Source organism: Gossypium hirsutum, chromosome A01, assembly GCF_007990345.1.
Source record: "Gossypium hirsutum isolate 1008001.06 chromosome A01, Gossypium_hirsutum_v2.1, whole genome shotgun sequence".
In the NCBI taxonomy this organism is placed as follows: domain Eukaryota; kingdom Viridiplantae; phylum Streptophyta; class Magnoliopsida; order Malvales; family Malvaceae; genus Gossypium; species Gossypium hirsutum.
The window spans coordinates 24,118,367-24,190,455 of NC_053424.1; the positions used below are offsets into that span (position 1 = coordinate 24,118,367).

At 36.7% G+C, this 72,089-nt stretch overlaps 1 protein-coding gene and 1 non-coding gene across 2 annotated transcripts; both read left to right on the forward strand.

Annotated features, from left to right (window-relative positions):
- Nucleotides 1-26,467: 26,467 nt before the first annotated feature.
- Nucleotides 26,468-27,697, forward strand: LOC107916540 (thioredoxin H1). Its single transcript, XM_016845811.2, has 3 exons — nt 26,468-26,848; nt 27,151-27,273; nt 27,370-27,697. Exons 1-3 carry the CDS (start codon nt 26,762-26,764, stop codon nt 27,517-27,519), a joined length of 360 nt encoding a protein of 119 aa, XP_016701300.1. The 5' UTR covers nt 26,468-26,761; the 3' UTR covers nt 27,520-27,697.
- A 29,848-nt stretch (nt 27,698-57,545) lies between these two features.
- On the forward strand, nt 57,546-57,652 carry LOC121206757 (small nucleolar RNA R71). The gene has a single exon (XR_005901925.1). It is a non-coding gene; the product is annotated as a small nucleolar RNA R71 (small nucleolar RNA).
- The last annotated feature ends 14,437 nt before the right edge of the window (nt 57,653-72,089 follow it).

Consider the following 72,089-nt stretch of genomic DNA (forward strand, 5'->3'; position numbering starts at 1 on the left):
ATAGCGCCTTCTAATTGCACCAGTGAATTCTTTTCTTCCCATGACTTTTCCTCCATCAAAATCCACCCAAAATATTTTCCAGCTCCATGCACAAAGTTTTTGGTAAAAGAAAACATGACATAGAATAAGTAAGAATGGCATGTAAAATAGACTTGATGAATACCTCTTTTCCCCCTTGAGAGAGGTGCAACGTGCTCCAGCTATCAATCTTTTGCCTCAATCTATCTTTCAATGTTTGAAAAGCCCTTTTCTTTTTCCGTCCAACTAAACTTGACAGCCCCAAATACCTCTCCACCGCCGTCGAACATCGAACATTAAGATTTTGTAAGGCCAAAATTTTAACATGATCATTAACATTCGAGCTGAAAAAAACTGTAGATTTGTCAAAATTAACACCCTAGCTAGAGCAAGCTTCATACTCACTCAAAATGTCTTTTATGACCTCAATCCCTTCTTCAAAAACCTGGCCAAAAAGTATACAATCATCCGCAAACATAAGATGTGTAATGGGAGGAGCTAATCTACAAATCTTAGCCCCTGTAATCCTCCTTTCTTGGCTCGCCAGTCTCATCAACGCAGAAAGTCCTTCCCCACAAGACAAAAATGAATAAGGGCTCAAAGGATCGCCCTGACGGATACCTCTTATTAGTTTAAACTTTGGCCCTTCTTCCCTATTGATCAACACTATATATTGGACTGAGCTAATACAATGAATTATGAACTCAATAAAAGACTCATCAAATCCTAATTTCGTCATCATACCTTTAATAAAAGGCCATTCCACATGATCATATGACTTACTCATGTCCACTTTAAGAGCCATATAACCCCTTTTCCCAATTCTTCTATTCTTTAAATAATGGAAAACCTCATACGCCAATAACACATTATCAGTTATAAGCCTACCCGAAATAAAAGCACATTGAGAATCGTCAACAAAAGCACATTGAGAATCGTCAATACACTCATCCAATAATTTTTGTAGACGATTTGCAATTGTTTTGGCAATAATTTTATAAATTACCTTGCACAAACTAATTGACCGTAAATTCTTCATATTAAAAGGATTCGGCACTTCTGGGATCAAAATCACTTGAGTTCCATTAACTTCTTCCAAGGACTTTCCTTCATTCAAAACTTCCAAACAGAACCTGCTGGTATCTTTTCCAACTATAGACCAAAACCTTTGATAGAAAATTACCGAAAAACCATCATGACCTGAAGCCTTAGTGGGGCCTATACCTTTTAAAGCTTCAACGATTTCCTCCTCAGTGTAAGGAGCTAACAATCGTTGATTCATGTTGTTAGTAATACAACAAGGGACCCAGATAGGATGTGATCCAAATTTCCCATTCCACGAGACTCAAAAAGATCAATAAAATAATTTTGGGCAATAGTTCCAATCTCGTCCCTTTCCATGGCTAATGAGCCATTATTCCTTTGTAGACCTCGAATACGATTAATTCGTCTTCTCTGAGAAGTAAATTTGTGAAAGAAAGAAGTATTCTTATCTCCCATTTGTAACCAGTTTGCTCTGGCACGCTGCTCCCAATACCGCTCCTCCTTGTCCATCTCCATGTTTAAATGTAGCTTAACGTTGAGAATTTCGACCAACGAATCATCAGTCCTCTCAGTATTATTCAAGACCTCCAATCTCCTTGTTAGTCTTTTGACTTCAAACCCCTTTCTAACTGTAGTTCAAGTAGCCCACTTCCTCAGTCCCTTGGCAAGTGATGTAATACAATTCAGATAAGAACCTGAACTATTCTCCCAAAAGATTCTTAATTTCCTCCTCACAAGAATCTTCAAGCACTCACCATGATTCAAACCGAAACCTATTAACTCTTTTCTTCGTTCCTCCAAAAACTGTCTCAATAAGTAAAGGACAATGATCCGAGAATAAATGAGGGAGATGTCTTAGAAAATAAGATGGAAACAACTACAACCATGCGTCATTCGCAACACCCCTATCAATTCTTTTTCAAATATTATTCTCCAAAAGTCGTCCCCTTTCCCAAGTGAACCATGTTCCAGAATAGCCAATGTCCACTAACTCACAAGATTCCAGAGTTCTCCTAAAAGCCTTCATACGATACTCTTCCCTTAAAACCCCTTTTTTTTCTCATTAGAGAAAATAATATCATTGAAATCTCCTCCAACAAGCTATGGCAAAGAATTCCTCCTTCCCAGTGTTTGAAGTAATTCCCAAGTTCTTGCTTTATCTCGTACATCAGGGGCCCCATAAAATCCCGTAAACCTCCATTTCTGCCCATCTTCCTCCTCTTGAATTTCTACATCCACATGGCTTTTGGAGAAACTTGTCAAATTGACCAAGCGGCCTCCATTCCATCCGATGCTTAATCCTCCTCGAGTTCCTTCCGCAGGTACATCCACACCATTAAGAAGATAATTTTAGGACAATAGGATTTCAACATATGCTGGAGGCAACGAACTACTCGCGGACTCTCCAATTCACGAACGTTCCAGCTTAGAATTTTCATGGCTTTCGGACGGCTTACCCATTGGTAGCCGCCGATACAATATCAAAATGAGCTAATTGCCCATCTTTAACGAATCTTGGGTTTTGGAAACATTAGAAATCCTTTCCCCAAACCTCTGTCGTTTCTTATTCTCTTCGATGGAAATTGCCTCTTCCTCCAATTCACACTCCATTCTCATCATATCCGGCCCATTAATCCGAACCACATCATTACCCACCAAAATTGAACCTTTTTTAGCCTGGCAAGATTTAAGTTGTCGACTTATTTCAAATGGAACCTCTTTGCCCAACGATTGGTGGGAATCATGCCTTTGATTCATTAAATTAGGGGATTTGGAACCTTCCAAATTTATGCCAAGATTTGAATTAAAATCTGCCCATGATCCACTCCTATAATTATTCCTTAAATCTGGCCCCAATTGCTGCTCATTTCATTTTTTTCCAAAAGAATTATCTCCTTCCTCCCTTAGCCAAATGCTACTACCCATAACCGCCCTCCTCGTCTGCGCCCTCAGAGACAAATCCCAACCCAATTCCACCTCCTGTATCCCTAATTGTAATATTTTTGGGCAAAAACTGTCACCATGACCAAGACATCCACACAAGAAACAGAGCAAGGTTAATTCTCATATTTAAAATTTGCGTAAGTAAAAGTTGAATTAGACAACATGATTTTCTTCTTTCTTTTCAAGGGCTTTTTAACATCAATCTGAACCCGAATATGCATAAAATTCCGTTAACCATTTGATAAATTCTTCGTATCATACTCCAGGAATGTACCTAAGAAATTACCAAATTGCATCGCCATAGATTCTTTGTGAAAACCTAGGGGCAAGTCATGCACTTGCACCCACCAGTCTGACAACACCAGAGCTAAAGCCATTAGATCTTCATTCTCTTGAAGCTTTTGGAAAATCAGAAGATGATTGTTGAACGTCCAAGGAGCACCTGTAATTACTCGATGAATATGAACTTCATTAAAAAATTTGAACAGATAACGTTTATCCCCCAGATCTAAAATTTGGACTCCCTCCAATGGATGCCAAAGATTAGCCAAAGTATTTCTTATAGCTTAGAAGTTGACCACACTGGCAGTGAGAAAACAACCAACTAAGAAAAAACCAATCGATGGATTCTATGCTTCTTCCCCAACCGAAAGAGAGAAGGCATCCTCCTCCTCATCATCTAGACGTAACTCCTCCAGCCCTTTTTCCATGACTCCCTCTAAAACAACAAATCCCAAGAAAATGGAAAAACCTAATTGATAAAAATAGAGAAAAGACGTTGAAAAACCCTGGGAAAAACCTTAAGAAACGTGCCAAAGACAGTAGACATAAACGTGCCAAACAGCAGACCTAATCTCATTTTTTCAAATTTTATGTAAACCCCATTTGAGTTATTTTTAATTTTGAATTTATCAAATTGAGATATTTAATTTATTGAATTAATTCAAATTTAATTTCTCGAATTCGAGTTGAGTTAAATATTCAAATAATTTAATTAATAAATTAATGTAAATATCCATTGAATCTTTATCAATTTTGAAAATGAGCAAACTTATCCCCTACAAAATTACTAAAAATTAAAAATAAAATTAAAAATTAAAATATTTATAAAAAAATCACAAATTTTATAAAAAAATAAAGTATAGATTATAAAAAATTAAATTTCAAATGTTTATTTTCTAAAATATAAATTTAAGGCATTGTGAATTGCCAAATTAAGTTTATCTTATTAAATTATATTTTTTTTTGCTTATTTTGCTTTCAAAGAATTTTTCAAAATGTATTATCTCAAATTTATATGATCTAGCTAAAAATTTAGTCATATTTTCAACAAGATTTCAATTTTTTTTTTAATTTAACTTGTACAGGCCAATTTTGGGCCACCCCCAAAACTCAATAACTAAACCTACTTAAACCCCATACCCATCTCATCCTAAACCAAGCCTAAACAACTAAACCCGAAGCCCAACTACCCCACCCCATTAACCTAAACTCAGCATTTAGAAACCCTAATCCCACTAACCCTAGACACCTACCCCCCACTTGCCCACTTGCGCTGAACACCACCATGTCGGCTACCACGCCCCATGCTTCTGCCAACACCATCCCCGCATGCCTGGCACCTCCATACCCTGCAAGACCAGAAAAGAGACAAGACAACAAATATTAAATAAAATATTGTAAAGGCTATAAAAGCCGATTTGGATTTCTGTAAACAGGGGGATGGTTCTTTGTTTCTTAAAAAATAAAAACGACAGGAAGGTTCGATTATAAAGCAAAAAATAGCAGCCTAATTAGAGTTTGAACGCAAAATAACATCCAAGCAGGCAGAATACAAAAGATCGAAGATTCAAAAGTGAGTAAAACCGAATGTAATTCTTCATTTCAATAACTGTTTTAAGTCCATTTTTCACCACAAATACATAAAAATTTACAAATAAACATAAAGAAATAAAAAAAAAAAGAGAGAGAAAAAATAGAAAATTACCACGCGGTGGCCGGCGCCGGCGCCGGCAACGGTCCGGCGATCGAACCGGAGCCCTCCCCCTTGGCCGGAAATCGCTCCGGGCTTCCCTCTCCCCTCCCCCTTTTCTTTTTTTTCTCTCAGCTGTTTTAAATGAAAAAAAACAAAAAAAAATTGGCTTATATAAGGGTCCAAAACGCACCGTTTTGGACCCCCCCTTAAAGCAGAAAACGACGCCGTTTTGATGCCCCGACCCGTCCGACCAGGGGATCCGCGTGTTTTTAAGGGAGGGGCTATTTGCGCAGTTGGCCCCTCCGCTTTTTCAACATTTTATAATCAAGTTTTTTTTATATTTTAAATTCGGCCCCGCTGTTTTGCCCTGATTTCGTTCTGGTCCCCCACGCTGCGCAGCGTTTTAATACCTGGGTTTATTGCGCTTTTGACCCTTCAAGTTGCACGTGTGTTACAATTAAGTCCATTTTCTTTGTTTTTATTTTAAATTGGCCCCATAACTTCGATTTTATTTTAATTTTAGTCCTTTTTCTTACCTTTTCTCATTTTTAATGTTATTGTATTTATTATTACCTATTACTTTATTCTTATTTTATTTTTATATCATTATATTTTATCCACTTTTTATATTATTATTATTATTATTATATATATTTTAATCTTACTTGTCATATTTTTCTTTTACACTATTATATACATGTTTCTAATATTATATTGTATATTCTTAATACTATTGTTTATATATCTATATATATATGTGTGTATGTATTTGTGTAGTGTACAAAATAGTTTTATTATTATTATCATTTCTAAGGTATGTACGTATTGTATATGTTCTATATATGTTATATATATTTTTAATATTACTAGTTATATATAGTTCTTATACATTTCCATGTACATATTTTTATACCATCTTATGTATATATTCATTGTTTCTATTTCGTGTTTAATTCTAGTATTGCGCTAAATGTCGTATAGATCTTTATCATTTTAATATTATTGTCACATTGGTTATTTGTTTCAATATATGCCTAGCCCTATCATTTATTTATTTTTATTTCATATCAATTTACTTTGCATTATTTCGAAAATCATATACTTGTTTTGCTAATTAATTTCAATAAACAAGGAAATGTACCGATTTAACATTAAGTCATCGAGTTCATTGCTATGTTGGGTGAACGTCAATTGACTCGTGTTAAAACGGCATATCCTTCTCAAAAAACCGGAATAAACTAAAATCTCTCGTCCTCTTTTAATTGGATCACGACTAAATTTTAACATTGAACTCGTATTTTTAAAAGTCAAGACAACACGTGTTTAGGAGATACCAATTTTTGGGCGTCGCGAGGGTGCTAATACCTTCCTCGCGCGTAACCGACTCCCGAACCCTAATTTTTCTCTGACTTTTAACGTAGACCTTAACTCGGCCTTTTTCTCGTTTTTAAAGAAAAATCCAATAGGTGTCCGATCACACCTAGAAAAAGGATCGGTGGCGACTCCCGGTTTATTTTAAAACCAAATTTCAATTTCCAATTTCCTAATAAATCGCCACAATTTAGCGACCCGAATCCACAAAATTTTTACGTCGCTACAGCTGGCGACTCCACTAGGGATGGCCTTGTTGAGAGTCGTGTCTGGAATTAAACACTTTTTGTCAAAATTTTCAAATTTCCTTGTTCAAAGTAAATATTTGGTCGTGATCCGAAAATCTCGTTTTCAAAATTCATGCATTTGTATCGTGCTGTAAATATTTCTTCTAACTTGCTTATTTGGTTGTTTTTCAGTTTTCAATTTTTATGGTTTTAATTTTGGTTTAGTTTCTTTAAGTGAAACGTAAAGGTTTATGAGTTGTTCCCCACACACCGTGTACTTGCATTTTCGCATAACATGAGCTCTCTACCCGGGCTCTGTCCGTTTAAGTGAAAGTAAATGCTACGCCTTCGTGAGTTAACTCGTCCCTCCGCACAGGCTAGTGAATACTTTCGGGTTACATATGACTTATGCTTTCGTGAGTTAAATTGTCCCTCCGCATAGGCATAAGTAAATGTAATCCCTCGAATTGAACTCGTGAGCCTGTGATAGGTTATGACCGAGGCTTCGTGCTGATCTTAGCAGATGATAGTACGAGCAATTCGAGTACCTGTCTAGAACCGAGACTGCATATAACAAACCATACGAGCTATCCAATTAGAGCCATGCCGAACCTCTGTCCGCTTATAGTCATCAAAATAAGTACACGGGGAAAATGCCTTTTGCCTTTCATTTACACTGTTTATGCAAAATAATTGGATTGGGTAGTTTAATTTGTTTTTCAAATTATATTTGTTGTGTTTACTAACCAAGTTTGTTTGTTTTTACTTTTATTTTCATCATGCATCGAAGGCATCATATTAGGAAGGTGTTGATTAAAAGTTGGTTGCCAAAAAACGGGTTTCTGATGGAGGAGTCAATTACACAAATAACCGAGAAGAATGTCGTGATTCGGGACTGGTCTCTAAAAATTCAGAGAGAAAAGGGGGATAGTCTAGTGGAAGGGTGTGTCGCCAATTTGCCCGACCATATAACTGTAAATGTTCGCCAAAATAACTTTGAGGATTTGGTTCGAATTTGGAATCAGTGGGATTCAGATACTAGAGACATTTTCACTGAGAGGTATGAAGATATAGCTCACTTGATCACCATCCGTGTAGATGAACAGTTGATTCAAGCCATGGTTCGGTTCTGGGACCCAGCTTATCAGTGTTTCAGCTTCAATCAAGAAGACATGACTCCAACCATAGAAGAGTATGCTGCTTTACTCCTCATCGACAATTACAATTCGGCAAAATATATGTGAAGGAGCCTAAGCCGATGACCTTCAAGAAAAAGTTAGTGAGACTGACAGACATGATTGATGCATGGGCCGAAAAACAGATAAAGAAGAAGAATGAAACCATTTGCATTCCATGGTCCTCCCTACGAGATTTGGCTCTGAACCATCCCGACATGCTGAAAAGGGTAAATCTATTCGCTTTGGCCATTTACGGTTTGGTCATTTTCCCAAAAGTTCTCGGACATCTCGAGGTTGCAGTAGTTGATTTCTTCGAAAGGTTAAAACAAGGAATCAACCCTGTCCCGACCATCCTAGCCGAGACCTTCAGGTCCCTGAGTAGTTGTCGAAGAAAAGGGGAGGGATGATTTATCGGATGCGCGCAGTTGCTCAATGTTTGGATTTTGAGTCACTTCTGGAAGGTAGAGCGCACTCCGTTCCTTATGTTTTCTAAAACATTCTCCCCGCTAGAAGCTTACCTCAATAAAGAATGGCCGAAGGAAGTCACCGAGCAATATTGGGTATCAGTTTTTCAGAATCTGCGCGCCGAGAATATAACATGGAGAGCACCCTGGATCCGTCCTTCAGTTCTGCTATACAAATGTGGAAGCCAAGATTGGGTACCTCTACTCGGGTTATGGGGAGGAGTTGGATATGCTCCGCTATTAGTCCAAAGGCAATTTTCTTCGCGACAATTCCTCCCCGCAACTGGAGGATTAGCACAGTTCGAGTTCGCTTTCGCGGGTGAAGGATATATGAAGAGAGTCCGAGACACTGCAAAGTATTGGAAGGAAATTCATTTCATGGAATTAGCTTTGTATGTTGATACCTTTACCCAAGATTACGACATATGGAGGAAGCAACGGGTAAATAGTCAGCAAATCTCATCAACAAACTACACCATCCAGAATCCTTTCTCGGAGGAAACGCCGTCTGAGCTAGAAATGGCAAGACAAGAATTCGAACGAGAAAAGGCCAAGATGTCTCGGGACCTTAGTGCCCTTCAAGAAGAAAACTATCAACTGAAGATTGAAGTTCAGGTTGAAAGGTCCAGGACTGAAAAAGTACAAAGAGAAGCCGAGATTGTGAGAAACGACTTAAGGGACCTTCATTTGGAAAACAAGAAATTAAGAAACACTATAAAGAATAGCGGGTTGGGCAAGTCGACAGCAGAATGGAAGGAAGAAATTAGCAATATCAAGGGAGGAATGGAGTTTTGGAAGGGAAAAGCAAAGAAAGAGGAGGAAAAGGCTGTGCGCGCTGTGATAGAGTTAAGAAGGAAGAACGCCGAGTATGAAATAGTGACTGCAAAATTGGCGAATAGTCAGTCTGAACATCAAGAATTAAAAAGGAAAACACGAGATCTAGAAAATATGCTGCAATCTCGTCAACAATAATTAGATAACCTCTTGAAGGCTCTAGAAGAAAAGAGTGAGCAGTACGATAGGGACATTCACGCGTATGAAGGAACTCTCAAAGAAAAAGAAATGTAACTTGACTTCTTGATCAATGAAATTCGTAAAGCGGCTATGCAAGTTGTTCAATTATCAGATGAAGCCGAAGTTCTCAGTTGCCAATTCCCTCCGACCCAAAGATCGAGCATATCAGAGTTTTTAGAGCAAGTGAAGAAACAAGGCAATGTGGCTAGGAAATTTGTGTAACTGTTGGAAAAATGAGAACTTTGTGTAATAGACTATGTTGATAAATGAAATGCCTAAATATGGGGCTATCTTGAAATCAACACCAATTTCTTGCATTTCATTCATAACTGACATTCATTTGACATTCATGCATTCATTCATGCATCAATTCATTCATTGCATATCCCATACTCGTTCACTGAGGTTAAAACGTACAATTCGTAGTTGCAAGACTTCAAGACTGGAACCACGTCATCCGTATAAAACGCGCCGACAAGCTAGAGTAATGGAGAATGAATTCAATGAGAGAATTGAAAGGATGGAAAGGGCTCAAAAGGAATTACAAGAGCAACTGGCCAAATCGCAACAAGAGACGAGAGACCTAATGGTGAGATCTCGAGAGGAATCACTCGAGCAAAGAGATTAGATGGCTAAAATGATGGAGATGATGACAACTTTGGTCAAAGGAAAAGGACCCATGCAGAACTCTGATGTTATGGAACCTCGGTCAAGGATTCACCATGATCAGGATCCACTCTATCCCCCGGGATTCACTCCACCACCCGCATATACAATACAAAGAGGGTATACTCAAGAGGAACCCACTGGCTTGGAACATCGACCTATGCCACCTGCTCCACCCACTAATTTGGGGCAAGGAATGTTAGCGTCGAACCCAGGGGCTAGTCTTGCTAATCCACTAGTTCCAGATCTGGATGACCCAGCAGAGGTAGCCAAGTTGAAATTGGATAACCATGACGCAAAATATAGGAGTCTAGAGGAAAGACTCAAAGCAATAGAAGGCACTGAAGTCTTCTCCGCACTAGGTGCCAAGGAACTCAGTTTGGTACCTGATCTAATTTTGCCTCCGAAATTCAAAGTGCCTGATTTTGAGAAGTATGATGGGACAAGGTGCCCAAAAGCACATCTCATTATGTTCTATCGAAAAATGACCAGTTATGTGAACGAGGATAAACTACTCATACATTGCTTTCAAGATAGTCTAACAGGGTCAGCTCTTCGGTGGTACAATCAACTTAGTAGAGAAAAGATTCGATCCTGGAAGGACTTGGCGTCAGCATTTTGCGAGCAGTACAAGCATGTATCGGATATGGTGACAGACCGTATGACCTTGCAAATGATGGAGAAAAACCCATCAGAGACTTTTAGACAGTATGCACAGAGATGGAGAGACGTCTCAGCTCAAGTGGAACCCCCATTAACAAAAACGGAGATAACCGTTCTCTTTATCAATACTTTAAAGGCGCCGTTTTATGACAAATTAGTGGGAAGTGCCACGAAAGAGTTTGCGGATATTGTAATATCTGGTGAACTCATAGAGAATGCCGTCAAGAGCGGTAGAATGGAAGGATCAGAAGGCTCAAGAAAAGCAGCACCCTTAAGGAAGAAAGAGCCAGAAGCCCACATGGTGGGAACTGGGAGTCGTTACATTCTCAATTTGTATCCTAACCAACCCCGACCTCGAAATTATCCACCCTCGAATTTCTATTATCCCCCTCAAACCCCTTACTACCAAGCACCACATCCGTCCTGCCTCGTATACGCCACGAACAACCAAAGACCCGTCACCACTTTCCCACAAAACACAGTACCCGCCCAAAGCCAACCCAGAAACGAACCAAGACCAGCAAGATCCAATCCTGAGAGACCTCAGTTCACCCCAATTCCTGTGTCATATGGAGAATTATACCCGAAACTATTAGAGAATCAATTAATATCCCCACATTACATGGCACCCCTGAAGCCTCCATACCCAAAATGGTATGATCCTAATGCTAGTTTCATGTATCACGCTGGAAATCAGGGGCATTCTACAGAAAATTGCCTGGCCTTTAAAAAGAGGGTTCAAGATCTCATCGATGCTGGCATTCTGCGATTTAATGGCGTTAGTAATGTGGCTGGAAATCTTCTTCCTAACCATACTGATGAGAATGTGAATGCGATAACAAATGAAGACGGAGGGCAAAACAATCAGCGAAGCGCCTTGAATGAAAAGGGATTTCAGAACATCAGCATAAATGTTGTTGACAACGAGGGTGATGAAACCGATATGATGCGCCCTTGTCCTCCAGGATATGTTTTGAACAACTAGACTGCTGTGGACCTCCTTGTAGTTTCTAAGTCTTCTCCAGAGTAATGCCCAATGTTAATTCTCCATTATTTTGTATATCCCTAAACAATGAGATTCCTTTTGTAAGAGCTTATGTTTGCTCTTTATCATCTCAATGAACATTAATGAAGATGCATTTTGTCATGGTCTTTTCATTTCCTTTGGTGTCGTAATTATTCCCGCTTCTCATAGTCTTTTCTTACATATATTTCATATCATTCAATAACATTGTGTGTGTTGATTCCAATACTTTGATACTCCTCTATAGCTTTTCCTTCTCATTCACATTTCAAGTGCTCAGATATCTATGGCATGAACAATCCCGTCACAAATCTTGAAATCGATTTCGAGAAGGCTCTTTGTTTAGGAGAATTCGAAGCTGACGAAAATGCTAAAGAGTGTGTCTCGTCTCCTGACTTATTGAGAATGGTTGAGTAAGAAGAGAAATAGATTTTACCCCATCAAGAATCTGTTGAGACAGTGCACTTGGGAAGTGAAGAAAAGAAACAAGAGGTGAAGATTGAGACTTCTATTTCAGAAAGTACCAGGCATAGTTTGATCACTTTACTCCGCGAATACAAAGATGTTTTCGTGTGGTCGTACCAGGACATGCCAGGGCTAGATGAAGATTTAGTGGTCCATAAGCTCCCATTAAAGCCAGAATGCAAGCCCATCCAGCAAAAATTAAGACGGATGAGGCCCGAAATGCTGTTGAAAATAAAAGAGGAAGTCAAGAAGCAATTTGACGCTGGCTTCCTACAAGCCTCCAAATATCCAGAATGGGTGGCTAACATAGTCCCGGTACCAAAGAAAGATGGAAAAGTATGAATGTGCATGGATTACCGTGACCTGAATCGAGCAAGCCCAAAAGATAATTTTCCCTTGCCACATATTGACACGTTGGTGGACAACACAGCAAAACATTCATTGTTTTCTTTCATGGATGGATTCTCGGGGTATAATCAGATCAAGATGGCTCCTGAGGATATGGAGAAAACTACCTTCATAACAATGTGGGGAACGTTCTGCTACAAGGTGATGCCATTCGGGTTAAAGAATGCTAGGACAACATATCAGAGGGCTATGGTGACATTATTCCATGACATGATGCATAAGGAAATAGAGGTCTACGTCGATGATATGATTGCTAAATCTCGAGGAGAAGAAGAACATGTAATGAACCTCAAGAAGTTGTTCGAAAGGCTGAGAAAGTTTTAGCTAAAGCTTAATCCAGCCAAATGTACATTCGGGGCTACCTCGGGAAAATTGCTAGGCTTCATTGCCAGTGAAAGAGGTATCGAAGTTGATCTAGATAAAATAAAAGCCATCCAAGAATTACCTCCCCCGCGCACACAAAAAGAAGTCAGGGGATTTTTAGGGAGGTTGAATTACATTGCTCGATTCATTGCTCAACTTACCAATCAGTGTGACCCAATTTTTTGACTCCTTCGAAAACATAACCCGGGAGAATGGAACGAGGAGTGCCAAGTGGCCTTCGATAAGATAAAACGGTATTTGTCTAATCCTCCTGTGCTAGTACCACCGACCCTTGGAAAACCCTTAATTTTGTACCTGACCGTGTTTGAAAACTCAATGGGTTGCGTACTGGGGCAACATGATGAGTCAGGGAGAAAAGAAAAGGCGATCTACTACCTCAGCAAAAAGTTCACTGAATATGAGGCAAAATATTCGTCCATTGAGAAATATTGTTGCGCTCTGGTTTGGGTAGCTCGGAGACTCAGACAATATATGTTGTATCACACGACATGGCTAATTTCAAAGCTGGACCCAATAAAATACATGATGGAATCACCGGCACTATCAGGAAGAATGGCACGATGGCAGCTCCTCCTTTCGGAATATGACATTGCCTATGTAAGTCAGAAGTCAATAAAAGGGAGCGCAATAGCTGACTTCTTAGCAACTCGAACGACAGAGGAATATGAGCCTTTAAGATTCGATTTCCCAGACGAAGACTTAATGTGCATCACAAAAATAGAATCTGAGTCATCAAAAGAGAAGTCATGGAAGATGTGCTTTGATGGTGCGTCGAATGCTTTAGGGTATGGAATTGGAGCAATCCTGGTATCACCAGACGGGAATCATTATCCGTTCACTGTAAGACTGAACTTCTTCTGTACCAATAATATCACAGAATATGAGGCCTGTATCATGGGGCTTCGTGCAGCTATCGAACGAAACATCGAGATCTTGGAGGTGTACGGGGACTCAGCCCTAGTGATTTACCAAATCCGTGGAGAATGGGAAGTGAGGGACTCAAAATTGATTAAGTACAGCGATTTAGTGGCTGGATTGATCAAGGAATTCAAAGAAATAACTTTTCATTACTTCCCACGAGAAGAGAACCAACTGGCTGATGCCCTAGCCACTTTGGCTTCAATGTTCAAAGCAAGTAGAGAAGCAGAAATAATGCCCCTAAAAATGAGCATATACGAGGTCCCTGCACACTGTTGTAGCATTGAGAAAAAAGTAGACGGACGGCCTTGGTTCCATGATATCTTAGAATATATCAAGAATCAAAGGTATCTCGAACAAGTGAATGAGAACGATAAAAGAACAATTAGAAGAATGGCAGCGGGATTTGTTCTTGATGGGGATATCCTGTATAAAAGAGGAAAGGATCAGATGCTTTTGAGATGTGTGGATGATGTTGAAGCTAGAAAAATACTTGAAGAGGTCCATGAGGGAATTTGCGGAATGCATGCCAATGGTTTCAATATGGCCAGAAAGATCATAAGACTCGGTTATTATTGGCTGACAATGGAAAGTGACTACATCAATTTTGCCAGAAAATGCCACAAATGTCAAATCTGCGGCGATAAAATTCATGTAGCCCCTTCACCCCTTCATGTCATGACTTCTCCGTGGCCTTTTTCTATGTGGGGCATGGATGTCATAGGGCCAATTTCTCCAAAAGCTTCAAATGGACATCGATTCATTTTTGTGGTTATCGATTACTTCACAAAATGGATTGAAGCCGCTTCGTTTGCCAATGTGACGAAGACTGCAGTGTGCAAGTTTTTGAAAAAGGAAATCATTTGCCGATATGGTTTGCCTGAAAGAATCATCTCAGATAATGCCACGAATCTGAACAATAAGATGATGAAAGAAGTGTGCGAGCAGTTCCAAATAAAGCATCATAATTCCTCGCCCTATCGCCCAAAGATGAACGGGGCTGTTGAAGCAGCTAACAAGAACATTAAGAGGATCATTGGGAAAATGACTGAGACATATAAAGATTGGCACGAGAAACTTCCATTTGCTTTGTTTGCATATCGCACATCTGTACGAACATCTACGGGAGCAACTCCTTTCTCTCTAGTCTATGGAATGGAAGCTGTGCTACCTATCGAGGTTGAGATCCCCTCTCTGCGAGTATTGATGGAATCAAAGTTAGAAGAAGCAGAATGGGTTCGAGCTCGATATGATCAGTTGAACCTCATTGAAGAAAAACGTCTAAGGGCAATTTGTCATGGGCAAATGTACTAAAAGAGAATGATCGCAGCCCATGACAAGAAGGTACGACCAAGAGAGTTCCATGAAGGAGAACTCGTTCTGAGAAAGATTCTCCCAATACAAAAAGACTTGCGAGGAAAATGGGCACCAAATTGGGAAGGACCATACGTTGTAAAAAAAGGCATTCTCAGGAGGAGCTTTAATCCTTACCGAGATGGATGGGAAGGAGTTACCGAATCCGGTGAATTCAGATGCGGTGAAGAAATATTATGCTTAAGATGAAAACCCGAAAAGGGCATCCTAAAAAAAAAGATCAGGGCGAAAACCCGAAAAGGGCGTCTTGATTAGTACAAAAGATTAGGATGAAAACCCGAGAGGGCGTCCTAATGAAATAAACCTGGCGGTCGAACGATAGGTCAAGTAGTGAGACTACAGTATTTGAAGCAATTTTGAAAGCTCGAAATTTTCTACGCAAGAAGCCATGCTCAAAAAGATTATTGATTGAGGAACGTGGAAGAGTTCATGTGTTGAATATCTAGAGCATTTGTATCCGTTGAATACGACCTTTTCTTTCTTTTTGACATTTTTACTCTTATTGGTTAACTTTCTTTGTTTGCCACATTTGAAATAAAGGAATATGAGATATCCTTTTTGTCCCTACCTGACCATTTTCATGCATCTCATTATGTGTTTATTTAATGATAAATAGTGAAATGACATACTCTAAACAAAAGAAATGTCAAGCATTACCCGGATAAGAATTTGATAAGTGCAAGATCTTCAAAGCAAGAACAAAGTTTAACCAAGGGCAAAAGGGTGATATCTGAGAAACGTCTATTACTCGTAAAGCTCGAAGACAGGTATGAGGCTTGAAGAGAAGGTCGAGAATCAAAGCAATGAACGCAGATCCTCAACAATCATGGCGAAAATGACATACGACCAATATGCTTAAGGAGCACTGCATAATTATGTAGGCATAAAGGCATTTAAGACAAACATGTGCATATCATGATGACATCATGCATGGCATATACAGGTAATCCAGTAAAGCAAGAAATCTTGAATGAGAGTCGCACTGAATCAAAGGAAAAGATACCCGAGTTCTACCAAAGGACTGGTTTTGGTATTTTGATGTTTAATATTCATGCTTTCCAAGGAAAATCAACTCATATTGCGAGAGATGAGTTGAGCCTCAAGACACGTTGAGGTATTTTTAATTTTTTTCAAAATCAACTCATATTGCGAGAAGTGAGTTGAGCCTCGGGGCACGCCGAGGTATTTTTAGTTTATAAATTGACTCATATTGCGAGAGGGGAGTTAAGCCTTTTAATTTTTGTTTTTCAAAATCAACTCATATTGCTAGAGGTGAGTTGAGCCTCAGGACACGCTGAGGTAATTTTAATTTCTGTTGTTAAAAAAAAAATCAACTCATATTGCGAGAAATGAGTTGAGCCTCAGGACACGCTGAGGTAATTTCAATTTCTGTTTTCAAAATTCAACTTATATTGCGAGGAATGAGTTGAGCCTCAAGACACGTTGAGGTATTTTCAATTTCTATTTTCAAAAAAAATCAACTTATATTGCGAGAGGTGAGTTGAGCCTCGGTTCACATGCTGAGGTATTTTCAATTTCTGTTTTTAAAAAGATCAACTCATATTGCGAGAGGTGAGTTGAGCTTCAGATTACACACTGTGGTATTTTTTTCAATTCATATTGCGAGAGGTGAGTTGAGCCTCAGGACACGATGAGGTAATTTCAATTTTTGTTTGTCAAGAATCAACTCATATTGCGAGAGGTGGGTTGAACCTTTTAATTTCTACTTTTTCAAAATCAGCTCATATTGCAAGAGGTGAGTTGAGCCTCGGGGCACGCTGAGGTATTTTCAATTTTTGTGTTTTAATTTCAACTCATATTGCGAGAGGTGAGTTGAGCCTCAGGACACACGCCGAGGTATTTTCAATTAAGCCTTTTGATTTCTGTTTTTCAAAAAAAATCAACTCATATTGCGAGAGGTGAGTTGAGCCTCAGGTCACATCGAGGTATTTTCCATTTCTGTTTTCATTATTATGTTTTTGAAAGAATCAACTCATATTGCGAGAAATGAGTTGAGCCTCAAGACACATTGAGGTAATTTCAATTTCTGTTTTCAAAATTCAACTCATATTGCGAGAAATGAGTTGAGCCTCAAGACACGTTGAGGTATTTTCAATTTCTGCTTTTCAAAATTCAACTCATATTGTGAGAAATGAGTTGAGCCTCAGGACACGCTGAGGTAATTTCAATTTCTGTTGTAAAAAAAATCAACTCATATTGCGAAAAGTGAGTTGAGCCTCAGTTCACATGTTGAGATATCTTTAGTTTTTGTTTTTAATGTCTGTTTTTAAAGAGTCAATTCATATTGCGAGAAATGAGTTGGGCTCAAGATCACATGCCGAGTAAGAATAAAGATTGAAGTTGATGAAAGACACCAGACTTGGTCTCCCTGAAGCTATAGTGGAACCGGTCAAAAGTTGCAAGTCTTGTCTCCCTGAGGTCGCAGTGGAACTGATCGAGGATATCAAATCTTGTCTCGCTAGAGTTACAAAAGAGAAGATCACGAATCTCATCTCACTGAAGTGATAAAAGAGCAGATTGAAGCTGTAGATCTTATCTTTATGAAGCTACATGGAAGCAGATCAAAGCCACAAATCTCATATCCTTGAAGTTACATTGGAGTAGATCGAAGCTACAAGGCATATGTCAGAAGATGTAGTGGATTGAATCTAAAGCTACAAGATGCAGTGGACTGGAAGAAGATTATCTGAACTAGAAGAGCACCAATGAAGTCAAGACCCAACAAGACCAGGCAAAATTGGCCTTTCATTATGTCTTTGCTCCATTCCCGTTACACGACAATGAGCAAAGAGGGGCAGCTGTACAGGCCAATTTTGGGCCACCCCCAAAACTCAATAACTAAACCTACTTAAACCCCATACCCATCTCATCCTAAACCAAGCCTAAACAACTAAACCCGAAGCCCAACTACCCCAACCCATTAACCTAAACTCAGCATTCAGAAACCCTAATCCCACTAACCCTAGCCACCTACCCCCCACTTGCCCACTTGCGCCGAACACCACCATGTCGGCTACCACGCCCCATGCTTCTGCCAACACCATCCCCGCATGCCTGGCACCTCCATACCCTGCAAGACCAGAAAAGAGACAAGACAACAAATATTAAATAAAATATTGTAAAGGCTATAAAAGCCGATTTGGATTTCTGTAAACAGGGGGATGGTTCTTTGTTTCTTAAAAAATAAAAACGACAGGAAGGTTCGATTATAGAGCAAAAAATAGCAACCTAATTAGAGTTTGAACGCAAAATAACATCCAAGCAGGCAGAATACAAAAGATCGAAGATTCAAAAGTGAGTAAAACCGAAGGTAATTCTTCATTTCAATAACTGTTTTAAGTCCATTTTTCACCACAAATACATAAAAATTTACAAATAAACATAAAGAAATAAAAAGCAAAAAAAAGAGAGAGAAAAAATAGAAAATTACCTTTTCCGGCCACCGCATGCGGTGGCCGGCGCCAGCACCGGCAACAGTTCGGAGATCGGACCGGAGCCCTCCCCCTTGGCCGGAAATCGCTCTGGGCTTCCCTCTCCCCTCCCCCTTTTCTTTTTTTTTCTCTCAGCTGTTTCAAATGAAAAAAAACAAAAAAAAATTGGCTTATATAAGGGTCCAAAACGCACCGTTTTGGACCCCCCTTAAAGCAGAAAACGACGCCGTTTTGATGCGGGTCGGGTCGACCCGACCCGTCCGACCAGGAGATCCGCGTGTTTTTAAGGGAGGGGCTATTTGCGCAGTTGGCCCCTCCGCTTTTTCAACATTTTATAATCAAGTTTTTTTATATTTTAAATTCGGTCCCGCTGTTTTGCCCTGATTTCGTTCTGGTCCCCCACGCTGCGCAGCGTTTTAATACCTGGGTTTATTGCGCTTTTGACCCTTCAAGTTGCACGTGTGTTACAATTAAGTCCCTTTTCTTTGTTTTTATTTTAAATTGGCCCCATAACTTCGATTTTATTTTAATTTTAGTCCTTTTTCTTACCTTTTCTCATTTTTAATGTTATTGTATTTATTATTACCTATTACTTTATTCTTATTTTATTTTTATATCATTATATTTTATCCACTTTTTATATTATTATTATTATATATATTTTAATCTTACTTGTCATATTTTTCTTTTACACTATTATATACATGTTTCTAATATTATATTGTATATTCTTAATACTATTGTTTATATATCTATATATATATGTGTGTATGTATTTGTGTAGTGTACAAAATAGTTTTATTATTATTATCATTTCTAAGGTATGTACGTATTGTATATGTTCTATATATGTTATATATATTTTTAATATTACTAGTTATATATAGTTCTTATACATTTCCATGTACATATTTTCATACCATCTTATGTATATATTCATTGTTTCTATTTCGTGTTTAATTCTAGTATTGCGCTAAATGTCGTATAGATCTTTATCATTTTAATATTATTGTCACATTGGTTATTTGTTTCAATATATGCCTAGCCCTATCATTTATTTATTTTTATTTCATATCAATTTACTTTGCATTATTTCGAAAATCATATACTTGTTTTGCTAATTAATTTCAATAAACAAGGAAATGTACCGATTTAACATTAAGTCATCGAGTTCATCGCTATGTTGGGTGAACGTCAATTGACTCGTGTTAAAACGGCATATCCTTCTCAAAAAATCGGAATAAACTAAAATCTCTCGTCCTCTTTTAATTGGATCACGACTAAATTTTAACATTGAACTCGTATTTTTAAAAGTCAAGACAACACATGTTTAGGAGATACCAATTTTTGGGCGTCGCGAGGGTGCTAATACCTTCCTCGCGCGTAACCGACTCCCGAACTCTAATTTTTCTCTGACTTTTAACGTAGACCTTAACTCGGCCTTTTCCTCGTTTTTAAAGAAAAATCTAATAGGTGTTCGATCACACCTAGAAAAAGGATCGGTGGCGACTCCCGGTTTATTTTAAAACCAAATTTCAATTTCCAATTTCCTAATAAATCGCCACAATTTAGCGACCCGAATCCACAAAATTTTTACGTCGCTACATAACTCAAACAAATTCATGTGACTTGACTCGAATTTCATTTCACTCAACTTGATTAGAAAAAAAATTTAAATAAACTCAGGTTGATAAAAATAGGATCCATCAACTTGACTAACTCAAAAAAATTTTACTCGATTCGACTAAACGCTCACCTCTAGATGTAATATAGATTTATTTTAATACAGTTCCTATTTCTACTTATAAACCTTCCTAGAACCTTAATCGGAGGGAAATACTCACTTAAATGCTCTCAAACCCACATCCTACTAGTTGTTGCAATAACAATATTGTCAATTAAGTTAAGACTCAATTGGCATGTAATATGATTGTTAATATCAATATTTATATAAATATATAATATTTAAAGAAGATATAGTATATATATTTAGTACTATAGTTTAAGATTTTGATTGAGTTGGTGTTACCCATCAATCGAGCCTCAACTCTATTGTGAATTTACCAAAACATAATGTTTTCACTATTTCGATTTTACCATTTTCAACCAAGGTTATATTTGGTTCTTATATAATTATTTTACAAATTTGTTATATAATTTTTTTTCACTTGCGAGTGTACATAATCTATAAATAAAAAGCTGGGGTACAACATTTTGTCTAACTCAGAGGCGTTATAGGTTCGTGTTCTTCATTCAAAATACCAAATGGGAGAAGGCATTCCTAATAGTATCAATCAAGGTAACTACTATTTCATGTGGAGAACCCTTTTTAGGATTTGGCCTCTTCTCTGTGAGAACATACTCTAGTTAGTTGGAAATGGATCAAGCATAAGATGTTGGAAGGACAGTTGGATTCCTAGCGTTGGTCCCTTTATTAATCTCATTCCAGCTCGGAACAACATCGACATTGAATGTTTCCTCAAGGAAATGGTCACAGAGGAAGAATAATGGAACCTTGACCTCTTTCGAATCTGGCTACCTGAAGAGATTATTGAGTGCGTGTAACCCTTATCTGTGGTCGAAACAGGATTACGGAGCATTACCGGACTTTTTTCGATCAAATTCAAATATTATATGTCATTTAGCATACATATCAGAAATTAAACATAATTACACATATTGTCCCTTATATGAGCCCTCAAGGCCCAAAATACACGTTAGAAATGTATCAGGACTAAACGGGACATTTATAGAATTTTTTATAAAATTTCAACATTTTTCTAGGTGTAGGGGACACACGCTCGTATGGCCAAGCCGTGTGGCTCGCATGGCCAAGAGACATGCCTGTGTCTTAGGCCATGTGGGCATTCGATGTAGGGCACACGGTCGTGTCCTAGCCTGTGTCCTTACTTATGTAACTCTTTAACTTCGTTCACACAACCAAGCCATACGCTCGTGTGCTAGGCCGTGTGAGCATACTAATTTGTGAAATTGAGGTGCAAGGGTTAGACAACCAAGCCACACGCTCGTATGCTAGGCCGTGCACAAATACTTAGGCATTTTTTTCTTAATTTTTTAAGATGCAGGGGACATACGGCCAAACCACATGCCCCTGTGCTTGGCCGTGTGTCACACACGGCTGAGACACACGTCCGTGTCTCTGCCAGTGTGGACGAAAATAGGTCATTTCAAGGCCACTTCTCTTACCCAATTTTTTTTATTTCAAGTTAAACATTTCAAATTGTACCCTCATAAGCCATATCAAAGCCTTCAATACAATCAGTTCCTAGTTCTAAAAATGTCATATTATCACATATGTCCTAACATTCTAATTTACCACATTAATCAATTCACACATATGATTACTTATATCAATCATACTATATCAATTCATTCACCAACTTGCTTATAAATTATCCATTAATTAACCATACCTAAACATATAGCAAGCATGATAAGACTACACATACATATATATGTTGTGGAAATATAAACAAAATGTAATTCATAATATTTACACAAACTAACTTTACTCAATACGATTCCAACCCTATACATGCCATATAAACCTTAGTGTACATTTCAAAAATTATTGAAATGAGCTGGATAGTGTGACTCGATGTGCTGATCCGATCTCCCGACCTCACTATAATCTACAAGGACATTAAACAACACAAGTAAGCTTAATGAAGCTTAGTAAGTTCGATAGGTTAAACATAATTCTTACCGAACCTACTATAGCACATTAATTTAATAAATTCACTTAATGTAATTTCCCTGCCAATCACCACTTCAATCAATGAATACACTTCTTTCGGATCAAAACCAATAGTAAATAATAAGTCTTTCAATTTTACTTACATAGGTTACTTACCAAATTTTACCGAATCGGAGAACGACTTACTGATAGGAGTACATCATTTTCAAAAGCCTGGAGGTTGAACAGAAGCACATAAGTGCTTAAAGAAACCCATAAGGGTTGAATGAAAGCTCGTAAGAACTGAATGGAAACCCATGAGGGTTTAACAGAAGCTCAATAGAGCTGAATAGAAACTCATATGAGTTAAACAGAAGCTCGTGAGAGCTAAACGGACAGTAAACAACAAAATTCGCAACAAATGCTGAACCTCGGTTTACTTGAGAATTTACCGTCAATTCCTCTTTTTTTGTCTTTTGCCACACAACGATTGTACTCAAATCCCGCGTTTCATTTAAATCAGATATTCACTTCAAATTTATGATTTAATAATATTTCATTTTCAACAATATACTAAATGCATAATATCATTCATAAATTTAATATAAATATTAAATTTTAATCATACGAACTTACCTGGATTAAATTGTAAGATTTGTAGAAGTTTAGGGACTATTCTACTAATTTTTCTTTTTCACGAGTATCTACGTGCTCTTGATCTAAAATATAAAATTACTCATTCATTAGCATATATTTAAGTTCCAATTCACTTCACAATTAATACCCATAAATTTTTGAGTTTACATAATTACCCCAACTTTTACAACTTTTGTAATTTAGTCCCTTAACTAATTAGTCTATGAAATGAACTATTTTTCTCAATTGATAATTTATCTAAACATTCTAGGCCATTATACAGCCCTTGATAATAGAAATTTAATACCATACCCTAATATTTAACCTTTTCATAATTTGGTCCTAAAATCAATATCTATCAAAATCACTTTATAAAATCATCATACCACAAAATTAAAGCTCTAAATCCATGTTATTTCATAAAAACATCTAGTATTCATCAATGGTAATTTTAAAATTATCAATAAAATAAAAAATTTAAGTAATAACTAGTTGAACCTAATTGTAAAAGTCTTAAAAATATAAGAATTACAAGAAAAAGATAAGAATTAAACTTACATGAAGCTAAAATATGAAAACCAGCCTTAAGAACTCTTCAATGGTGTTTTTAGACAGAAAATTGGAGAAGAAATGGTCTAGAAACTCTTAAAATCTTGATCTAGCTATTTTAATTTTTTTATTTCCAATTTTAGCCTTAAATCACCTAATTTCATTATTTTTTTCTACTTATGACGACTCAACCATCCCTTGTGTGTCTTTTTGCTCTTTTAGTCCTCCCTTATTTACCATTTGGGCTATTAATCACTATTTCTTTAATTAGCAAGTTTTGCATTTTTTTCAATTTAGTCCTTTTTAATTAATTAACTATCAAAATGTTAAAATTTTCTAACAAAACTTTAATACTACCTTAATGACACTCCGTTAATATTTATAAAAATATTTACGGCTCAGTTTATAGAAACGACGTCTTAATACCTCATTTTCTAAACCACTTGACCTAATAAATCCTTATAAAACACAAATTACTAATACAAAAATCTTTTTAAAATCACATTTGACTCGTAAATACTAAATATTAAAATTTACAAAGTTACTCATCAGATTTGGTGGTCTCGAACCACTGTCTCTGACACCGCTGAAAATCGAGCTGTTACAATGCATCGTCAGTATTCCTCCCCTATATCCCTCTACAAGTTTTGACATAGTAGCCTGGGTAGGAACCACATCTAATGCCTTCTTTGTCAAGAATGCCTACAAGATTCTTAAGGAGAATTCGTGGAGTTTAAAGGATGAAATTTGGAAATTAGCATGAAAGTATCAGGGGCCTCAGAGGGTTCGATTTTTTATTTGGTTGGTTATCAAACAACACCTGCTCACACAAGTGGAGAAGCAAAAGATGGGGTATTTAGCACAATAATCTTTGCCCAAATTGTGGGATTGAACTAGAGAAAGTCATAATACCATTAGAGACTGTAATGCAGCTAAAGATATTTAGACTCAAATAATCCCAGCTGAAGAACATAATAATTTCTTTTTTGGGAATTTGCAAGAGTGGCTAGTATCTAATATGGGAAATAGTCAAAAGCTCGCATTTGGGGGGATTGATTGGACAGTTTTCTTTGGTCTTGTTATTTGGAGAATTTGGAAGAATAAGAATCTCTTTGTCTTTTAAGGAGTGCCATGGAGCTTACAGGAAATTATTAAAAAGGCTTTTAGGGGACCAAGCAATATAAACACTCTCAAAACGACAATTGACATGATGGAAGTTCGGAAAAATGAGTTTGTTTGGGGTGAAAATTGGGTGAGACTACAAACGGATGGTGCAGTGAAGATTGATTCTGGATATGCTGTCGCAAGGGAAGACTTAAGAGATGAACGGGGGGAGTGGCTTTTTGGATTCAATAAACATTTGGGGAAATGCTCTATTTTTGATGTTGAATTATAGGGTATTTTAGATGACTTATCTTTGTTGCAAGTTAAACAATATGAAAGAGTGTTGATAAAAACGAATAGTTTGGAGGTCGTTGAAGCTATTCAGGATCCTGATTCAAAGTCTTAGTGTTCGACCTTAGTCAGATGCATTCGTCAGCTTTTGGGTAGCATAAGGAATTGGAGATTAGATCATATTCCTAGATAAGAAAACAAAGAAACAGATCAAATAGCCAAAATGACGTTCGACACAAAGGATGGATTACAGTTGTTTGCAGAAAATCCTCTTGTTAGCTTTGTTTAATTGGTTGTAATCTTATTTTCACCAAAAAAATTCCACAAGTAGCTTTTTTTTTTTTGAGAGAGAGCGATCCAATCCAAGAAAAAATAGCCCATCAATCTATGGCTAACCAAATGCATGAATATGGAGATTTCAAGTTTATGGAGATGGGTTAGGGTATCTCAGCGACATATGCAACATCTTTTATGGGTTTGTTTGAGTGTGGTGACTAAAAAAATAATTATGTTGTCTAATGTTAGGGTTTAAAAAAAGGGGGTTAGGGTTTGTTCGTGTCGTGGACAAAATTTTCTATGTTTGTGTTTGTCACGTGAAGAACAGCAAAACTACCTAGTTTAAGGTAAGCCAAAATATTGGTGGCATGAATGATCTTTTCTAAGCAAAAATGATATTGATGCTTTATTTTTGCTGATGAAACAAATAAAAGCATGAAAGTTCGCATGGAGGATGCATGTGAAAGTAGACACTTTTGCAATAGAGTCCTTTGAATTTGTGCAACCTAAAGGATAATAGAGTCTTTCGAATTTGTGCAATCTAAAGGATAAGAAAAATGAATTATATTATTTTATAATTGGTTGTTTTTAAAATGTATTATTTTGTAAATTATACTACTTTCGACAAACTTTTTTGAATTTGTTGTCAATATTAATGTAAATTAAATGGGTGAAGGTATTTGGCATGTTGCTCTATTATAGGGGTTAGATGGAATTAGTTATTTGATTAAATAAGGCTAAAATTTATCAAAGATAATATTTAGTGTTAAAAAAATAACATGAAAATAATTTGACTCATACATAGTTCAACTCCAAACAAACTCCAAATAAAATTTATCAAAATTAACATCGAAAGCTCTCATTCTCTTTTTTTTTATAGTTTAGCTTTTTTTTATGAAATAACTTTGGACTCACGAATTTATGAACCAAAATCTAAATAATTTTCTTTTTCGATCTCCAACACCGATCATCAAATTAACTTAGATCTAATATATGTTCTTCTACTCATCAATGAGTACTGACCCACCATAACGATTGTTAAATTGCCGCTCAAGCCTCACTACCCGATTAAAAAAAATTAACATTATAATGATTTAAATGAAAATTTTCTAATAGATTAATGACTCAATTTTATAACTTTTTAAAATTAAATGACCAAAGCTTAAATGTACTAATAATTTAATGAGCTTGAGTGCAATTTATCCATTTTAGACTTCTTACTTTTTTTTTTTTCAACATTAAATTTTTAAAAATAGTTGAATTTCGTTATCACATTGAATCCGATTCTTTATTATTAATTTAAACAGGTGCCGCATGTAACGTACGTGCCGTGTCCTTCCAAATTCAAAAGCGCCTTTCATACTTGGGTTCCATTTACATGGACACGAAAACGCGGAACCATTCTCACCGCTGACCACTAATATTATTCCGTCACTGACATATGAGAATGCGTCACGTGATTCCCGAACTTTACCTATGGCATTCTCGTAATTAGCCTCTAAACTCCTCTATATAAAGGATTGTGCACTATCGAAATTGTCAAACAAACACAAGGGAAACAAGATAAAAAGTATTTTGCTTTGCCTAATTTGTAAGCTTTGAGGTTAAGTGAAAAAACTATGGCTGAAGAGGGACAAGTAATTGCCTGCCACACTGTTGAGTCATGGCAGCAGCAGCTCCAGATGGGAAACGAGTCCAACAAACTGGTAAATATCTTTTCTTTGTTGTAACTTAAGAAAACTGGTACAGAAATTGCTGTTTCTTTGTATTAGCTACCAAATTTTGCTTGCTAGGTTGTTTGGAAAAATTGGTTTTGTCTACGTAAACTTGGGCTGATTTCAGCGAAGGACTTAGTAATCTCCTGCTTAATTTGTCCTGTATAGTTCTTAGCAAGGTCCTCAGTTATGTACTAGTGGTGTATCACAAGTATTAGGTGTTGTTTATTGTGTTGTTATGATAAATTATAGATCTGTATGTATGATACTTAAGAAAAGATTTATTTGGATAGGTGGTGGTGGATTTCACAGCATCATGGTGCGGGCCATGCCGTTTTATATCACCAATCCTGGTGGATCTTGCTAAGAAGCTGCCCAACGTCATATTCTTGAAGGTGGACGTGGATGAACTGAAAGTAGGGTCTCTTAAGCCATTGCTTAATTAAAAAGCCTGTAATTTTAACTTTTGACTTGTCAAATTTTCTTACACCATGCTCTTTGTAATTGTGCAGTCTGTCGCTCAGTCGTGGGCTATTGAGGCGATGCCAACTTTTGTGTTTCTGAAAGGAGGCACCATAATTGACAAGCTTGTGGGTGCAAGGAAAGATGAATTGCAGCAGAAAATTGCCTTCCATTCATCTACCTCGGTGCAGACAGCATGAATCAACATTTAAATGTACTTGATGTCTGGAGTTGTTTATGAAACTAGGATCTTATGAATGTCTGACAGACACTAAATAATGTGTGGTTGTATTTATATTTGGCTACTCTCTCTGCCTGTTGTCCTTGTTTCTATTTCAGATCTTATCTTATATTTAAATTAGTGTATGCTTTCTATAAGTTATCTATGTTTTTATACTTGTTTATCCCATATTATTCTTTTGAATTTCACCCTAGTTAGCATGGCTTTCTTGGAACCACTCTTAACCTTAAACACCTACATAAATTTGTATCAGTAATCCAGAAACTTCCATATTTACTGTTTTGAGTTTTAAAGTTTTGGTTGAGACAAGTCCAGTTCACTTGCTATGTTTGCCGCCGATCCCAACGGACCCATAGATGAAGAAATAGTCCGAACTAACTGTACATATGTAGCTAATATTTGCATCCAGATAAGCATGGTCAAGAGCAACAAACCGGCAATACGACAGCTATGCTGAGAAGTGTAATGTGATTTGTTCCAGCAAGTATGAATCCCCTTTTTTCCCTAGTCCCGTAGAGTGCTCTCAATATGTTTCATTCATATTACTGTCCGTTGATGAAGACATGAAGAGCATGATCGAGAGTCGATTTTCGTCCTCGTCGTAGAAATGATTCCAACAGACTGATGTCAACACTGGATTAAAATTTAACCCAGAAGAAACTATTAGCTGAACTCAAGGTTGAGTCTGCATAACATAGTTATGGATAATCTCTTATTTTGCTCATGCTCGAGATCTCGATAAACCTCAGGTGCTTCAAAATGAAGTGCCTCACCTGGTTGTGTACCACAGGTAGCTGGTAACATTCAGATGCTCCAAGAGTCCAGGAACTGTGATTCTTGGGCTTTCCCCTAGAGAAGAAATGTCTTCATTGTAAGTCTCCCATGAAAAGTTGCACAGTTGCCTTGCTTTGGAGAGAATACATGGGCCTGGAAAACAATCATTACTAACTCTTAGATATTGTATTGAGATACTAACATATCTAATTACATTTACTACAACATTAACATCGTTGGCAGAACGACTCATTTGTGGATTATCCTACCAACAGATAATTAGAATAATCAGGACATAAAAAGCCTACTTGCTGATAGGTTCCCAAGGAAGTAACAGTAGGATCTGAAGGAACTAAAGCATGTTCACATAGTTTAATAGCTCTACGAAGCTCCTTCAGAAGATCGTGTTTAGGTCGCCGGATTAAACCTAAACGAGGAGCACTTGTCAGTCACAATTTAGAGTTCAAAGACAAAATCCATGGTAAATGTTGCTGTATGTATATACAGAAGTTTGGATCCATGAGAACGCAGAAAGAAAAGGAAATGAGAAAAATTGGTGGCAATGACCTCAGTTTTCTCACAATATTCATCAATTGGAGCATCATAGTCATAACTGGTTTTAATAAATGGTCCGTCCATAGTTGGTTCCTCCATGATACTATCATAAGTATATTGATCATTAGCCATAACCTTAAAGTCATTGCTGGCACCCTGAATCTTTTTCAATTAAAAACATGGTAACTAACCAAATAGTAGTTGATACATGAGCAACAATTTTGTACGAAATGATTAACGGTAAAAGCCAAGTCTTGAACAGGGCACCAAATTCGGTAAACCTTCTCATTATTGGGTAAAGGTATGTAAGATAGATAAAAAAAAAAAAAAGCTTAATGATAAATTTGGTCATTAACATTTGCATGTTTTATCAAAATGGTCCTAACTGTATTTTTGAGTCTTTTTTGGCCATGAACTTTTGATTTTTTTTTCAAACTGCATTTTTTAACAGATTTAATGAATAAATTCGAGGTTTCAATCATTTCTTTCTTTCAAAATGTTTCAATCTTTTGTATATTTGTTTATTGAGAAGTTTTTTTATTGAGTTAATTTTTTTGATAATTATGTTTATTTTCTTTAAATTAAGAGTTATTTTTTAATTCAATGTATTATTTATTTATTCTATTATTTCCATATGTAATTGTCCTATTGGATTATCTAAGTAATAAATTACATCTCATTAAAAATATTCCACATATAAAATTTCACATCATTCCCTTTAACCTTTTTAACGGTATTTTCATTAAATCTGTTAGAAAAAACACATTGAAAAAAAGAACAAAAGTTGATTGCCAAAAAAGCTCAAAAATATAATTAGGACATATATCATGAGACCTTATTGGTATGAGGTAGTTGCGCCAAAATGGATTCCTGGTCACATCAGGAGGAAGTTCAGAGTGTTCATACCTAAACAACGGGTGGATGGCTTCCTATGAGAGGAACAAGTAGTCTTACCCAAAGATGTTAAAGGGCTAGTGACCTGTCGAGGCGTTACTTTAGATGGAGTGAATGAGAAGGTCAACGATTTGTTTGGTGCTAACACGCGTTTGAGTGGTGAAGGGGTATAACATTATTAATAATTTTTATAGGTTATTTATCTTATATATATTGTTAAATTAATTTGTTTTAAAATTAAAATTATGAGTAAACTACACAGATAGTCATCCAACTATCAAAAAGTTTCAGTTTAGGCACCCAAAATAAAAAAAAATGTTTACAATTTAAGCATCCACGTTACATAATTTAGTTATTTTGGTCACTTCGGTTAAAATCACGAACGCAACTACGTGACAGTTAAAAAAAATTTGTATAGTAACAAATTTAGCCTTTAATTTTTACATATTATATAAATTTATTCATAATTTTAAAAAATTAATCCTCTAAATTTATAAATAATCTCAATTTGATCCTAATTATAAAAAATTAAAGAAATATATAAAAATAAATAAATATTCTAAAAGAATAATTTTTTATACAAATGACAATGCTACGTGGACATTAGCAGAAAATAAAATAAAAATTAAAAACTTTTAAAAAGTAAAAATTTAAAAAGAATATTTAAAATTTTTTATTGAAATATACATCTAGATTCGTTTAAGATGGTTTTTCTAAATTATATAGTTTAAAAAATATCAAAAATTAATTTTCTTTAAAAAAATTGATGTTTATTGATGTTTTAATTTTATTGGTACCTTTAATTTTAAAAAATAAAAATAAAAATTATTGGTACCTTTTATTATGTATAAAAATTATTTTATAAAATAAATAAAACAATTTAATTTTATTAATCGTACATGTAATTTTTTTTTAATGTATGAATATATCCAATTAAAAAAATGTGTCAGTTATTTTATTACATGTGTAGCCTAAAATGTGTATATATTATTTTATAGCCTAAAAATTTTAAATAATTGAACATATTCATACATTAAAAGAAACTTTACACATACTATTAATAAAAATAAAATTACATCCTTAAAGGTACAAAAAGAATTAAAACATTGATACACATCATTTTTTAAATAAATAAATTTTTAATATTTTTAAATTATATATAATTTAGAAAAATCTTCAATGAATATGGACAACTGTATCTCCAGATTCATTCTGAACTTAACTTTTAAATCGTTTTTATTATTTTTAAATTTATTTAATATTTTTATAATAATATTTTTTTTACAAATTTATAACATTTTTTTAAAATTTAAATTTTTTTAAAAAATTAAAATTTTTAAAAGAATTTAATATTCCTTTTATTTTTTTATTTTTCAAAAAAATTAATTTTTTTTATTTTTGTTGACATGACAGCTGGCGTTGCACTACCACATTAGCAACTGTCGTTGACATGAAGCATCACATTAGCGTTGTTAACAATCATGTCAACGTTATAATGGTCAACGTTAATCAAAAAGTCTATTTAGCTAGTTTTGTTAGTTCAAAGGATCAATTGGGTGCAAAAAGGTCGTAAGGGCTTAATTGATTTTTTTTAAAAACTATTAAGCTTTTTTTTTAATTTATTAATAATTACACATGATAATTTTTTATACTAACGAGTAGCTTATTCTTAGATATGCCACGTAGGAATGTTTCCTTACATTGAACATCAAATTGTTATAGTGTGTATATATATATATATATGATTAGTCCGACTCATTATTTTTTGTTAAGTATACATGTCCAATGCATATTTGAACATGAACATAAAGATATCAGTCTTCAGGAACTTTAAGATACACAAGAAAACAAAAAGAAAAGTAAAATATACTTATGTCTGATAAATAGGCATATTTAAAACTTCTACTCAAGTTAAAGTTCAAATAACCTGGTAGATAGAAATTTAGACCAAAGCATCCACTGGCATCTTAGGCTCTTACCATGCTTCCATGTCTTCTCTTTTTGAAAGCCAAATCCTAGCTAAAACTAGAAATCAACCATAAAAACCAAATATAAGAATCTCTTACCTGAGAGAGGATGATGGGGAGCTTTTGGTTCCAGGAACCATGGAATTAACTAAAATTACAATTTTTTTATCAAAGCATTTACTCTTAAACAGGGTAAAAAGTTTTTAAGTTTACCCAAAATTCCACTCTGTACAAACATAAGGTCTAATGTGAAGATGAACATATAATCCCACTTTTTTGCACTGTCTTAATAAAACATACCAAGTCACATCTCTCTACGAAATTATACTACACCGTTCCAAAAATAAAATTACTCGAAGGACAGAAAATGATTAAGAAATAAACTAAAAAAAGAAAACCCAAAAATTCAAATATGCCCAATTAAGATCTTAAGATGGTACATTGCCAGGAAAAAGTTCATGTCCATTCCAAAAGACGTAAGTGTCTACGGCATCCAAGCCTTCATCTTTAGCCTTATTTATAAGATTCTCCCACATCTAAATCCAAAAAAAAAAAAACCCAAAATTCAATCTTCGTTTCCTCTTTTTCTAGGTAAAATAAGAAAGAGAAGTGAAAACCAAATCACCCCTGGGGTGCTTCTGTGATAATGAATGAAATCAGAGATGGGGATTCTCCTTTGTCCACTGATGAGAATAGCTTTGTTATCATAGGTAATGTTGCATTGTATCAACTTAGAATTCACTAACAATGCTACAAAGAATAAAACCAACGGCTTGAAAACTGAGCTTGTTTCCATTTCCCTTCAATAAAAGAACCTGAATTGGTGAAGTTGGCAAGTGAAAGAATTGCTCCAAGAAACAATAGAAACTGATTCAAAACAGATTAGCATAAGTGGAAATGCAAAGAGGAAGAGAATAGGGAAGAACTTAGGAAAAATCTCTATCAATTTTATTGGTTTAGCTATAATTACTCCCAACAGGAGCCCAGTTCAATTATACAAAGATAAACTAAGGACCTCTAGTTTTGTTGTTACTAATCAATTATACAAAGATAAACTAAGGACCTCTAGTTTTGTTGTTACTAATCAATTATACAAAGATAAACTAAGGACCTCTAGTTTTGTTGTTACTAATAAAAATATCCTAAACAACTTCTCCATTAGTTGTCAGTTAGCAACAGAAAATACAACTATATAACTGCTTACAACAACTTTAAGGAAAAGTCAACAGTTAATCCTAACTCATTAACATTCACCCTTCTCCTTATAGCTTGTTGAATCTATAAAAAAATGAATAAAGAATACAGAACATAAACCCATACCTGAAACACAATTAAGTTGAAGTACCTTCTTGCTGAGAAGGCAGTTAGTACCACTCCTAATTTCTCCCTCAATCAGCAAAAATTTGGAGCAGACAAAAGGCTTGGTGAGCACATCTTCCACTTGACCACATCCATCATCCAGAAACTTCACCAACGATCAACTGTCCTTTTGCCACCTTTTAATGAACTAACAACAAATCTAGTTCTATGTCCTTGAACTTTTAGTGCATAAACGAATTTGCTAACACAACAATCGCACTTGTATTATCACACCAGATTGTTGACTTATCATCCATAGGAATACTGAGCTCCATAAGTAATGACTCAAGCTACATAACATCAACTGTGCAAATGCTAAGTTGTGATATTTAGCTTCCGTTGTTGAATGAGAAACTACTTGTTGCTTCTTCAAACACCATGAAACATGATTTTCTCCAAAGATTACACAATACCCTATACTAGAATGACGATCATCTATGTCTGACCCCCAATTTACATGAGCAAAGCTTTCAATAGACAGTCTAGATGCTAGTTTAAACATAATACCATAATCAATTGTACCCTTCAAGTACCTCAGAATTCTCTTTATTACCTTGAAATACAAGTCCAATAGATTAGGCATAAATTGGCATATTCTGTTTTCTACAAATGCAATATATGGTCTGATTATCACTACATATTGTAAAGCTCCTGTAATGCTCTTATATTCTCTTACATCAGTAAAAACATCCCCTTTAGTGAAAAACAAGTTACCATTTATTACCATTGGTGTTGGCTGACTTTTAGCTTCTTCCATCTAGTTGTATACACTCGGCCCGATTTGTAACACCCCGAACCCGAAACCGACACCGGAGTCGAACACGAGGTGTTAACTGACTTTAACCCCTTATAAAATTTATTTTCCAGACACTGCCCAATCTGTGTACTAGTCGTTTTAAAAATCATATCTTGAGTTTCGTAACTCGAAAATCAGTTTCGTGATTTTTCCCAGAAACTAGACTCATGTGCCCATCTATGTATTTTTTTCTAGAATTTTTGGTCGGGCCAATTTGTACAGTTTATTAGTCAAAGTCTCCCATGTTGCAGGGGTCGACTACACTGACCTTTGCCCATTACGACCTGGATATCTCCCTGCACGGGGCTTCAATACTGATGCCGTTTGTTTCTATGAAAACTAGACTCAGAGAGGAATCTGTACATATATGGTACGACCCCTAATTATCTCTGGTTAATTTATATTGAATTTCCAAAGTCGGAGCAGGGAATCCAGAAACCGTTCTGGCCCTGTCCCACAAAAATCTGATTATCTCTTAATATACTGCCCATATGATCTTTTCGTTACTTTCTCATGACAACAGACTCATCGAGCTTCGATTACATAATTTATTCATCAATTAATTCCACTCCTACTATTTTTAGTGATTTTTCAATCTCATGACACTGCTGCTGCCAGCATCTGTTACGAAAGTAACTAGGTCCATTTCATGCCTACCCTTGATCCAACTCAATCGAACCTTCGTGCCATTTTCGCATGGCTTAAAGTTTACATGCCAAAGTTCAAACACAACGTAATAGCTTATACATGCCAAAATGTTCTTCTAAGCCAACTAAGAAGAAGGTACCAAAACTTGCTATCCGGTGTGATGACTTCAATGACGGCCTGACCCCGCAAAAATAGATGAGTCCAAGCAACCTATAATGGGTGACAAGGAAACACCGAGTGAGTTTATAACTCAGTAAGTCATAAGCAATGCACTACCATCCATCAATAACATTATCACAAGAGGAAACAAAATGGAACGAGACAATTTACTCCATCCATACCGAACCATACCATAGTTCCTCCAACCTATCGAATCAGTTTCATATCAATTCATGCATTCACATTCCATATACTCATCACTAGGACATTGAAGCATTTTCATAAATCAATTTATTTTCGTTACAATCAAACGACTAAACGGCCTTTCACCCATCCTACGATAAATTTTATGTACGTGACTTCAAGTATATTTGTCACATAGGTTCAAACTTACCGAGCTCAACACCAAGTATAAGCATAGCACCTATTAGCCATGTACTCAAGACACTTACCCGATCCGCTGTCCGCGATCGACTCAATAGTGTCGCACACATAGTGTCCATAATGATTCACGAATGTATATTGAGTCCGCACACTTAGTGCTATATAATCAACTCGCACACTTAGTGCTACGTAATCAAATCGCACACTTAGTGCTACATAGTCAAACTCGCACACTTAGTGCCGCATGGTCAATTCGCACACTTAGTGCATCATATTCATTTCGCACACTTAGTGCAACATAGTCAAATCGCACACTTAGTGCTGTACAATTTAATCCCGCGCACTTAGCGCCAATCTCATGGTCATAAATGGTTATACCCGCACGTTTAGTGCCGAGACCAACAACTCAGTACATCTTACCTCTTTTCATTCAACAATTTCATCATCACATCCGTACATGCATATATATATATATATGTATATTTATTCATTCCATTCAATATCAATACATAAACATTATGACCATTTGAAATAATACCAACTACATGCTTAATGACTTACCTTGTGTTGGGTAAGACGGTTCCAACTCGGCTACTCGATGACATTTTCTTTGCCTTTGCTCGATTCACCTCCTTCAACTCCTTGAGCTAAATCAATAATTTAACTAGTTTAACCACTACGATTATCACCAAATAAATCACATTCAATTAACACTACCCATTTACATATACATCAACTATCAAATTCTCTCTCCTTATCTAATGCCGAATGCTTATATAAGCCCTAAGTCATATTTACACATTTATCAACTTTCCAATTCAACTTAATACCAAAAATTAATGACATTTAAATAGCCAACTCAATTTCATCCTTAATATTTCTTATAACAAAATTTATCAAAATTCAATAAGAAATACATTAAATTCCATGACCGAATTTGCATTTCACCATAATAGCCACTTGCCCTAAAACAATTAAGCCACAATCATTTACTTTACCTAGCTTAGACTTAGATTAATAATTATCTAAATTATTTAAACATTCAACACAAACTCTTCTTTAATTAAGCACATATTCGGCAAGGAAAAATGGTAATTTAGCAAACCTTAGTTTAACATATAATTTGTTTATAACACATTTTAAGCCTTCTTTTCATGCCGTCAACTCAAAACACATACATTACTCAAATATAACCAAGTTCATATTCGGCAATAGCATCCAACATGATAGCCGATTCTTTCTACTTGGCATCTAATGCATACATATGATCATTTGTTTGGCTCAAACGCCCATCCACCATGATTCGTCCAAATTAATATGAAACAACAGCCATATTCTTTATTGACTACTATGGCCGAAAGCTTTATTCATTCCCAAAATCAAATTTTAACATAAACTTTTTACCTTAGTTTAAGCCTAGGATGACCGAGTGGTGTTTCTCCCCTATTCTTCCTTCACATTCGGCTTAGAAGAAACAAAGATGAACACTTAGTTTTCTTCACCCATCCCCCCCTTCTCAAGCTTCAAGTGACCGAATGTTTTTGCCCCAATTCTTTCTTTCAATCCGGCCAAGAAGAACCAAAAAAAACACAACTTGTTTTTCTTTCTTCCTTAGAACATTCGGCCAAGGGGAAATGAAGAAAGATGGACACTTTTTTTTTGTTTTTCCTTCTTACTTTCACGGCAATGGGGAGGGGAAGAAACAATTACACACATCCTTTCCTTTTTCCCTTTCTTTATTTCCCCATACTTCTTATTATATTTTATCCTACATACCTCACTAGGCCAACATGTTCCCAACATGTTTCCACCCATAGCATGGCCGGCCACTACTTATTAGGAGGGGGAATTTGACATGCAAGTCCCCCCTTTTTTCCCACATGCACTAATAGGTCCTTACGCATTGACCTATCACATTTTAAAATTTTCTCACATAAGTCCTATTGACTTAATTCACATGCAATCGACTAAATCGAAGCTTGAAATTTTCACACATTCATAGTTACATATTCTAGACAATAAATATCACATTCAAACATTTCGGTGACTCGGTTTAACGGTCCCGAAACCACTTCCCGACTAGGGTCAATTTTGGGCTGTCACAACTCTCCCCCACTTAAGAAATTTTCGTCCTCGAAAATCTTACCGGTAAATAGGTTTGGATATTGTTCTTTCATCGAGCTCTCGGGTTCCCAGGTTGCTTCCTCGATCCCGTGTTTGAGCCACAACACCTTAACCAACGGAACCCTTTTTATTTCGCAACTCTTTCACTTCACGAGCTAGGATACGAATCAGTTCTTCTTCATAGCTCAAGTCAGATTGAATTTCAACTTCTGAGGGATTAATCACATGTGACGGATCGGATCTATAACGTCGAAGCATTGAAACATGAAAGACATCGTGAATCTTTTCAAGTTCATGGGGTAAAATCAATCGATACGCAACTGGACCGACTTGTTCGGATATTTCGTATGGCCCAATGAATCTCGGACTCAACTTGCCCTTTCGGCCAAATCTGAGTACCTTTTTCCAAGGCGAAACTTTAAGAAACACTTTATCTCCCGCCTGATATTCAATGTCTTTTCGTTTCAAATCCGCATACGATTTCTGACGATCCGTGGCTGCCTTTAGACTTTCGCGGATCACCTTTACTTTCTGTTCGGCATCTTTAATCAAATCAACTCCGAAAATTTTACTTTCACCAAGCTCGGTCCAAAACAATGGCGTACGGCATTTACGACCGTACAAAGCCTCATAAGGTGCCATCTTAATACTTGATTGAAAACTATTGTTGTAAGCGAATTCAATCAAAGGTACATACTGTTCCCATGAACCACTAAACTCAAGGATGCAGCATCTCAGCATATCCTCGAGTATCTGAATTATCCGCTCGGATTGTCCATCGGTTTGGGGGTGAAAAGCGGTGCTAAAATGCAGCTTGGTACCCAAAGCTTCTTGCAATTTCTTCCAAAATCGTGAGGTGAATCTCGGATCTCTATCCGACACGATAGAAATAGGTACTCCATGTAATCTCACAATCTGAGAGACATACAATTCGGCTAGTTTATCCAATGAAAGATCCGTACGCACGGGGATAAAGTGAGCCGACTTAGTCAGCCTATCAACAACAACCCAAATCGCATCCTTCTTACTTGCGGACAATGGCAGTCCGGACACAAAGTCCATTGTGACTCGGTCCCATTTCCACTCGGGTATCATGATCGGCTGAAGTAACCCTGAAGGCACTTGATGTTACGCTTTCACTTGTTGACATATTAAACATCTCGAAACAAAGTCGGAGATGTCTCGTTTCATACCACGCCACCAAAATCGACGTTTCAAGTCGTTGTACATTTTCGTGCTCCCGGGGTGAATTGACATTCGGCTACAATGGGCTTCGTTCAGAATCATCGGAATGAGTTTCGAATTCCTTGGAACACACAAACGACTTCTAAACCTCAAACAACCATCATCATCAATCTAAAACTCCGATTCCTTGTTCGGAACACACTCAGCTCGTTTTGCAACCAATTCATCATCGACCTTCTGAGCTTCACGAATTTGATGAGTCAATAATGGTCTGGCTTTTAATTCAGCTACTAACACATTGTCAGGTAGAACAGACAAGTGTACATTCATCGCTCGCAAAGCAAACAGTGATTTCCGGCTTAAGGCGTCCGCAACCACATTAGCCTTTCCCGGGTGGTAATCAATGACAAGCTCGTAATCTTTCAACAACTCAAGCCAACGTCTTTGTCGCAGATTCAAGTCTCGTTGAGTCATCAAGTATTTGAGACTTTTGTGATCCGAAAACACATGGCACTTCTCACCAAACAAATAATGTCGCCATATTTTCAATGCAAACACAATGGCGGCTAGTTCGAGATCATGGGTCGGATAATTTCTCTCGTGTGGCTTCAATTGTCTCGACGCATAGGCCACAACTCGACCTTCTTGCATCAATACGCAACCCAACCCAAGTAGGGATGCGTCACTATAAATGACAAACTCTTTACCCGATTCGGGTTGCACCAAAATTGGAGCTTCTGTCAAATGAGTTTTCAGTTGATCGAAGCTTTTCTGACATTTCTCCGTCCATTCGAACTTAACATCCTTTTGAAGTAGCTTCGTCATTGGTGTGGCTATCATCGAGAAACCTTTGACAAATCGTCGGTAATAACCGGCGAGCCCTAGAAAGCTCCGGACTTCGGTAACATTTCTCGGAGGCTTCCAGATAAGTATGGCTGAAATTTTGCTCGGGTCAACTCGAATACCCGATGCGGATACCACATGACCCAAGAAGCTAACCTCTCTTAACCAGAACTCACACTTACTGAACTTAGCATATAACTGCTTATCCCGCAAAATTTGCAACACTAGCCTCAGATGCTCAGCATGTTCGGTCTCATCTCTTGAATAGACCAAGATGTCATCAATAAACACAACTACGAACCGATCCAAATACGGCCTGAAGATCCGATTCATCAAATCCATAAACACCGCAGAGGCATTAGTGAGCCCAAACGGCATCACTAAGAACTCGTAGTGACCGTACCTCGTTCTGAAAGCAGTTTTGGGTACGTCCGAATCTCGAATCCGCAACTGATAATAACCTGATCTCAAATCTATCTTTGAAAACACCGATGCTCCCTTTAATTGATCGAACAGATCATCAATACGCGGTAACGGATACTTATTCTTTATCGTCACTTTATTCAGTTGACGATAGTCAATGCACAACCTCATGGTTCCGTCCTTTTTTTTTTCATGAACAATACTGGTGCACCCCAAGGTGAGAAACTCGGTCGAGCGAAACCTCTATCCGTCAATTCTTGCAACTGAGCTTTCAACTCTTTTAACTCGGTTAGTGCCATACGATACGGAGCGATCGAAATTGGCGTAGTTCCAGGTACAAGCTCAATACCAAACTCTACCTCCCGAACAGGTGGCAAACCTGGTAACTCTTCAGGAAAAACATCCGGGTATTCACAAACCACCGGCACCGATTCGGGTTTCTTTTCTAACTCCTTGTCATCAAGTACATACGCGAGGTATGCTTCGCACCCTTTCCTTACATATTTCTGGGCCAACATTGCTGATATTACAGCTGGCAACCCCCTTAGGTCCGCAGACTCAACTCGGATTATTTCGTTATTTGCGCACCTCAAATCGATAGTCTTGCTTTTGCAATTCACAACCGCATCATGCGCGGTTAACCAATCCAAACCAAGAATAACATCAAACTCGTCGAACGGCAAAAGCATCAAATCGGCCGGAAAACAGGATTCTCGGATTATTAGAGGGCATCTCTTACACACTTTATCAACAAGTACGCATTGACCCAAAGGGTTTGATACTCGAATTACGAGCTCAGTAGACTCAACAGGTAGAGTCTTACTGGTTGCTAAGGTTTCGCATACATATGAATGAGTAGAACCAGGGTCAATCAATGCAATCACATTAGTATCAAAGAGAGTGAAGGTACCAGTGATGACGTCGGGGGAGGATGCCTCCTCTCGTGCGCGAATGGCATATGCTCTAGCAGGAGTACGGTTCTCGGCTCGATCGGCCGTATCAGAGGCCCCCCCCTCTGACTACCACCCCTGCCTCCTAAAATTCTCGGTGGTCTACCTCTAGATGTCACTCCACTAGGTCTTGCACCTTGAATCTTATTCTTCTCATCCAGCTCTGTGCAATCTCTAATGAAGTGGTTCTTCGAACTGCATCCGTAACAGGCCCTGCTAGTAGACTTGCCCCAACATTCACCTAGGTGTCGTCTTCCACATTGGGGACATTCAGGTTTCTCGTGACGATTATTGCCCACACTAGCTACCGAAGTAGCTCGGGAGCCCATCGATGGGCTTGCCCTGATGGAAATTCCCGCAGTCGCCCTCGACTTATTAATGTCCTCCCTGAACTTCTTTACAGCTGAGATCGGAGCTTTACCCGTCGATCTTTTACGATAATCTCTAGCTTCAAATTCAGCCTTCCTCTTCTCCTTTCCAAGTTCTTCCGCCTTGCAGGCTCGTTCGACTAGTGTTACGAATTCTTTTATTTCCAAAATACCCATTAGTAGCTTTAAATCTTCATTCAATCCTTCCTCGAACCTTTTGCACATAGCAACCTCATCAGCTACACACTCCCGGGCATACCTACTGAGTCTTACGAATTCATGTTCGTATTCAGATACAGTCATACGGCCTTACTTGAGTTCCAAGAACTCCTTACGCTTCTGATCAATGAACCGTTGGCTAATAAATTTCTTTCGGAATTCCGTTTGAAAGAAGTCCCAAGTTACTTGCTCGTTCGGGACTATGGAAATCAAGGTCCTCCACCAATAGTAGGCTGAGTCTCGCAACAAAGATACAGCACATTTTAGACATTCGTCAGGTGTGCATGACAATTCATCGAACACCCGAATGGTGTTATCAAGCCAGAACTCGGCCCTTTCGGCATCATCAGTTACTATGGCCTTGAACTCCTCGGCCCCACGCTTCCTAGTCAAGTCTACAGGTGGCTTACCCAGCCTCACAGGATCAGCGACTGATGGCATTACAGGCTCTTGGGGTGGATTATTCAAATTTGGGAATTGTTGGACAGCCGGGTTGGTTCGGGCATATTGCGCGACCCACTCATTCATCATGGTAAAGAAGGCTTGTTTAGCCCCCTCACCTTGATTATTCGCAGATGACTGAGGTTCAACAGGCGGCGTCGCGGCGTCCCTTGTGCAGGAGCAGCCGCTACGCTCTCAACGTCATCCGCTAGGGTTCTTTCTTCACCGGGGTCCATTTACAAATCAAAACAAAAACATTTCAACCGTCAGAAGTCATCACACATTTAAACATTAACATTCGGCATGTATAGCTAGACTCATACGCGCTATGGTAGTCCTAGAACCGACTAAACCATAGCTCTGATACCAATAAAATGTAACACCCCGAACCCGAAACCGACACCGGAGTCGAACACGAGGTGTTAACTGACTTTAACCCCTTATAAAATTTATTTTCCAGACACTGCCCAATCTGTGTACTAGTCGTTTTAAAAATCATATCTTGAGTTTCGTAACTCGAAAATCAGTTTCGTGATTTTTCCCAGAAACTAGACTCATGTGCCCATCTATTTATTTTTTTCTAGAATTTTTGGTTGGGCCAATTTGTACAGTTTATTAGTCAAAGTCTCCCATGTTGCAGGGGTCGACTACACTGACCTTTGCCCATTACGACCTGGATATCTCCCTGCACGGGGCTTCAATACTGATTCCGTTTGTTTCTATGAAAACTAGACTCAGAGAGGAATCTGTACATATATGGTACGACCCCTAATTATCTCTGGTTAATTTGTATTGAATTTCCAAAGTCGGAGCAGGGAATCCAGAAACTGTTCTGGCCCTGTCCCACAAAAATCTGATTATCTCTTAATATACTGCCCATATGATCTTTTCGTTACTTTCTCATGACAACAGACTCATCGAGCTTCGATTACATAATTTATTCATCAATTAATTCCACTCCTACTATTTTTAGTGATTTTTCAATCTCATGACACTGCTGCTGCCAGCATCTGTTACGAAAGTAACTAGGTCCATTTCATGCCTACCCTTGATCCAACTCAATCGAACCTTCGTGCCATTTTCGCATGGCTTAAAGTTTACATGCCAAAGTTCAAACACAACGTAATAGCTTATACATGCCAAAATGTTCTTCTAAGCCAACTAAGAAGAAGGTACCAAAACTTGCTATCCGGTGTGATGACTTCAATGACGGCCTGACCCCGCAAAAATAGATGAGTCCAAGCAACCTATAATGGGTGACAAGGAAACACCGAGTGAGTTTATAACTCAGTAAGTCATAAGCAATGCACTACCATCCATCAATAACATTATCACAAGAGGAAACAAAATGGAACGAGACAATTTACTCCATCCATACCGAACCATACCATAGTTCCTCCAACCTATCGATTCAGTTTCATATCAATTCATGCATTCACATTCCATATACTCATCAATAGGACATTGAAGCATTTTCATAAATCAATTTATTTTCGTTACAATCAAACGACTAAACGGCCTTTCACCCATCCTACGATAAATTTTATGTACGTGACTTCAAGTATATTTGTCACATAGGTTCAAACTTACCGAGCTCAACACCAAGTATAAGCATAGCACCTATTAGCCATGTACTCAAGACACTTACCCGATCCGCTGTCCGCGATCGACTCAATAGTGTCGCACACATAGTGTCCATAATGATTCACGAATGTATATTGAGTCCGCACACTCAGTGCTATATAATCAACTCGCACACTTAGTGCTACGTAATCAAATCGCACACTTAGTGCTACATAGTCAAACTCGCACACTTAGTGCCGCATGGTCAATTCGCACACTTAGTGCATCATATTCATTTCGCACACTTAGTGCAACATAGTCAAATCGCACACTTAGTGCTGTACAATTTAATCCCGCGCACTTAGCGCCAATCTCATGGTCATAAATGGTTATACCCGCACGTTTAGTGCCGAGACCAACAACTCAGTACATCTTACCTCTTTTCATTCAACAATTTCATCATCACATCCGTACATGCATATATATATATGTATATTTATTCATTCCATTCAGCATCAATACATAAACATTATGACCATTTGAAATAATACCAACTACATGCTTAATGACTTACCTTGTGTTGGGTAAGACGGTTCCAACTCGGCTACTCGATGACCTTTTCTTTGCCTTTGCTCGATTCACCTCCTTTAACTCCTTGAGCTAAATCAATAATTTAACTAGTTTAACCACTACGATTATCACCAAATAAATCACATTCAATTAACACTACCCATTTACATATACATCAACTATCAAATTCTCTCTCCTTATCTAATGCCGAATGCTTATATAAGCCCTAAGTCATATTTACACATTTATCAACTTTCCAATTCAACTTAATACCAAAAATTAATGACATTTAAATAGCCAACTCAATTTCATCCTTAATATTTCTTATAACAAAATTTATCAAAATTCAATAAGAAATACATTAAATTCCATGACCGAATTTGCATTTCACCATAATAGCCACTTGCCCTAAAACAATTAAGCCACAATCATTTACTTTACCTAGCTTAGACTTAGATTAATAATTATCTAAATTATTTAAACATTCAACACAAACTCTTCTTTAATTAAGCACATATTCGGCAAGGAAAAATGGTAATTTAGCAAACCTTAGTTTAACATATAATTTGTTTATAACACATTTTAAGCCTTCTTTTCATGCCGTCAACTCAAAACACATACATTACTCAAATATAACCAAGTTCATATTCGGCAATAGCATCCAACATGATAGCCGATTCTTTCTACTTGGCATCTAATGCATACATATGATCATTTGTTTGGCTCAAACGCCCATCCACCATGATTCGTCCAAATTAATATGAAACAACAGCCATATTCTTTATTGACTACTATGGCCGAAAGCTTTATTCATTCCCAAAATCAAATTTTAACATAAACTTTTTACCTTAGTTTAAGCCTAGGATGACCGAGTGGTGTTTCTCCCCTATTCTTCCTTCACATTCGGCTTAGAAGAAACAAAGATGAACACTTAGTTTTCTTCACCCATCCCCCCCTTCTCAAGCTTCAAGTGACCGAATGTTTTTGCCCCAATTCTTTCTTTCAATCCGGCCAAGAAGAACCAAAAAAAACACAACTTGTTTTTCTTTCTTCCTTAGAACATTCGGCCAAGGGGAAATGAAGAAAGATGGACACTTTTTTTTTGTTTTTCCTTCTTACTTTCACGGCAATGGGGAGGGGAAGAAACAATTACACACATCCTTTCCTTTTTCCCTTTCTTTATTTCCCCATACTTCTTATTATATTTTATCCTACATACCTCAGTAGGCCAACATGTTCCCAACATGTTTCCACCCATAGCATGGCCGGCCACTACTTTTTAGGAGGGGGAATTTGACATGCAAGTCCCCCCTTTTTTCCCACATGCACTAATAGGTCCTTACGCATTGACCTATCACATTTTAAAATTTTCTCATATAAGTCCTATTGACTTAATTCACATGCAATCGACTAAATCGAAGCTTGAAATTTTCACACATTCATAGTTACATATTCTAGACAATAAATATCACATTCAAACATTTCGGTGACTCGGTTTAACGGTCCCGAAACCACTTCCCGACTAGGGTCAATTTTGGGCTGTCACACGATTAGAGGATTTGGATGAAAGACGCAAAATTTGTTGCTGGAGTAACTCAAACAAACAAATCAAATAACAAACGAATCTAAAACATATTATTCATGGAAATTAAAACATGTTATACATGTGAAATGAACTTAAATGGACCCTTATACAACAAACTAGGGTTAAGGACAGTAAAAAAATGGGGCCAGGTTACAAATCCTAGGTCAATGGAAAAATACAAAGCAATATCTCAAAACAGTCGAGACATGCCTCCCCTATATCTCAATTTTTGCTTCAAAGTTTGACATCTCGAGGCAATGAGACCATGTCTCGAGACAAAGGCTCATGTATCACGACATTGGGTTGAAGGCGTTGAAATATGTATGTGATATCCCGAATTACGACCTAATCAGAATAGTGGTTTTGAGACCACAAATCCGAGATAGAAATAATTATTTTATAATTATTTTGAGGTCTATGATATGATTGCATGATTTTGTGAAAGTTTCGTGAAGAAATTCTATGCATAAAATGCTTAATTTGAAATTTGGGACTAAATTGAATAAGTTGCAAAACTTGCATTCTAGAAGTTTCTAGTATGAAATTGCTTTGGAATATTAATTAAGAGGCCTTAAATAGCAATTTGGACAATTTTTAAGTTTTTGTACAAAAATTGGATATGGATGGAATTTTTGAAAGTTTAGTAAGGAAGGGCATTTTGGTCATTTGGATTTTAATGAATTAAAATGAGAAAAAATCAAGCAAAAATCCATTCATCTTCTTCCCGTTGCTGCCAAATTTCACTTGCTACCATAGCTAGGGTTTCTTCAACTTCTAAGCTCAATAGTAAGTCAATCCTAGCCCCGTTTTTAATGTTCTTTACATTTTTAAATTTCTCGTAGCTTGGTTTACCTATTTCTACCAATATTTTGAGCTAGGGTTTATATTTAAAAATTTACCCATGAATGATATGCATGAATTTTGATGTTTTATGGTAGAATATGAAGCTTGAGATTGTGTTAAACAACTTTTGCTAAGTGATTTTTTACGTAAAAACGACTAAAATGACGTAATTGGTAAAAATATCTAATGTTCATAAATACATGATAGAGTGTGAATTTGATGTTGCATGTTATAAAACATAAGAAAATAGGGTGAAGTTTAATTTACGAGATTTGGGGCAAAAATGTAAATATTGAAAGTTTAGGGGTAAAATTGTAATTTTTCCAAAATATGATTTTGGGTTGATTTGAATAATATGAGTCCTAATTAGGCTATATTTGAAATGATAGAGTAAGGAAAATCGAAATTCGGGCTAAAATCGGTAAAATACCAAGTTGTGGACAAAATGGTAAAAAAGACCATTTTTGCATACGAGGTAAGTTCATATGATTTTAATAATGCAATGTGTATTTTAATGTTAATGTTATGATATTACATCAATTGTAAGTATACATATATGTGAATAATTTGATATTATGTAAATGATGCAACATTACTATATGTTGTTGATGTCTTGATAATGGTATGATGATTATTGTTTACGAATTGTTGCATGCTATGGTTACTGTTTAATTATTATAAAAATTATGTGGAATACTTGAAAAATATGAGTTGCCACTGGAGTATCAAGATTGACATCACGAGAAAGATGGAAAAGGCGTATGATCGAGGAAAGAGCCCGTTTGAACCTTAGGAATAGGTTAGGATACAAGTGACATGCCACTAGGAAATTGAGATCTGAACTCGTTGAGTTGTGGTCCGAGTTCATGAGAATTATGAGGCATCCGAACTCATTGAGTTTCGTTTCGAGTTCACCTATGGATGCAAGCATCTGAACTCGTTGAGTTGTGTTCCAAGTTCATTTGGATGCGAACACCCGAGCTCGTTGAGTTGCGTTTCGAGTTCATTATAGGTGAGATTATGGTAGCTTTGCTACATAAACTGCAGGCTATTGAGTTTGTCTAGCTGCGGGCTTTCGTGTATCCGATTATATTCCGAGTGTTCAACGGGTAATTACTAACATGCTTTTTAAGATAAAACACTGTAATTGTACAATTAACATGTTCAGGTTAAGCTATTTTATCGAGTTACAGTTACTAAATTATTTATATATAGATCTACGAAACTCCAAATTAAGTTCTGTTAATTTTCCTTGAAACTAGACTCATATACCTTTCTCCCATAAAATTTTCAGAATTTTTTACTTAGCCAGTTAGTATAGCCAGTTAGTACAGTTTATTAACTAAAGTTTCCCCTGTTTCAGTGTTCAGCTACTCTGACCTCTGTTCACTACGAATCAATGTTCTCTCTATAAAGAATTCAAAGGGCTATGAAGTTTATTTATCTTAAAAATAGACTTAATAAGGAATCTATACATTAAATTATAACTCCTAATTATTTTTTCACAATTTTTAGTGAATTTCTCAAATAGGAATAGGGGATCTCAAAGTCATTTAGACTCTGTCTCACACCAATTTAAATATCTCATAACATAAAATTCAATTGCATGTACCATTTCCTCTATGTGAAACTAAACTAATTTAGATTTAATCTAATATTTTATTTAGCCCCTAACTCAATTTCCACAATTTATGGTGAATTTCCAAAGTTTCATCACTGCAGTAACCCAAAACTGCCAAGGCTAAATTTACTCAATCACAACTATTATTCACTAAATTCATACAATATCATTTCACCCATCATGGAAAGAACACATAATTATGCTTACCCCTCCTCTCCATTTCTTTAGTATTGGTAGGTCGGTTCGGGGTTGGAGATCGTAGGAGGCAGAATTACACTATCAAGCTATCACTTTTGGGAGAATTAATTCAAATATTAGAAATATCAAGTGAGTGACATGTATAGGAAGCTAGTTTTATGACATGTATTATTATTATGATTTGGCCTAACCTATTGATCTACGTTGAGTTATCGTATATGGCCATGGAATGTGGCCCATATTCACTATGGTTTGTAAGCTTAATTAATCATGTCATGTTCTATGTTTCTGGTGTGATGAGGTTGATAGTCATGGATGTTGGTTAAAGTGAAATATGTTTAAAATGAAAGACTTGTTTTTGCATGAAATTTTCCAGGTTTTTCGTAAGTTCTCGGTTTAGTCCCGAAACCGTTCCAAAGTATGTTTTGGGCTTTGTAGACCCAAATAAGTGACGTTATGCATGTGTCTGAACAATTTTGAATTAAATGAAATTTTAGGGCTGATTTTCGTTTGTGTGCATGTTTAAGTCCGGTAATGCCTCGTATCTGGTCCCAACGTCAGACACGGGTAGGGGCCGTTACAATGTATATATTTTAAATTTATTTAGATAGATAAATCTTATTTAGGTAGATAAATTTTATTCATATTCTAGGAATATTTTATTTTATCTTCTAGTAGTTTATTAGAATAAGGGAATTATTTTCCCAATTAGGATTAAAAACTTTCATTAAGAGCTCTCTTGAAAACTTTCATAGCATCTGAGCTAGGTTAAATCTCTAGTAACATCATGGTTAAAACAACCTTCACTACAGATAAGAGATCTAGCAACCAAACTGAGAAAGAAAGTTCTACCATTGAAACAACTACCGATAGTACAATGACTCAAGGGACAGAGGCGTCTCACCTTTCTTTTCAGTTGACATCTCACAAGCTGAATGGCAAGAATTATCAGGAATGATTGTAACAACCCGATTTTGAGCCTAGTTGGAACAGTGGTTTCGGGACTACAAATCCGAAGCCAAGAAAATTATTTTATTAACTTTTTTGGGATTATAGCATGATTAGGAGGGTGTATGGAAAATTTGGTGTAGTAATTTCAGCGTTTGAAGGCTTAATTTAGAAAAAAAGGACTAAATCGCATAAAGTGCAAAAGTCCTATTTTAATAGCTAAAGGTGCCAAATAGCTAGAGAACCTAAGTTGGAGGCCTTTAAAAGATAATTAGACCCTAAGATAGGGCATGACCAGCCATAGGAAGCAATTTGGTCAAAAAGTCCAAGTTTGGTGGGTTTGGTGACTAAATCGATTAAAATAGAAATAAAATAAGAAAAAGATGATATCACATTCTCATCTTCTCCACTACCACCAATTTTTCAGCAATTGTTAGGGGATTGAGCTTCAAAAATTTCAACAACTGATTCCTTTTGCAAGTAAGCGATTTTTATGGCTTTTCTTGAATATTTTTGTACTTTTGAGACCCTTGAAGCATAAGCTTTCAAATGAAGATACTATTTTGCAAAATGATTAAGATTTTAGGGTTTTTACATGAAAGAATTTTTAATATTTACTGAGTTTTTATGGAAGAAAATGAGTCTTGGGTGTCTTATAACCAACTTTTGTGAAAGGTGTTAGCATGAAAACACCTAAAAGGACTATTTAGCATAAGTTGTAAAATAGATGATAAATGTGTGAAATAGTGGGAATTTCAAGTTTCTATAAGATTATAAAGGGTTTGGTTAGGCTTAAGATGTGAAGAAATTTAATAAAAATCAATTTTCGGGCTTAGGAGTAAAATGATCATTTTGCAAAAGTCTAGGGGCAAATTGGTCATTTTGCCCAATTATGTATTGTAGAGTGCTTAGATTAAAAAAGTGACTAAATAAGTGTATTTTGTTGTTATAGATCAAGAAATACCGAATCCGAACATAGACCGGATGAAAGCCAAGCAAATAGACTAAACCGACTAGTCGCAACATTTTGTAATCCAAGGTAAGTTGTATATAAATAATACAACTACATTGGTAATGCATGTGTTTGAATTGTATTGAAATTATTATAGCATAAATTACTTGATTGTGGAAATGAGATAATGTGATGAGAATAGAGATAGTAGGATTCCCAAGTGAACCTTAGGAAATAAATCGGATATTCGTGCCATGAAGTTTGGGTCACTCGTGTGAGCTAGTGTAAGACATGTCTGGGACATGCATCAGCCACATTAAGAGAGCCAGTGTAAGACCATGTCTGAGACCTGACATCGGCATTGAGACAAGTGCTATAGTAAGACATGTCTGGGACATGCATCGGCCTCGAGATGTAAGCTAGTATAAGACATGTCTGGGACATGCATAGGCTACGAGATGTGTCAGTGTAAGACCATGTCTGGGATGTAGCATTGACATAGATATGATAGAACTTGTGTAAGACCATGTCTGGGACATGGTATCAGCACCTGACTCCATGTTTGAGGCTAAATGAGTATCTGATAATGTTCCAAATGGTTCAATGGTGAATGTATAATTTCAAGTTAACAAGGAAAGTATAACCGTGTTGTGAGTGGTACAGGTACCTATATGATATGTATGAAATGTGAGCTCGATATATGCTATATGAGGTATATTGAATATTGATGAGTAAGTTGTGCTTATGCCACTTGTGTATTATGATACTTGTTGATGAATGGTAAAGTTATGTTGTATATATATTTACGTGCAACTTACTAAGCTTTATGCTTACTCCTTCTCTTTTTTCATTTTCTTATAGTGTCGCCTATCTAGCTCAAGGATTAACGGAAGTTAGAGATATCGATCACACTATCAATCAAAGCTTTCGGTATAGTTTGATTTATATTTTTGAATACGGCATGTATAGGGAACTAGACTTTTGTTTTGTGTCATTGAGAGCTAGACAAATGCATCGGCTTGGATTGGAAACCCTTTATTTTGTATTAAGCCTTGAATGATGGATAACATTTATTTTGATTTATATGGAAAGATGTTATTTTCATGGATGAGTAAAATGCACTAATGGAATGTTGTTTTTTGTGGCTGATTTGGTTGCATGAGATAACCTTGTATTGGTTTCAGTTGCTTATGTGTAGGTTGTGTATTTAAGGCTTGGTAAATAGCCTTACATTGTCCACACGAGTAGACACACAGGCATGTCTCTAGGCCGTGTGTGACACACGGTCTACCCTATGGGCGTGTGGTCTGGCCGTATGTCCCCTGCTCGTAAAAATTTCAAGTTAGTATGCATGATAGTAAACACATGGATGTGTGTATTGGCCATGTGACATTATGGGGATGCTGATGTTAGAAACAGAATATCCATGTTTTTACACACGGGTTAGGACACGGGCATGTCTTGGCCGTGTGAAGGGCACGGACGTGTGCCAGGCTGTGTGATAACCCTTGTAGGTGTGCATTTAGAATTAATTCCACACGAGTGGAGAGCACGGGCATGCCCATGTATTGGTTAGGCCGTGTGAGCCACATGGGCCATTAGTACGACCATGTTGAATTGGTCACACGGCGTGTTGCCCCTCCTATACGGGCATGTGTCCCTATGTCTAGTAACATTTTTCTGAGTTATGAGAAGATCCGAATCATTCCCGAATGGTTTTAAATGAACATTTGGAGCCTCGTAGGCCTTTGTTATTAAGTTCTTGATAAAGATCAAAAAGTTTTAATTTGACCTAATTTTGGTGACTCGGAAATGTGAGAATATACGTGTTCAAGTTTAGGTAACGCCTCGTATTCTATCCTGGCGTGGGGTACGGGTGTGGGGTGTTACATTTAGTGGTATCAGAGCTATGGTTTAGTCAGTTCTAAGACTACCCTAGCATGAGTATGGGTATAGCTATACATGTCATAATTGTATATTGATAGTGTGACGACTTCTGATGATTATAAATTATATTTATTATATAGTAAATAGATGCTGAAAGAGCCACGGCAGATGACGTGAAGAGTAGTGTGCCAACTCCCGCCAAGAGGACCGTGCCAGTTAAGAGTGAACCCATGACTATAGGCCAAGACGGAGGGGCTAGAGAAGTCTATCTCCGAATGATGAACGTTCGATACATGGAGTTCATTCATGCGAATCCGAATGCTCCACCTTCCCCACCTCCTCCGATTCCTCAGTATGCTCTTGTAGCTCCGCAAGGAGCAGATGTGTTTAGGAGAAAGAAGCCTTTGGTAGATAAGATAAGGAAGCTTGGGGCAGAGGAATTCCGGGCTAACATAGATGACGACCTGGAGAGAGCAGAGTTTTGGTTGGAGAATATCATCAGGGTTTTAGATGAACTATCGCACACGCATGAGGAGTGCGTGAAGTGTGCGGTGTCACTCCTATAAGATTTGGCCTACCAATGGTAGAATACTCTCATGTCTGTCGTACCGAGAGAAAGAGTAACTTGAGAGTTCTTCCTGGAAGAGTTCTGAAAGAAATATATTAGCCAGAGGTTCATAGACCAAAAGAGGAAAGAATTTTTAGAGTTGAAGTAAGGCTGTAAGACAGTGACGGAATATGAACGTGAGTTTGTGAAACTCAGCAAGTATGCACGGAAGTGCGTGTCCTCAGAAGCCACCATGTGTAAAAGGTTTGAGGATGGTCTTAATGAAGCTATCTGTTTATTTGTGGGCATTTTAGAGTTAAGGGAGTTCGCGGTACTCGTTGAGAGAGCATGTAAAGCAGAAGAGTTGGTTAAAGAGAGGAGAAAGACGGCTATGAGTCGCGCGATTCAAGAAAGAGACAGATGGGGAAATCGCATCAGTCCTCATCTAAGAAATCTAAAGAATTCACTACCCGATCGAATGCTTCGGTGGGGTTCTCGAATAAAAATAAGAACAGCAGATTACGGCTTCTAGGGCCCAGACCACCTCCGTCGTGAGTGTCGGTAGTGCTCGGCCAAATAGACCAGAATGTTCGCAATGTGGTAGGCGCCATTTTGGTGAATGCCGTGGTAAAGAAAGAGGGTGCTTCAAATGTGGGTCATTGGACCACTTAATCCGAGACTGTCTCGAGTTAGATGACAAGGAGAAAAAGCATGATGTGAGAGCGAGTAGTGTTCCTTTGAGGGGTAGACCATAAAAGAATCCTAGGAGCGGGGCTACCAGTAAAAATGCGCCAAGAGATGTTGCAGTGAGGTCAGAAGGTAGAGCTCCTGCAAGGACTTATGCTATTCGTGCTCATGAAGAGGCAGAGTCTCCCTACGTGATTACGGGTACCTTCTCTGTCCATGATATGTCTATTGTTGCTTTAATTGACCCAGGGTCTACCTACTCTTATATTTGCACAGAATTGATATCCCGTTTGAACCTGCTAGTAGAGTCCACTGAAATTGTAATAAAAGTGTCCAACCCTTTAGGCAGACATGTTCTAGTGGACCAAGTGTGTAGGAATTGTCCTTTGACAATTAGAGGTCATTGTTTTTCGACTAACTTATATTATTGCTGTTTGACGAATTCGACGTGATCCTTGGGATGGATTGGTTAACTTCTCATGGTGTTGTAGTGGACTGTGAGAGAAAAGTTATTGAGTTGAAATGTGAAGACGGGAATATTCTTCGGGTTAGGCCAGATGAATTGGATAACTTGCCCGTGATAATATCGTCTTTGACTGTTTAGAAGTATTTGAGGAAATGATATGAGGCTTATCTCGTTTTTGTGCTGAATACTCATGTGACTGGGTCGAAGATTAAATCTGTACTAGTGGTTTGCGAGTTTATAAATGTGTTTTCGAAAGAGTTACCCGGATTACCTCTAACTAGGGAAGTTGAATTTGGTATCGAATTGGTCCTTGGTATGACACTTATCTCGATCGCTCCGTATAGAATGGCTCCGACGGAATTGAAAAACTTAAAGATACAGTTGCAAGAGTTGACGGATAAGGGCTTTACGAGACCGAGCTATTCACCGTTGGTGTCTCGGTACTTTTTGTGAAAAAGAAAGACGGGTCGATGAGGTTGTATATTGACTATAGACAGCTCAACAAGGTAACTGTGAAGAACAAGTATCCTTTGCCAAGAATCGATGATTTGTTCTATCAATTGAAAGGTGTCACCGTGATTTCCAAGATTGATTTGAGGTCTGGCTACTATCAGCTAAATGTTAAAGAGCAAGATGTACCAAAGACTTCGTTTCAGACGAGGTACGTGCATTATGAGTTCCTCGTTATGCCTTTTGGCTTAACTAATGCCCCGACGGTGTTTATGTATTTGATGAACCATATTTTTTGACTGTATCTGGATAAGTTCGTCATCGTTTTTATCGATGACATATTGATTTATTCGCGTGACGAGTGTGAACACGCAGACAATCTGAGGGCTGTTTTACAAATCCTGAGAGATAAGTAGTTATACGCCAAGTTCAGCAAGAGTGAATTTTGGCTTAGAGAGGTTGGATTTCTAAGACGTATTATGGCGGATGATGGGATCAGAGTTGACCCAAACAAGATCTTGACTATTGTTGAGTGGAAACCACCAAGAAATGTGTCAGAGGTTCGAAGATTTTTAGGTATGGTTGGATATTATAGACGATTTGTAAACCGATTCTCTATGATAGCTACTCCGATGACAAGGTTGTTGTAAAAAGATGTCAAGTTCGAATGGGCCGAAAAGTGCCAACAGAGTTTTGAGAAATTAAAGGCTTTGTTGACCAAAGCCCCAATGTTAGTACAGCCGGAGTTGGGCAAGGAGTTTATTATATATAATGATGCCTCTTTGAATGGTTTAGGTGTGTGCTTATGCAAGAAGGTAAGGTTATAGCTTACGCTTTGAGACAGCTGAAGCCACATGAGAAAAACTACCCTACGCATGATCTAGAGTTGGTAGCCATCGTGTTCGCATTGAAAATTTGAAGACACCATTTGTATGGCGAGAAATGTCGAGTATTTACCAATCACAAAAGTCTCAGGTATTTGATGACTCAAAAGGAGTTGAATCTATGACAACGAAGGTGGCTAGAGCAAATAAAGGATTATGAGCTGATAATTGACTATCACTCGAGAAAGGTGAAGTAGTCACCGACACTCTGAGTAGAAGGTCATTGTCTGGCGTGAGGGCCATGAATACTCTGTTGACCGTGTCTAATGATGGTTCGGTACTAGCAGAGTTGAGAGCTAGGCCGACATTCCTACAAGAGATCCGTAAAGCTCAAAAAGGTGATATGGAGTTGCAAGCTAAGATAGAATAGTGCGAGATGGAAAATGAATCCGAATTTCATATTGATACCGATGGATGTATAATGTTCAAAGATAGAGTTTGTGTACCCAAGGACAATAAGCTTATACAGAAGATTCTACGAGAGGCACATAGTGGTTGCTTGTCCATCCACCCGGGTAGTGTAAAAATGTTCAACGACCTGAAGAAAATATACTGGTGGTCAGGAATAAAAAGAGACATTTCCGAGTTTATTTCCAAGTGTCTTGTGTGTCAGCAAGTGAAGGCTAAACACCAAGTACTTTCAGGTCTGCGTCAGCTTATCACGGTCCCTGAGTGAAAGTGGGATCGAATTATTATGGATGTCATGACGGGTTTGCCATTAACCCCAAAGAAAAAAGATGCTGTTTGGGTTATTGTGGATAGGCTAACAAAGTCGGCACATTTTATACCAGTGCATACCCATTACTCCCTTGAGAGATTTGTTGACTTGTATGTTTTTGAAATTGTGAGGTTGCACGGGGAACCCTTGTCGATCATCTCAGATAGGGACTTGAGATTTACCTCGAGGTTTTGGAAAATAGTTACAAGAGGCTTTGGGCACAAAGTTGAGTTTTAGCACGACATTTGATCGCGTGATTTCGTGATAGGTTTTAAATATTTATAATTAATCGTTCTTGAAACTAACTATTATTGCGATGTAGGCAAGTGTACCTATCGAATAGTAGTAAAGTTTTAGCAAGACCGGATTGTCAAACCCAAAGGAACTAAAAGTACCAGTAATGACTATCTTTTTATTATCTAGCCTAGGAATAAAGAGGTTTTGTTTTAACTAACTAATTATCTAAAATAAGAACTCATAGAGAATAGAATTGGGGAATTGCTTTTGGGAAAATCGATTGAATTAAGACAATACCTAAGGAAAAATCCACCTAGACTGCACTTGTTATTCTGGCTCCGAATCAGACGATTTATTCATTTAACTTGTTCCATAGAGATCCCTTAGTTATGTTATTATCCCTATTCAAGACTAATAATATCTAATCCCTATATTGAATAATTGAGACCTTTCTCTAATTAACACCCTAGCGTTGCATTTACTCGATTTATGGATCCTCTTATTAGGTTTCACCCTAATCCAGCAAAATCTTGTCACCCTATGTCTAGGCGCGCAAATAACTCCACTTAATTATGACAAATGTACTCTTAGACAAGGTCTATTCCTCCTCTAAATAAGAGCTTATCTTGAATCAGTATCCTAGGATATCAAAACAAGAATTAAGAACACATAATTAAGAACAAGCTAAATATTTATCATACAATTCAAAAAATAATAACAAGATCCGTCTTAGGTTTCATTACCCTTAGGTATTTAGGGGATTTAGTTCATAACTAAATAAGAAAACATCTATGAATAATAAAGAATACAAAACATAAAGAAAACCCAAAACTCCTGAAGGGGAAATTGATGAGAGATCTTCAGTCTTGATGATGAATCCGGCTTCTAAGATGGATCAATCGGCTTCCTTGGAGTAATTCATTACTCCCTCTTCTGTGTCTCCTTTTTCTTCCTCCTCCAGGGTGTATTTATAGGCTTTAGAATGCCTAAGAGCCCTCAAAATTAACCTTTTTCGAATTGGACTCAACTTGGGTTGGCAGGGACATGCCCGTGTGCGATTATTTCAGGCCTATCTGAAATTAGTTGGAAAGCTGGCCTATCTGAGTTTCGAGCTCTTGGATTGACACTTGTTGATTTTTAAGTGCCGTTTCGGTGTTCTAAAAATGGGTTTCTGATACCGAGATAAACTTTGTGAGCATCTCTTCAAGGTTCGATTTCTTTTCTTGTTGATAGGGTGGCTGTTGGTAGCCCAGAGGTGGTCGCTGATTTTCTTGGTCTCCCCATAAGAAATTTGGGTGGTTCCTCCAACCTGCATTATAAGTGTTACTATATAGATTGTTTTGAGGTCGAGGATTATTACCTATGTAATTTAATTGCTAATTATCCATGTTGTGGCCATAAGGTTGGTATTTCAAATGGCTTGTTCCACCTCCACTTGCTTCACACTGCATTATTGGGTGAACCTGTGAAGAACTAAGAAAACTATCAATTTTCTTATTCAAGAGTTCTACCTGATTAGGGAGCATGGTGACCAAATTAACGTTATAAACACCGGCTATTTTCTTTGGCTTTGTCCTCATGACTTGCCACTGATAGTTATTCAGTGACATCTCTTCTATGAACTCATAAGCATTTTCAGGTGTTTTATTATTGATGGTTCCGCCCGCAGCTGCGTCAACCATTTGCCGAGTCGAAGGATTCAAGCCATTATAGAATGTTTGAACCTGAAGCCAAAGCAGTAACCCAGGGTGAGGGCACCTTCTCAAAAGGTCCTTGTATCTCTCCTATGCATCGTAGAGTATTTCTAAATCCATTTGTACAAAAGAAGAGGTATCATTACGTAATTTAGCCGTTTTAGCCGGCGAAAATATTTTAGTAAAAATTTTTCGGTCATTTGTTCCCAAGTAGTAATTGACCCTCGTGATAACGAGTTCAACCACTGTTTAGTTTTGTTCCTCAATGAGAAAGGGAATAACCGAAGATGAATGGCATCATCAGAAACACCATTAATTTTAAATGTATCGCATAGTTCCAAAAACTTTGCTAAGTGAGCGTTGGGTTTTTCATCCTGCAAACCATCAAACTGAACAAACTCTTGTATCATTTGAATTGTGTTAGGTTTCAGTTCAAAGTATTTGCAGCTATAGCAGGTCTAACTATGCTTGATTCAGTTCATGTTAAAGAAGGTTTAGCATAATCATACATAGTGCGTAGAGTAGGATTTTGATTAGCCACAATTGCAGGAGGTAGCTGATTGTCTTGGTTTTCAGCCATCTCTTCAGTTGGGGGTTGAGTATCATCTTTTTGCTTATCCTTTGTGTATCTTAGGCTTCGCCTTGTTTCTCTTTGGTTTCTGCGAACTGTGCGATCTATTTCTCCGTCAAAAAGTAGTGGTCCTGACGGGTTTCTTCTAGTCATAAACTATAAAAAAACCTGCCAGAAGAAAAAGAAAATTAGTAAATTAGAATAAAATTAAAAATAAAATTAGATTGCAAGAAAAAGAAATGCCTAAACTAATAAAAATTGAGTGTTCCTAATATTTTAGTTCCCCGACAACGGTGCCAAAAACCTGATTGCGTGATTTTGTGATAGGTTTTAAATATTTATAATTAATCGTTCTTGAAACTAACTATTATCGGATGTAGGAAAGTGTGCCTATCGAACAATAGTAAAGCTTTAGCAAGACCAGATTGTCAAACCCAAAGGAACTAAAAGTACTAGTAATGACTATCTTTTTATTATCTAGCCTAGGAATAGAGAGGTTTTGCTTTAACTAACTAATTATCTAAACTAAGAACTCACAGAGAATAGAATTGGAGAATTTCTTTTGGGAAAATCAATTGAATTAAGACAATACCTAAGGAAAAATCCACCTAGACTACACTTGTTATTCTGGCTCCGAATCGGACGATTTATTCATTTAACTTGTTCCGTAGAGATCCCTAAGTTATGTTATTATCTCTATTCAAGACTATTAATGTCTAATCCCTAGATTGAATAATTGAGACCTTTCTCTAATTAACACCCTAGCGTTGCATTAACTCGATCTATGGATCCCCTTATTAGGTTTCACCCTAATCTGGCAAAATCTTGTCACCTTATGTCTAGGTGTGCAAACAACTCCGTTTAATTATGAAAAATGTACTCTTAGAAAGGGTCTATTCCTCCTCTGAATAAGAGCTTATATTGAATCAGTTTTGATGATGAATCTGGCTTTTAAGATGGATCAATCGGCTTCTTTGGAGTAATTCCTTACTCCCTATTCTGTGTCTCCTCTTTCTTCCTCCTCTAGGGTGTATTTATAGGCTTTAGAATGCATAAGAGCCCTCAAAATTAACCTTGTTCGAATTAGACTCAACTTGGGCTCGGCAGGGACACGCCCGTGTGTGATTATTTTAGGCAGTGTTCGAGCCTGTTAGAATGGCACGGGCGTGTGTTATACCTGTGTGAGTCGTGATTAGATTCTACCAAATTGACACAACCGTGTGGGCTGCCCGTGTGAGGAAGTCCAGGCCGTGTTGATTTCGTATTTTGGCCTATTTTTTTGGCCCGTTTCTCGTTCCTTTCGCTCTCCTATGCTCTCCTAAGTATAAAACATGAAATCAAAGCATTAATAGCATCGAGTTCACCAATTCTAATGGGAAATCATCCATAAAATGCGTTTAACATTGGGTAAAAATAAGTATAAATTACGGTTTATCAACATTTCACCTGCAAGCCGACGGCCAATCGGAAAGAGTGATTCAGATTTTAGAAGACATGTTGTGGTGCTGTGTCCTCGAGTTTCAAGGTAGTTGGGAAAGGTATTTACCATTGGTTGAATTCTCCTATAAAAATAGTTACCAGTCATGTTTGAAGATGGCGCCTTATGAGGCTTTATATAGGCGAAGTGTCGAACGCCCTTATATTGGACCGAACTCAGAAAGAGTCAGATTCACGGGGTCGATTTAGATAAGAAGACTGAAGAGAAAATCAAAGTGATTCGTGATTGTTTGAAGGCCGCCTCGGACAGACAGAAATCCTATGTGTATTTAAAACCTAAAGAGATCAAATTTCAAGTCAGTGATCGAGTGTTTTTGAAAGTATTCCTATGGAGGAAAGTTCTCAGATTTGGTAAAAGAGGCAAGTTGAGTCCTCGTTTCATAGGACCTTATGAGATTTCTGAGAGAGTAGGGCTGGTTGCTTATCGATTGGCTTTGCCACCAGAATTGGAAAAGATTCACGACATGTTTCATGTGTCCATGCTACGCCGATATAGATCAGACCTTCGCTTGTGATTGCGCCAACAGAGGTTGAGATGCATTCGGACCTGACTTATGGCGAAGAGCCGGTCAAGATTTTGGCTCGAGAAGTCAAGCAGTTAAGGAATAAAAGTATAGCACTAGTGAAAGTTTTATGGAATAGACATGGAATCGAGGAAGCCACATGGGAACTCAAGGAGACTATTAGAGGTCAATACCTGAACTTATTCACCGGTAAGATTTTCGGGGACGAAAATCCCTAGGGGTAGAATTGTAACAACCTGATTTTGGGCTTAGTCAGAACAGTGGTTCCAGGACCACAAATCCAAAGTCGAGAAAATTATTTTATTAATTGTTTTGGGATTATAGCATGATTATGAGGGCGTATAGAAAATTTGGTGTAGTAATTTTAGTGTTTGAGGGTTTAATTTAGAAAAATGACTAAATCGCATAAAGTGCAAAAGTCCTATTTTAATAGTTAAAGGTGCCAAATAGCTAGAGAACCTAAATTGAAGGTCTTTAAAAGATAATTAGACCCTAAGATAGGGCATGGCCGGCGATAGGAAGCAATTTGGTCAAAAAGTCCAAATTTGGTGGGTTTGGTGACTAAATTGACTAAAATAGAAATAAAATAAGAAAATAACGACATCACTTGCTCATCTTCTCCACTACCACCGATTTTTTAGCTATTGTTAGGGGACTGAGCTTCAAAAATTTCAACAACTCATTCCTCTTGCAAGTAAGCGATTTTTATGGCTTTTCTTGAATATTTTTATACTTTGAGACCCTTGAAGCATAAGCTTTCAAATGAGGGTACTATTTTGCAAAATGATTAAGAGTTTAGAGTTTGTCCATGAAAGGATTTGTAATTTTTGCTGAGTTTTTATGGAAGAAAATTAGTCTTGGGATTCTTATAACCAATGTGTTAGCATGAAAACACCTAAAAGGACTATTTTGAATAAGTTGTAAAATAGATGATAAGTGTGTGAAATAGTGGGAATTTGAAGTTGCTATAAGAGTATAAAGGGTTTGGCTAGACTTAAGATGTGAAGAAATTCGATAAAAATCGATTTTCGGACTTAAGGGTAAAACGGTCATTTTGCAAAAGTCTAAGGGCAAATTGGCCATTTTTCCCAATTATGTATTGTAGGGTGCCTAGATTAATAAAGTGACCAAATAAGTGCATTTTTTTGTTATAGATCAAGAAATACCGAATCCTAACCTAGACCGGGGGAAAGCCAAGTAAATAAACTAAACCGACTAGTCGCAACATTTTGTAATCCAAGGTAAGTTGTATGTAAATAATACAACTACATTGGTAATGCATATGTTTGAATTGTATTGAAATTATTATAGCATAAATTGCTTGATTGTGGAAATGAGATAATGTGATGAGAATAGAGATAGTAGGATTCCTAAGTGAACCTTAGGAAATAAATCGGATATTCGTGCCATGAAGTTTAGGTCACTTGTGTTAGCTAGTGTAAGACATGTCTAGGACATGCATCAGCCATATTAAGAGAGCCAGTGTAAGACCATGTTTGAGATATGACATCGACATTGAGATGAGTGCTATAGTAAGACATGTCTGGGACATGCATCGGCCTCGAGACGTAAGCTAGTGTAAGACGACGTAAGCTAGTGTAAGACATGTCTAGGACATGCATTGGCTACAAGATGTGTCAGTGTAAGACCATGTATGGGACATGGCATTAGCACTTGACCCCATGTTTGAGGCTAAATGAGTATCTGATAATGTTCCAAATGGTTCAACAGTGAAGGTATAATTTCAAGTTAACAAGGAAAGTATAACCGTGTTGTGAGTGGTACAGGTACCTATATGATATGTATGAAATGTGAGCTAGATATATGCTATATGAGGTGTATTGAGTATTGATGATTAAGTTGTGCTTATGCCACTTGTGTATTATGATACTTGTTGGTGAATGGTAAAGTTATGTTGTATATTTATTTATGTGCAACTTACTAAGCTTTATGCTTACTCCCTCTCCTTCTTCATTTTCTTATACTGCCGCCTATCTAGCTCAAAGATCAATGGAAGTCAGAGATATCGATTACACTATCAATCGAAGCTTTCAGTATAATTTGATTTATATTTTTGAATATGGCATGTATAGGGAGCTAAACTTGTGTTTTGTGTCATTGAGAGCTAGACAAATGCGTCGGCTTGGATTGGAAACCCTTCATTTTTTAGTAAGCCTTAAATGATGGATAATATTCATTTTGATTTATATGCAAAGATATTATTTTCATTGATGAGTAAAATGCACTAATGGAATGTTGTTTGTTGTGCTGATTTGGTTGCATGAGATAGCCTTGTATTGGTTTCGGTTGCTTATGTGTAGGTTGTGTATTTAAGGGTGACAAAGAGGCTTGGTAAATAGCCTTACATTGTCCACACGGGTAGACACATGGGCATGTGATCCGGCCATGTGTCCCCTGCATGTAAAAATTTCAAGTCTGTATGCATGATAGTAAACACACGGGCAGAGACACGGCCGTGTGTCTCAGCCATGTGATGGGCACAGCTTAGCACACGGGTTTGTGCATTGGCCATGTGACATTATTGGGATGTTGATGTCAGAAATAGAATATGTATGATTTTGCACACGGGCTAGGACAAGGGCGTGTCATGGCCGTGTGAAGGGCACGGGCATGTGCTAGGCCTTGTGATAACCCCTATAGGTGTGCATTTAGAATTAATTCCACACGGGTGGAGAGCACGAGCATGCCCATGTATTGCTTAGGCCATGTGAGCCATACGGGCCATCAGCACGACCATGCTGAATTGGTTACACAGGCGTGTTGCCCATCCCACATGGGCGTGTGTCCTTGTGTCTAGTAACATTTTCCTGAGTTATATAAAGATCTGAATCATTTCTGAATGGTTTTAAATGAAAGTTTGTAGCCTCATAGGCCTTTGTTATTAAGTTCTTGATAAGGGTCAAAAAGTTTTAATTTGACCTAATTTTGGTGACTTGAAAATGTGAAAGTGTACGTGTTCAAGTTTGGGTAATGCCTTGTATTCCGTCCCGGCGTGGGGTACGGGTGTGGGGTGTTACAATGGCCACAGTTTGTAAAATTAGCATGTGATGGGTGCAGCAATCTAGGTCATTTAACTGGAGAAGTCAAGCAACCACAGGTGTGTGATCCAAAAATGAGTAAGTGGAGGTTAGAAAATTCTATGATAATTGCGCGGCTTATTAATTCCATGGCTTATTAATTCCATGGAAGCGTCCGTAGGTAAACCTTTTGTTTTTCTCCCGACTATTAAAGATGTTTGGGACGCTGTGAAAGACACCTATTCAGATTTAGAAAACGCTTCACAGATTTTTGAGTTAAAAATAAAACTTTGGAAAGCTAGGCAAGGGGAAAAGGAAGTTATTTTTTTATTATAACGAGATGATGTCTATTTGATAAGAACTGGATTAGTATTGTAATGATAAATGGGAGTGTCCTAGAGATGGTGTAAAAGCTATGAAAAAAGAAGAGAATGAAAGAGCTTATTTGTTTCTGGCTGGTTTAAATAAAGAATTTGATGAAGTGAGATCTCAAATCTTAGGTAAAAAACCGCTTCCAAAACTTCGTGAGATTTTTTCTAAGGTTAGGAGAGAGGAGACAAGGAGAAAAGTAATGTTAGGGCCAGGATTTGAAGCTAATGATGATAATTCTACTTTTGTAACTATTAGAAAAAATGATGATAGTGAAAAAAGGAAAAAACCTTGGTGCTATCACTGCAAAAAATATTGGCACACTCGAGAAACGTGTTGGAAGCTCCATGGGAAACCTAAAAATGGAAGAAAAAAGAGTGGCAATGGTCGTGGTTCACAATCAGGGGAAAGCAGAGCTTTCCAAACAACTAATTAAAATTATAAGGGCCAAAGTTCTCTAGAAGGGTTTCCATTCACTAAGGAATAATTAGAGCATCTACACAAGCTTTTTCAATCACTACAGTTTCAGATAAATTCTTTTATTCCTAACTCATCCAATAATCCTTCTTCCTTTTTTGCCCAATCAGGTATTGATTTTTCTATTTTTTTTTAGTGTCAAGCCTTGTAAAACAAACATGTGAATCATTGATTCTGGAGCTAGTGATCACATGACTAGTAGTAATTTTCTTTTTTCAACTTACACACCTTGTGCAGGAAACAAAAAGATCAAAGTAGCAGATGGGTCGTTCTCGGCTATAGCCAGGAAAGGCACTATTAAAATTTCGTCTTCCTTGGTTTTACATGATGTTTTACATCTGCCAAATCTAGTTTTTAATCTCATATCGGTCAGTAAATTATCCCAATCCTCGAATTGTCATGTTATATTTGACTCCTCTATGTGTAAATTTCAGGACATGGTCTTGGTGAGGATGATTAGCAATGCTAAAAAATTTGGTGGAATTTACTTTCTTGACGACAACCATCTATGTCAACCAACAACTATTTTATGTTTAAATTCTGTTTCTAATTTTGATAAGGTTATGATTTGGCATTATAGGCTTGGACATCCTAATATTTACTATTTAAGATATTTTTACCTAATTTATTTAAAAATAAAATTCCTTCTTCATATCACTGTGAATTTTGTGAATTGGCTAAACATCATCAGTCATTCTTTCCACCTCAAAAATATAAAGCCTCCAAACCTTTTTCGTTAATTCATAGTGATGTTTGAGGACCTTCAAGAGTCTAAACTTTTTTAGGAAAACATTGGTTTTCACATTTATTGATGATCATACTCGTATTTGTTGGGTGTTTTTATTAAAAGATAAGTCTAAAGTTAAAAATGTGTTTCAGTCTTTTTATGATATGGTGAAAACACAATTTGGTGTGAAAATAGAAGTATTTCGGAGTGACAATGGTGGGAAATTTTTTAGTGACCAATTAGGTGTTTTCTTAACCAAACATGGAATAGTCCACCAAAGTTCTTATACAAATACACCACAACAAAATGGGATTGCAGAAAGAAAAAACCGACATCTTTTGGAAGTAACTAGAGCCTTGATGTTCACTAGTCAGGTACCATGTTATCTTTGGGGCAAAGCCTTGTTAACAGCTATATATCTTATTAATAGAATGCCGAGTAAAACTCTAAACTATAGAACTCCTTTTTGTCTCTTTAAAGATAACTTTCCTAACTCTAAATTGATTACAGATTTATCCCTCCGAGTTTTTGGGTGTAGTGTTTTTGTTCATCTTCACAACCAAGGTAAACTAGATCCTAGAGCAAAAAAATTTGTCTTTGTTGGCTATACTTCTAATAAAAAGGGTTACAAATGTTATGATCCAATTGATAGGAAGTTTATTGTTACCATAGATGTAACACCCCTAACCCGTATCCATCACCGAACTAGGGTTAAAGGCATTACCAGATGAATCGAAACATTTAACTTTCCTTTCATAATCATTAAGCATCAGAGATCAACATCAATATAAAGTCCCTTATATAGGTCATCGAGACCTTAAACATGCTTTAGAAAGGGGTCGAGACTAACCGAACACATACAGAATTTTTCTAAAACTTAAACATTTTTCAAATAAGTACAGGTCGCACACCAGTGTAAACAGGTTGTGTGCTTTACACGGCATCAGACACGCCCGTGTGTCTAGGCCGTGTCAAAATAGGGCATACATACTAACTTGGTCACACGGCCACAAGACACATCCATGTGTCTTGGTCATGGTCGAATCTGACTTGGGCCGCACAGCTAGCCACACGCCCGTGTGCCTTGGTCGTGCTCGAGTTTGACTTACAATTGTAGGGTACCCTAGGGTACACACAGCCGTGCAACATAGTCGTGTGTCGCACATGGTTGAGACACATGCCCGTGTCTCTGCCCATGTGGACAAAAATAGACCATTTGAATAACCAATTTGCCACCCCAATTGGTCAAACCTACAAGCAATAAAACAAGCATATTTGCACACCAATTTTAGCCAATCTCAATACCAAAACTTCTCAACATTGACCATTTCTTTTAGTCATTCAAAACATACCCATATAATTGCACAATAGCATCACATATCATATGCCATTATCAAACTATAAGTTCAAATACAAACTAGCCATATCACATGGCTAAATATCTTCATCACAAAACATAAACCAACCATTTCTAGCCTATACATGCCATACTTCAATATATATACATTATCAAAAGTACCAAAATAAGGTTTGATAGTATGATGATGATCCTCGACGATCCCTGAGCTCACAGTAGCTTCGATATTTAAAAAAAATGCAAACATACACAGAGTAAGATTTCAAAAGCTTAGGAAGCCATATACAAATAAACTTATCAACATAAACTTATAAACATCAAGAATACATGTACTTTATGACCAAGATACTAACATATATCACATGGTTCATCTATAATTCATATGTTCTCAAAGATACATGTACTTACCTTTCATTCTCAACATAATGTACAATTTAAACGTACCTGAATCGAGTATGCATTTCACAAAGTCATTCATTTCTCAAAATGCCCGTTTGAACTATTAAAAAATGTAAGGATACGTGGAAAGCTCAGAAAGCATATACAATGTCAACGTCCCAGATGTGGTCTTACATGTAATCAAACATCGATGCCACTGTCCCAGACAGGGTCCTACACGAAATCAGATATGATGACGATGTCCCAGACATGGTCTTACACGTAAAACAGAAGTCGATTCCAATGTCACAGACATGGTCTTACACGATAACACATATCGGAAATCCTATGTCATGGCATATGTATCCTAACTATTCCTAAGGTTCGTATGAGGCTTTTCGGATGTCGAAACTTTGTCGATATTTTCTCGAATGACATATATATATAGTTTGAATATTCATTCATCACAATTCAATATCATATGAATAATAATAATTCAATTCAAATACGTTTATTTGTATACCGACTTACCTCATATAGATTCGGATGAATGAAATCAATTACTAGAAAAATTTTGACTTTCCCTGATCTAACTCCGTTTTTAGTTCTTGATCTTAATCATCAAATCAAAGGCCGAACCTTAGGTTGTGTTTTTCTTTCTTTTTCTTTTGCTACATTCGGCCAATAAAGATGATAATGGCCAATTTTATGTTTTTGTTTCATTTTAATCAACATAATATACTAAATTACCATATTAACCTTTATTAATTAACATATAATTCATATTCATTAAGGCCATTAATGTCCACTCATATGTTCAATGGTCTTATTCCATCATAAGACCTCTCTTTTAATTAGACAAATCAAATAGGCACTTTAATAATTAGCATGCAAATTTTTACATTTTACGCGATTAGGTCCTTTTATCAAATTAAGCACACAAACGATTAAATTTTCATACAATACTTTCACACATGCTAATTCACATATCATAAGCACAGAAAATAATATTTAAATATATTTCTGACTGAGATATGTGGTCCCAAAACCACTAATCTGACTAGGGCCTAAACCGGACTGTTATAATAGATGTCACATTTGTTGAAACGCAGTCTTATTTTGATTCTAATCTTCAGGGAGGGAATTATAGTAAGGAAGATTCTATAATTGATCAAGAAAAGACTAGGAATATACAACATAAGGATTCTAATAATGGGGAAGGCGAATTTATGATTAACACAGAAATTAATGATGTTAGTGTTGTTAAGAAAAATGAGTATGAATGTGTTGAGTCTGATCATGAGAATAAAGAACAAACAAAGGAGTTAATTGTTTACTCAAGAAGAAATCAAAATCAAGAAAGTGGACTCATACTCAAGAAGAAATCAAAATCAAGGAAGTGGAATCCACCAGATTCATCACCAAGAATCCGACCCACAAGATATTGGCAAAAGTCCAGGTAAAGCTCATAATCCAACCAATGAATTTTCTGATTTAGATATTCCAATTGCTAAAAGAAAAGGTGTTAGAAATATTGTCAAATATCCCATGTCTAACTTTGTATCCTATAAAGCCTTGTCTTCAACATTCTCAGCTTTTGTTTTGTGTCTTGATACTGTGAAAATACCCAAAAATGTGAAAGATACTTTATAGGTTCTTGAGTGGAAGGAGGCTATTTTAGAGGAGATGTGTACTCTTGAAAAAACAGGTACATAGGAAACAATGAAATTACCTATAGGGAAAAAAATAATGGGCTACAAATGGGTGTTCACAACCAATTCAAACCAGATGGATCTTTAGATAGATACAAAGCCTGATTGGTGGCTAAAGGGTACACTCAAACATACGTGATAAATTATCTTGAAACATTTGCTCTAGTAGCGAAATTAAATTCCATTAGAGTTCTTTTATCAATTGTTGTTAATCTTGATTGGTCTTTACAGTAGCCAGATATGAAGAATGCTTTCCTAAATGGGAAACTTGAGGAAGAAGTTTACATGGATCCTCCTTCAGGTTTTGAAGAAAAATTTGGAACTCAAGTATGTAAACTCAAAAAATATTTGTATGCTCTAAAGCAGTCTCCTCGAGCTTGGTTGAAACGGTTCACTCAAGTTGTTAAAAAACAATGTTACTCACAAGCGCGAGCTGATCACACAATGTTCTATCGACATTCACAAAAATGTAGAATAACAATTATTATAGTTTATGTTGATGATATCATTTTTATAGGAGATGATGTAGATGAAATAAGGAGTCTCAAAGAGCATCTAGCATTATATTTTGAGATCAAAGACTTGGGTTCTTTGAAATACCTCTTGGAATGAAAGTTGCTCGACCAAAGAAGGGTCTTGTGGTTTCTCAGAAATAAGATGTGATTGAACTTTTAAAAGAGGCTGGGATGAGTGGTTGCTGCCCAGTTGACACACCAATTGATCCAAATGTAAAATTCAAAAATAAAGAAGGTCGATTAGTTGATAAAGGGCAGTACCAAATATTAGTTGGTAAGTTAATTTACTTATGACATATAAGGCCAGATATAGCTTTTACAGTAAGCTTAGTGAGTCAATTTATGCACTCCCCAATGAAGGAACATAAAGAAGTAGCATTTTGAATTCTAAGATACTTGAAGAGTTCACCTGGAAAAAGCTTATTCTTCAAGAAATCTGAACAAAGAGGAATTGAAGCTTATACAAATATAGATTGGGCAGACTCAATAACAGATAGAAGATCTACATCAGGATATTGTACATTTTTTTGGGGAAACCTTGTGACTTGGCAAAGCAAAAAACAAAGTGTTGTAGCAAGAAGTAGTGTAGAGGCTGAGTTTAGATCAATAACTCAAGGAATTTGTGAAATGATGTGGTTAAAAAGAATTATGGAAGAGCTGAGGAAACCAATAACTTCACCAATAAAGTTGTATTGTGATAGCAAAGTTTCCATTAGTATTGCTCACAACCCAGTCCAGCATGACAGAACTAAACATACTTTATCAAGGAAAAGATTGAAGAAGGCCAAGTGTGCATGCCTTTTGTTCCTTCAAAACAACAGATTGCTGACATACTCACCAAAAGGCTCTCTAAGACAAGCTTTGATTTTCTTGTAAGTAATTTGGCATGATTGATATATATGCACCAACTTGAGGAAGGGTGTTGAAATATGTATATATTTTAAATTTATTTAGGTACATAAATCTTATTTAGATAGATCAGTTTTATTCATATTCTAGGAATATTTTATTTTATCTTTTAGTAGTTTATTAGAATAAAGGAATTATTTTCCCAATTAGGATTAGGACTCTTTTCTCTATTTAAGTTCAATTCTTTAGTTAATAAAAAATATAACAGTTTTATTAAAAGTTTTCTTGAAAACTTTCAGAAGGATATCTAATTTAGCTTCAATGTTTGATGCCTTGAGACAAGGACACCAGATCTTGAGACCTGATACTCTATGCCTCGAGACATGCCTGGTCTGTCTCTAGACCTCTGCCAAAAAATGTTCTTATGGTCTCAAGACAAAAGAGTAGAAGTGCAGAAAATGGCATTTTAAGATATGCTAATGGTCTCCTACATGCTCTTAAACATGTTCAACAATTTACCAACTCATTGCACCAAAATATCATCAGGCAAATATTTGCAACATGTAAAATATACTTAAAACATGCCAATACCTTCACCAAAGTTCAACAAAGATATCCAAGATACTAACAAAATAACCAACACATGCCAAGTAACAAAAACATCCAAAACATCAACACTTAAAGTTTTTAGACATGAAAGTCAACTAGAGAAATAGGTACATGCCCCTTATTACAAAAGACTCAAAGAAACATTACAAAATCAAGAGGAAAACTAGGATTTGAGTATTTAGACGCTAAGAGGAACACGAGTCAAACCCAAATGGACTCGTAATGCCTGCGCATGGAAATAAACAATCCGTATGTTAAGTATGGAATACTCACTGATGCTAACATAACCAAAAACATAGTATAACAAAATTAAGCAATATAGCATACTTAAGCAACAACATAATACAATCAACAACAGCATGTAACTTCAGCATATCAATATTAACACAATTTAACAATTCCTTTAACAAGCTATCAAGAGATCGATACAAATCAATAGTTATACCACTTGTGTCATTGTTCATTTCTTATATAGTCCAGTTAACACCAATTGATCATGTTACTCAAACTTTACAACATTATACCACAAGTATTTATTAAAATTATAACCCTATTAACCAAACATGGGTGCAAGCATGGATACATGGATTAAAACCTAACACTTCACAATGATGCTCACAAGTGCCAATCGGGCATAAAAGTTCCCATGGATGTAAACACATTCTCCTAACACTCCACAATAATGCACACAAGTTCTAACAGGTATATACGCGCATAGGTTCCTAATGAGATATACACAAGTGCCAAATGCTTCCTCCTATACCAATCCTATGGCATGTCAGTATACCCGAACCATACCTGACATTGTTTAATAGGGCATTTCAGTATTAAAACACACATTGAAAATAACAAATGTTATCCATAATTAATGTAAATCATCATTCATTACTTCAAAACATAGCATCAAAGTCATTTCACATCATAGTCGAGCATTTTCTTCTTACCACACTATAAACATTCAAGTCATAGTCATGGCACACCCAATCAAGTTACATAATAATATATCATCAGCAACATCGTCTTAAAAAAATCACTTAAAGAAATTATTCTAGGAATTTAGTTAAGGCTAGCTTAAATCCGCCAGGTTTCAACAACTTTTTCCTTACCATTGGCCTTCGATGACTCAGACATGTCATTGGCTATAAAAATCAACAGAAACAATAAAATAAAATTAGAAAACATAATTCAAGCATTAAAACCTACTAAAACTAAAATGATATACAATTTGATATAGTAGAACTTTTTCACTTTTATCGAAATATGAAGAGAACTTTATTCTAACTTAACCAGACCTAAAATCTAACCTTAGAAACAATATTATTCACTCCTAAAAACTCTAAAAACTCACTAAAATGGCAACTCAAATAAACCTTAATTCAATCTCTCTTTAACTTAAATTTTAACTATCACACTATATTCTAAACTCATTTCTAATAACAATCTAACTTAAAAAAATCAAAAGAAGTTTGGATTCAAGCTTTCTCTCTTTACATGGAAAATATTCTCAAAAATAAAGGAAAAAGGAAAATAAAATCAAAACTTGTGTTTTAAGAATCATAAATTGAGAGTATTCACTTTACCTTACTGTCGAAATCAAAGTTAAGTAAAGAAATTAAAATAAAACTCAACTCCTCTTTTACTTTAAAATCTCCAACGTGAGAAAAATGAATCTTTGTTAAAATGTTAAGATTTAATAAAAATTACTTACCAATTTTGAAATATTGAAGAAAAAATCATAAATTGATGGAAAAATTTTACGAAAAAAGCCGAAGAGAAATTTTGCAAGTTTTTTCGAAAGTAATAGTGTGAATGGGAATGGCTAATCGTTCCCTCCCAAAAAATTTTACAAAAAGGAAATTTTGTCATTAAGGGCTTGGACAATTTCCAACTTATGGGCCTCCATCTCTCGAAATCATACTTTCAAATATTCACACATTAACCCCTCTAATATTGTTTATCTTACAATT

What these genes read in the sequence shown, in the direction of transcription:
- LOC107916540 (XM_016845811.2), top strand. Translation starts at nt 26,762, where the DNA reads ATGGCTGAAGAGGGACAAGTAATTGCCTGCCACACTGTTGAGTCATGG. An exon ending in GAAACGAGTCCAACAAACTG is followed by an intron (nt 26,849 to 27,150) that starts GTAAATATCTTT and finishes TTATTTGGATAG; the next exon opens with GTGGTGGTGGATTTCACAGC. An exon ending in TGGACGTGGATGAACTGAAA is followed by an intron (nt 27,274 to 27,369) that starts GTAGGGTCTCTT and finishes GTAATTGTGCAG; the next exon opens with TCTGTCGCTCAGTCGTGGGC.